The 71,061-nt window shown below is 42.5% G+C and overlaps 1 protein-coding gene across 1 annotated transcript; it reads left to right on the top strand.

The window, feature by feature from the left end:
* Positions 1 to 25,189: 25,189 nt before the first annotated feature.
* Positions 25,190 to 67,638, top strand: RP1L1 (RP1 like 1). Its single transcript, XM_085218312.1, has 4 exons — positions 25,190 to 25,542; positions 40,703 to 41,360; positions 57,380 to 57,545; positions 59,488 to 67,638. Exons 2-4 carry the CDS (start codon positions 40,722 to 40,724, stop codon positions 66,396 to 66,398), a joined length of 7,716 nt encoding a protein of 2,571 aa, XP_085074438.1. The 5' UTR covers positions 25,190 to 25,542; positions 40,703 to 40,721; the 3' UTR covers positions 66,399 to 67,638.
* The last annotated feature ends 3,423 nt before the right edge of the window (positions 67,639 to 71,061 follow it).

The following is a 71,061-nucleotide window of genomic DNA, read 5'->3' as shown; positions in this document are numbered from 1 at the left end:
CATGGCTCTGCCTTTCAACCAGTGAACTCCAATGGCTGCTTCCTGCCAAGAAAGCTCTCACTGGAGGGCACACCTACCACAGGGATGCTGCAAAGGGTCCTTTCTGCCAGCTCTGCTGCAGGGGCACCTGGGGATGGTGCAGTGAGGTGGGACACATCCCACCCAAAAAGCATCGTCCCTGCCTTTCTTCTCACATATTTGTTGTTGGAAATTGCAAAGCCCGTGCTCAGAGCTCTCAGTGATGGAGAGTCTGTCTCCTGGGGGAAAAGGGGTTTCTCTGCACACTCCAGCCTTGTGACTCCCATGAGATGAGCCTGTCCCCACTTGCCCAGCGCAGAGCCACGTGAGGAGCAGCAGCAGCAGCAGCAGCAGCAGCAGCAGCAGCGTGTCACCCCATGCTCAGAACGGCGGGAGCAGCTGCAGGCCCAGGCTGGGAGCCGGGGGCCCCCCGAGGGCACTGGGAGCTGCAGCCAAGGTGAGGTGTGGCTCCTGGGAGCCAGGCCTTGCCATCCGGATCTGGGCTCACGCCCAGCGCCGGCAGCAGCCGCCGTCTCCCTCCCGGCACACATTGACAGTGGAGGTGAAATTCAGGAGCAGAGCTGTCTGTCCATTCTCTGGCAGCCTGGTGAAGGCGTGATATGAGTTCTACCCCAACCCCGTAACAAGCTATTGGGATTCAACACTCTCCCTGGCACAGCTGGAGGGGGCAGGTAGAAAATGAGAGGCGAATAGAGGTGAAAAGGAACCTTTTTTCAGCTTGGGAGGGGAATGCTTCTGCAGAGGAGTGACGGTCATGGAGGTTTACAAACGCTGGGGAGATCTCCACACCAAGGACTCTTTCCCCATCACTCCTGGGCATGATTCCCCTCCCTTCCTGTGCACACTAGAGTCCTGTGGTTTGTGGTCTGCTTTCTCCGGGCTGGGAACCAGCAGGAAAATCAAATCAGAGCTGCAGGAAGGGATAAAATGACCTCAGACCGGGCTGCAGCTCAGGGGTGGCAAGGCTGGGCCAGAATAAGACCCTCTCCTTGCCAAGAAGTAGCCAGAGAATGAGTCCAACCTTGTCCCCAGGCTGCCCTTGACCCTCCGTGGTTGGGTGTTGGGAGCCAGAATGAGGTCACCTTCCCAGATAGCATGGATGGGGACTGGCTGAGGGATGTGGCATGTAACATGCTCTGTCATGATGGGAGATGACCTTCATGTCCCTTGAGCTAGTGGAGGCTCCTCTCCTTCATGTCCTGACCTCTGATGGGGGGAGGTGGCCCCCATCTCACAAGGCTTCAGGAAGAGGGAATATTTTGGAAAGGGGCAGCTTGATCCCAGGGTTTGCCCTCTTCAGAGAGCATCACCAATGGCAGGAAGAGCTGGGTGTGAACTGGGTGGCACAGAGGGCTTGTCCCTATGACACAGGGCAGGGGCAGACCCTGGTGACAAGCAGCATCTCTGTGACTCAATTTCTCTGTAAAATGAAGCTAACAATTCTTTCCCTCCCATCCTTTTTCTGTCTGGTGTTGCGACATGTGCTGCCTCTTACCAAGAATCTGAACAGGACAAAGTCCCTGCATTGTCCTTGGCACAAGAGGTCTCTGCCCCCTGCTACAAAATCAGAGATTATTCTTTTCCTTCCATTGCTCCCAGAGCAGAAGGCAGGCAGCTTGGGAGTGAAATGGAGGCAAGAACTGATTGAGGGGATCACACTGAGGTCTCCCTACAAACCAGGGGCAGAGCTTAAGGAAGATCCCTGAAACCACCCACTCCCCCAGATTCCCCTTTTGCCCACATTAACTTCTGTCTGTTCACAAATAATATCCTTCTCCTTCCACCCCTTGGTCCACGTACCCCATGGAGCTGCAGCTCCTCCTCGGAGCAGGGAGGGCAGGTTCAGACCCTCCCTTCCATCCCTCCAGAGGAGGGATTGAGACAAGCTGCTGAGTGGTTTCCTGCCCAGCACTGCCAATTGGGAGCTGCTTCGGGTGCCGGGAGCAGGGAGGATGTATCTGGAGCTGAGTGTTTCCTGGCAGATAAGGCCAGCCCCTCCTGCCGGATGTTATGAGTCCAGGGCCTACCTCCACGTTTCAAGAGAGGAGGCTGAGGAAAGGCCTGGCTGTTTATGTCAAGGAAAAATAACTTCTCCCTCCATGCAATCCTATGGCTCCCCCAGGGCTACGTGCGGGAGGATAAACACTGGGAATGGGAAAACAGGGCTGGAGGCACAGAGCAGAGTGTTGGCCTCAAGGCAGGAGGACTGGTGGGTTTTCCTCCTCACCAGGGCTGGGATAGGAGGGTAACGGGGCAAAGGCAGAGGTGGCTGGGGAAACAAGCCCGGGGCTGGCTAGTGCCAGATCAACCCGGAGAATGACAAAACAGTTGAAGCTGGAGGCACCTCTAGGTCCTTCCTGCCCAGCAGGTCCTCCCCGAGCAGGGTGCCCAGCACTGTGGCCAGGAGCTGTGGGAGATCAAGGAGGGAGATTCCACCACCTCTTTGGAGACTGATGTTCAACCTCAACCCTACAGGCTCAGGCCCAGCATCAGTCAAGATCAGTTTCCATATCAACCTGATTGATCAAACCCAGTGTGTTGTCTGCCCCTACACTTCTGGTGCCCACGCACAGGGGATTCAGCTCCAGCGAGGCCTTGCTCAGCTCTCCCAGTATGTGGAAGAGTCTATTCAGGGCAGGAGCTGAGGTCTCTAAGGCTGAAGGCTTAGGCTTGGCTCCTGCCCACCTCTGTCAAGCAGATATGGAAAGAGGAAAGAGGATGGGAGAATTACATCTGAGACCTCAGCAGGGTCAAATTGGTCAAGGAAGAGGGAGAGGCTGTGCAGTGGATGTGGAAGCAGTGGGATAAATGGGAATCTTCTCCAAAGGACAGATTTCTGTCTTTCTGTAAGAAATCAGTAAAATCTAGTGCTGGCTAGACCCTTCTCTTTCATTTATAACTGTAGACCTTCAGGCACCATCCATAAGGCTCAAGACAAAACCTCTGCACTGCCTGACGGTCGGCATGTTTTTAAGGGTTGTCACTGGACAGAGGGTGAGACAGAAAGAAACCTGCAATTCATTTGCACTTCCACTCTACAAAATTATAACAGCCCTCAGTACAGCAGTGCCTAGGCCAGCTTGTCCTGCAGCAAGATTTGGGTAGTGGGAATAACAGGGAGGATTTGGATCAGAGAGAGTAATCTTGAAGGGGTCGTAGGGACAAGAAGTTGAGTCTGGACACCACTAGACAATCTGTAGTTTTTGTTGGTTTTGGTAGCTTGTGTTGTTCTTTTTTTAATTGTTATTTCTTTTTTTTTTTTCTTTCACCTAACATTGAGCAACTTCTGATGGAGAGTTTTGTCTTTGGCATAAGGGTAGAAAAGTGCTAAAATAGAGAAAACCTGGCAACCTCCTGTCTAGGATGATTTATAGAACTGAACTGCCTCCCCACCCCTGTTTACTACTTCGATGTAAGAGGGACTGCTGGGGTCCCATTTCCCACCCTGTGGGCAGAGAGAGGAGTGGGGGGAAAAGGGAATGGCCCTTCCCTTCCTCCTTCTCAGAGCTTGGGAAGCCCATGCATCTCAGCAGGGGAGCAAGGAGGGCCTCAGCAAGCCCAAGATGTTGTTCTTTCCCTTTGATTTTTTCCAGGAGCTCCCGCACCAGTTACAGATCCTGGCTCCCAGAGCTTTGCAAGCGAACAAAACATCAGAAGGTTGGGCTGGCGGTGCAGGAAGGAAACCCACTCACGTGGGGGCTGAGTCACGATCCTGCTGCTCCCTCCCAGTATCCCAGGGAACTGGGAGGCACCAAGGGGATGGATGGTCCTGATCCTCACTGCCTGGGCAGGAGGTGGGAACAACTGCCCTGAGTGACTGCCCAAACCTGTGTCTGCAGATTACTTAATGCATCTGTAGCATCAAAATCCCTATGCCACCAGCTTTGAGAAATCAAGTACTGTTTCTTCTTTTTTTTCTTTTTTTCTTTTTTTTTTCCCCTGAAGCTTGAGTGAAAATAGCTGGACTTTCTTCTCTGGCAAATTAAGTCACATGAAGGGTCCTATATGCTGCCCTTTTGGGCCTTGGCCAATATCTTGGAGGAACACAGAAAAAAAAACTAATTTAAAACAGGCTTCTCAGTACCCCTGAACTGAGACCAACAAACTGATTCTCTGCTGTCAGGGACAGATGTCTCATCTGGTGGAAGAAGTGTGCAACAACTGCACAGGCAAGTGCTCCGGTGTTAGGAAACACTGGACTCTAGCATGCTTGTGCAACTCCTTCTAGGTGCCAGGCATTGCAGGAGACCTGGGGTTACAGGAGATCCCGTGATGTGATCATGCAGTTAGAGGCATTATTTACATGATCACATTACAGGATCACATGTGAACTCTTTTTTCCCCCCTTGGATCCATGCCTCTTTCATCTCACAGATAGATTTGGATGCATCCACTCAATGTTGAACATTTTACTGAGCCTGCCAGGTCCCTCCCCGGTGATTGCACAGATTTGGACAAGTCTGATCAGTTATTTAAGGTGGGATTTACTTCCCAGACATGCCCAGCTATCTCCACTGCGGGATCCCAGGGTAGCAGTGCTCCCAACTTGAACACCCCAGCAGAGGCATCATTCAGATAGCTAAGTGTAGATCACAGCCTCTTGGTAATGACTGGATGATGGATTTACTCACTCTTCACCTATAGCCCAGATCTGGGACTTATTTTCTGTTTAGTCTTTCCGCTCTGCTGCAAAAGCAGAGGATTTGGATCTTCTTGATGTTTGTCTTGCTAATACTCTGGTGCTTCACAAGCTCAGCCAATTCCTTGGCCATCAGAGAGGCAAGATATCAGGGAGAGAAAGGAACTTCTCATCAGGGGGATGGTGGATGCTCACTGAACCTCTACTCAGCAGCCCAGCTCGTACGTGCAGCAAGGGCACCAACCCAGCCCATATGCACAGCAGCTCCTGTTCACAAATTAAGCGTCTGGAAAACAAAAGACTTTCTGCCTGTGACTCCAGCAAGTTGATCTCCTTGCAGCCCTGATAGACAGTTTGAACAGCAGAGGTGAAGAGATAACTGGTTCTCAGACCAAGATGTGTCCATGTGAACACTGAGGAAGGACACCCATGCCTGCCCAACATCCCTACCTCATTCACTTCATACCTTGTTGTGTTGTCAGTCAGCAAGACTAAGGCATCTCAGCAGTAGCATTTTCCTTCATTGCACATGTCTGATCCATCTAATGGAGCAATTCTGAGATTCAATAGAAAGCTGCATCATAAAACACTGGCACCAGGAGGAGAAATGGATGTTGGGCAGGCACTCTTAGTTCTGCATTCATACAGTGCCCTGCATGACAGAAACCCACACATCTTTAACTTCTCAGAGAGTGGAGAAGTTGGCTTGTCTCTAGGTGCTGAGAAGAGGAGCAGGAATGGACAGGCCTTGCTGAAAGATCAGTGGAGAACACAAAATGATTTGTCCCTCCAAGCCACACCACGTCAGTGCTCTGACGGCTTGGTTTTGTAAGACTGTGGGTGGATAGTTTTACAGAAAGGCCAAGAAATGCTGCTATCGGATAGGTGGCCTCCAAATTTCCAAGAACATGGTATATAATCACTTGGCATGTACAGACACAGCTTTCTGTCCCTGTCTGGCTTGCTCAGTCAGATTTCAAGAGCTTATGCTGTGCTTTGAGTTAAGCACCCATTCCAGGGATGTGTTTCCAGCACTGCTTCGGTTCATTTGCACGGACTAGAGGAGGTAAAGGACCTTTATCTCTTGGCATTGTGGAGGGTTGATCTAAGATAATTGCACATAAGGACCTGGTGGTGCTAGAGAGCAGCAGGTCATTTTGTCACAGGTTGGTCACCGTGTGACATGCCAGGATCTCTATGTCCCTGAGGTATCCCAAACGCAGGTGGAGACATGCTAACCCATTTCTGACTTTCCAATGGCCAGAATTTTCAGTGCAGCCTCACAGCCCTGATTAGAGCAAGCTTAGATCTTCCTTGGGATTAACAAGTCCATTGTGAACCCTTCATACCTGGGCTTGCAAGTAAATCCAGCTGTCCTTCCAGGAGCCTTCCTCATGGCAGCTGTTGCCATTCCCTGCCTTGGTGATGGATCCTAAAACAGAGGCCCTGAGCCAAAAATGCCTCTCCCCTCAGCACAGCTGGGAAGGCATAGAGCAGGGCTATATTTCTACATCGAGGAATCTAGAGATGCATTGAAAGAGGTGGCTTCTGGAGTCTCAGCTCCAGGATCTGACATCTGGAGTCTTAGCTCCAGGATCTCAAAGACAGTCTGGATATCAGCCTGGAAGATCTCATGGATGGTGTCTACCTTGATGTTGTTTATCTCTTTCCTAAGGGCCTCCAACTGAAATGCTGAAAGCTAATAGAAATGGAGGAATGTTGAGACTTCACCTTTCAAAGCTGCTTCTTGCTGGCAAACAAGCTTAGCAGAGGGTTATTTTTTCTAGTAATTGCATGAGGAAAGATTGAGAGCTGGGCTTGTTCAGATTGGAGAAGACAAGGCTCATGGAAGATCTTATTACTGCTTTCATTTACCTAATGGGAGGCTGTAGAGCAGACAGTCTCTTGTGAGACCTGTGCAGAAGATGGATAAATTCAAAGGATGCAAGTTGCAGCAGTGAAGCTCTGAAAGTAGTTCAGCATGAGGATGGGGTCCAGAACATCCATGGGATCTCTATTCCTGGAGGTATTCAAATCTCAGTTTACTGAGTTCTTGAATAACCTGTTCTAATTGGCCTTGCTTTGAGCAGGGGCACAGACTAGAAATTTGCTCTTGGTCCCTTCTAGCTTGAATAACCCTATGTTTCCCTCCTGCAAACCTTGCAACTTCTTCCTCTTCTAGCATGTGGGACTCACCCAGATCCAGCCTGGTTCAGAGGCTCTTCACGGAATCTTTGAGGTTGGAAGGGATATCCGGAGATCCCATATAGGATAGGACAGAATCTATGACAGATCTTTTCCAGGTTGAAGGCCTAGCTTTGAGGCAGAAGGAGGTAGGACCTGGTTGAATAATTCTTGTGAGGTCAAATGGCCCTCTTTGAACCAGCATTACATTACAGAGCAGCTTTTCTCTTGCATAGATCCTCCACTAGCAAGATCTCTACCAGCAGCCAAACAATACCCTTTTATGGCTAGTAGGTAGCTGGGAGCCAAGGTCCTGTGGAGAACCCCTGGAGGTGTCCCTTCACCACCCTTCTCTTGCAGGGCTCCCCATATCAGGGCTCCTGCCAATTCAGTGGAAGGAAAGAAGGAAGCCCACAACCCAGACCACCTCCAAAATACCACCACTGCCTGCCCTCCCTTCCCCAACCTCCCCAAAAAGTCAAGATGACCAACCTAAGGGTTTTTTTTCAGTGCTTAGGACTGATTTTCAGTGGACTTTCTGTAATTAAATGACCCACTAGAGCTTCCTGGTTATTCTTCCCTGCTTCCTGAGTTCAAAAGGTGATTTAGGATGACATGCTCTGCTCTACATGAACTTGCCAGCTATTGCCAGCAGCATGACGAGACTCCCCTTCACTGTACATTAATTTCACTAGGCATACGGCCCAACAATCAAAGTACCTCATTAAAGTTTAATTAAATTTCCCAAGTGATTTGCTCCCGGGCTGAAAACCTGTAATGCAAGTTGAAGCAGGTCTGCATGTGTATGTGTGTATGTATGGTTTTAGGGGTGTCTTTTTTTTTTTATTTTTTATTTACACTGGTGATTTTTTTTTCCAAAGTCTCATCAACTCCTCATTGGTGTGCTATGGAATAAAACCAGCAGTGGGAATCCAATCCAAACTGTATGAAGACAAGCCAGATCTTACAAACGTTCTGCTCCCATTGCTCCAAGAATGTTCTCCTCCTGTAAGAACAGGATTTTGTACAATAGTGACTTTGTGATACACAGGGGAGAATTGGACCAAGAATTGGAATAATCACCCTTAGATAAATCAATTCCTTCTGTCAAAGCTTGGCAAAAGCCAACAAATAAACAGGAAAGAGGATAGAGGAAATTCAAACTCAACAATTTTGGATGGCAAACAAAAGCAGATTTCTGTACAACAAAGACAGGTCTGATTATATATCCAAGGCAAGTTTCATATCTCAGCCTCCTCCTCAGTCTCATAGGTGAAAAATGAGGTGGTCAAAAGATCAGAAAGTGAATTTGTTGGTCTCCAACTTCTTAGTCCGCTCCAAGCTCTGTGCCAGTAACATCTCTTAGTACATGGGGTTTTTACCTTTCTGACTACTTTCCTGGGTTCTCCAAGTGTTTTGTACACTTAAGGATGATATCCTTCTCCATCCTCAGTGTCCTTCGCAGAAGCAGCAAGGTGCTGCATTTTCGGGTATCAGTGTCCCATAGGGTAGTAATGTGCTGATGGAGTTTTTCAACACCTACATCCATGCCACCCTCCAGTGGGAGCAGATATGGGGACATAAGGACCTCCAGACTGGCATAGCTTCTCTGCCATTGCTCTTTCATGGCACAGCATGACTTGATAGAGGTGGAAATATCAGAAGCACATGTTGAGGAGGTGATTGTATGTGATGTTCATCTCGAGCAGCTTCAGCCTTGGCTCATAGTCTGCAACTTCTTCCCAAAAGATTTGAAGAACTTGGGAGATTTTAGACTTAGAAAGAGACTATAATGCCCCCAGATGTCTGATTTTAGCCAGTGAAGAGAGACAGGCATCCTCAGTGTGATCTTCTTGCTTTCAGATCTTATTAACTCTCCAGAAATGGCTGGCTTTCCATGAACTACAAACGGTGACTCTCAGTTAAAATAGCTATTTAGGATCTTTAACTGTGTGCTCAAAAGCGAGAGAATACAAGCCCAAGTAAGCCTGCAAGATTCCTGCAGCTATCGACATGCACTATTTTGGTACTTCCACTGCTCAAATCAGGACCAGCTATAGCAGATTACTCAGGACCTTGATGAGTTGAGCTGCTGTTCAGTTGGAAAAAATAACTTAAGCTCCTCTTTCCCTTTATTATTATTGTTTCCCACAGTTCCTACCTGAGCAGGAGAGAGGATGAGAGGCTGCTGTTTCCAAAGAACTGTTTAACCAGATCTTGCTCAAGGATCCTCCAAGGTAACCTAGTAAGCTCTGCCTAGAGGATTTTGACAATAAAGCAGTTGAGCAAGCATTTTGATGAGGCAACATTCATCAAAAGACAATACCTTTCTGACATTTTCTTCTGTGGTTCAAAGATGCAGTTGTCACTAACCTCAGGGAAAGAAAACCTCTCTGATGAATGAACTAATTGCTTTCAGGGAGAGTAACCTGTTGCAGGGCCCATACCCTGCCTTGATGACCAGCTGTCTTGGTGTGGTCAAGTCCCTAGAGCTAAAGTCTCTCCAGAACAAAGTGATTGTATAGAAACAACCTACCAGGAATGGCGCTTGGGTTGTGCTAACTCCTGGTCCACAGCTGGGTATAACTTGGGGCTCTGCCAGCAGACTCAAGTAAGAGCCAAACGAATGCTTATGTTTACAACGGTGCAAATGCCTGAGCTCTGGTGAGCAATCCATATCAAGGTATATCCAGAAGGTCTCTGCTGTTTCCTGCAGGTTGGAAGTTAATCTCCCTTTTTAAATTCCCTCCAGACAAAAGAAAGAGCCAAGAGGGAGGACTTCTTCAGAGGACTACAACAAAACAGGCACAAACATCACGGTTCCCTTCACAGTGATCATGCACTGCAATGGAAAAGGGGAAAATTTTTATATGTTTTTCTTTGAACTGGAGTGCATGGATAGCAAATAAAAGTCAATGCTGAAACACTTACTCATACCAAAAGAAGTATGAGCACAAAATCCAGTCACCCCCTTGAAACTTCAAGTGAGGTGGGGATTTCCATGTATTGCATGTGTTTCCAGATCTAAAGATAAGAGTACAGCTGGCCAAACATTTTCCATTGATGATTTCCTTGCAGAAAACATCCTTCTGAAGAAAAATAGAAGGAACTTGTAGAAAATTCAAGGGTTCGCTTCGGTTCCCTTAAACAAACTTAAAGAATATTCATCTTACACAACATTTCCACTCTTCTTTCCTCTTTAATGAACCACATATATAAGGGAAAAATAAAAGTGATAACTGACCTGCCAGAGTGAAATTGGTTTTATTAAAGGAAATGATGCATATAGTTTTTTAAATAATATATTTCATGCCAATACCCACTGTCTCACAGAACATCCATAGAAAATAGAAAATCTGATTTTTTTTTCTCATGCACGACACTTATTTCTTTTTGTTAGCTGAAATGAAGGCCTTCTTTGTCAAGTTAGGTTTCATGCTATTGATCCATTTCTAACAGTTTGGAGGCTTATGTAGTTTTAGTAAAAAAAAGTAAAGATGACATAATGAAAAACTAAATGTCCAACCTTGAACTTTTCTTGTTTAATAAACAATCTCAGTTCTTGAAAATAGATAAAACCATAAGTGTTAACACAAATGTTATTTTGTAGTCACATCATTTATCCAAGTCTATTGCTCTTTACCCCACTATATGCAAGTCTTTGATCAGTTTCAGTCCCGGTGAGGGTGTGAAGGAGGTCCAAAAGTTTGGGTACATTATTTATCTCCCCAAAGAGTCATCGAGTCTCAATGGAGACACCTAAAGGTAGGTGGGCTGTATGTCACCTCTAATGTCTATAGCACAGGCACTGCCTTGAGAACTGAACTCTGTAGGTAACAGAGATAAAGGCATTACTGGGACATCCACTTCATCTATCTCATAAACTGTTTGAGATGAAAGAATCCACCTCAACGTCTCTGATGGTATCATTTTCTAATATTGGATAATGCTCTCACCGTGTGCTGGGTTGAATGGGAAATATGTGAGGGTTGTGGGAGGAAATTCATGATAATAATAATATCCTAACTTTAAAACTCAGTAGTGTTTCAAGACACAGTATCACAGTAACAGAGGTGGGAAGATATGGGGTTTCCATCATATGATCCCCTTCCAGTCAGTGAAACAGTAACTGGAGGCAGTATTTTTCTTTCAGAAATGTGCCTTTTTGATGAAGAAAATGTTATGAGAAACCTAATCGGAGAGAACGATTCAGATCGTTCAGTTTCTTATTGCTGCTTGCCAAATTACAAAATGTCCTCTACAAAATCAGGGAATATTTCTAAAAATCAGGTGTGAGGGTTACATGGGTTTTAAGTCTGAAGGGGAATGGAGAACTATTTCTTAATCCTGCAATCTGAGAGATGTTAATGGCAGATGGCAATTACAAATGGCGTGAATCAGGACTCCACAATTACAGACTTTCTTCTGTCATCAAATCATTACACAGCCTCTTCCAAGCCCCTTACCCTCAGTGAGCTCTGGCTAACCTGTCTGCTGTACACAAATGGCAATTCCTCCCTGAAGGGAATTGGGAAGCTTAATTATCTAACATCCATTATTCTCTGCAAAATCCTAATGAACAGATGCTGCTGTTAATTTCCTCCAAGGTGACAGTAATGACTTGGAGAGCGATGGGTGTTCTTTTGGGAGAAATGTCTGTAGCAATAGGTTGATTCCTGGGAGATGAGATTGTTGGAATGAAGATATTTGGTTGGTGAGGAAAATCCACAGCAACACATGGCAAAAGCACAGTCAAGCCCACTGGGGAACTGATGCAAAGCAGTGTTGAGTAAACTGATGTGGTTATTAAGTGCTCCATTCCCTTGATTCTTTTTGATGGGAAATATCTGAAGGATCTTAATTACATGGGGATGTAAGAGCCTGATGCCACGGATCTCACCTGGAGGCACATCTAGACTTTCTCCAAGCTTGATGTCCACAAATGAGTCATGTCAGAGGAATGGTCTTACAGGAAAAAGGCTAGGAATTCTCTAGTCCCATCCTCTTCCTACCTAGACATGTAAATCTTTCAGGATCCACAGGACAAATGGGAATGGGTTATCACTGTGCAAATTTTCCTAAGTACCCTGTCAGACTTTGCAAATGTTGGTTCATACACAGAAGCGAGGCCTACACCCTTCGTGCAATTATAAAAGAGAAACTGTGCAATAAATAGCGTGTAACTTTGCACACCTTCCTCAACAGGACAACAAGGAAGAGACCAAAAATGTGTTATCAACATTGCAGTGATACACAAGTGTCAAACAGGCTCGGATACAGCTTTTGTTCAGTGTGTGCAGTACAGTACAATCCTGTTCAACACCAGATCTGTAGCACTGAGCACTGAACCTGGCACTGCATGCAGGGAGGTAAGAAGAAAAAAAAATCATAACCACTCTCTATCATATCATCATCATCACTGGTAATATTTCTGTGGAACTGGCATTCACAGCACTGGTGAAGTGCACCTGAGTGACTAGAAGGGGTGGAGCCAGGATCCATCCGTTCCCAGACCTCATTTAAGGGTTGGCAGTGGAGTCAAGGGTGTCTTGCTGGAGATTCCTGACTCTACATGTAGTCTTCCCTTTGTTTCTGAGTCCACGGCTGCTGCACTAGGGCTTTGCCACCCTGTTATTACTGCTGTACTTTCTATCGCATTGTAGCGTTGCGTGGAGGATGATTCAGCATCAGTCATAGGATCACATAAAATAACCAGGATGCTGTTTATCCTACCTTAATTTAGGCACTTGGGGGTTATATCTCCATTGGTTATTTAAATATTATCAGGCCCGTTCCCTGGCCAAACTGCTGTGATGAGTCCTCAACCAAAACGTTAACCTCTTCATTAGGATGATGCTCATACACTGCCTTTGGGAATGTCCCCAGTCAGTACTAGCTCCACAGTTATGCACAGGAATGGCCTGTGCCAGTGCCAGCTGACCAATATAAAACCATGTTGTGGTCTATGTTAAGTATTTAACAGAGTAGACAGTGGTGCTCTGAGACTCCCTGGTTTGCTAGTAGAAGTACAGCCTAAAACTGAAGACCAAGATAATCTCCTTAGCTTTCCTCTAGCCAAAGGGGAAAGCTGAGAGGTAGCTAGGAAGCTTTTGACATCTATTTAAAAATAAGACAACTTGTCCTTTATAGAAGTGCCCTTTGTTCATATTCCGTTATTCAGTATCTTCTCTATAAGGTATAAGGGGCAGTGAGAATGATGAAGTTGGCTTTCGCTGCTCCTTTTTGTATGGTTAAGCTTGGGAAGATAAATCCTAACCCCACAGGAAGAGCCTGGAGCAGCTTAGACAACAGTACCCAGTTTTCCTGATTCACCACCAGTGTTTTACTGCCTGTGTAAGCACTGTTATCACTGAAGTGCCAGAGGACTTCAGCCAGTGTACAACAATACTCAGTATCAACATCCTTCACCCCAAGCCCATTACAGACAGAGCATCTAGGAGGCCAAAATGCAGAGTTAATATTCTCATATTAGGATATGGACTCATTTCAACCACATGCTGGTTTCATTGAGTGCTACCCCCTAAGGTTCAGGGTAACTATTTCTCATTTGCTTCCCTGTAAGCTCTGGCCCACCAGCTGTAGCTTCACCCACTCTTTCCTTGCACCCCCTTAGCACCTAATCACACCCACATCAATGTGAGGTAGCTCCAAGAAAGCACAAGGAGTTGCTCTCAGTTCACAGCAGCGTCACACAACATGAAATGAGGTGCTAGGATTTCCTCCCTGAGGCCTGCAGACAAGAAACAGGCAGAGGGGACACCAAAGTTCAGCTGCATGAGGAAGTTATTTGCAGCACCAAGAACTAGTAACATCCCAGTGTTGAAGGACAGCTATAGCGGAAAGAGACCTCAAGCTTATGCTGAAAGTCCTGAGCTCCCTACAGCAGCTGAGGTTACTTAGTCATTAGGCAATATGAGATGTGGCCTCACAACCTGCTGGTAGATGCCTGTGAGGGACCTGAGCTCTCCTATGTTGCAAAAAAAAAGCTGAGAAGATAAAGCACAGCCTATGGGTCTCCTAAGGTATGAGTTCTGCTCTCTGTGATGCACGTTCCATTAGTTGGGGGATAAAGAAATGGCTTTTAATACATTTTAACATATTTCTAATACAATCTCTTGCATGGAATTAGGAAAAACTTCTCAGAAAGAATGGTCAGGTGCTGAATATGGGCTGCCCGTGGAGGTGGTGGGGTCACCATCCCTGGAGGTGTTCAAGAAACATTTAGATGTTGTACTAGAGGACATGGTTTAGTAAGGAAATATTGATAATAGCTGGATGGTTGGACTAGATGATCTTGGAGGTCTTTTCCAACCTTTCTAGTTCTGTGATTCTAAGCCTGATATCTTTATCAGGCATCAGTTGTAACATGATACACAATGGGCTGGTTGGGAGACATGCCCCATGCAAAGCAATAGCAGGGGGAAGCTCTGGGGTAAGTGGGGAATTGTTGGATGCTGTGGAGGAACAATCTGAAACCATGCTGGAGGATGGATGGGAATTGGCAATTTGTACTCAAATTAGGAATTTATCTCCCAGAATCGAGTCAGAGCTGGGTGGAGGTAACCAGTGTCAATGTTCTCATTTCAGCAATGGATCAAAAGGAAGGAGAGGAAAGGGTGGCTGTAGGAATCACCAATGGGAATGTGGACTCTCTTTTGAGGGATGCGTCTTAGACTGGGACACACCTCTGGCTATATCTGTGCTATAAAATGAAAACGCGATGGCACCGTTGGTTTCACCTTCAGCCACTGGTCACCATCCGGACATGCCTTCACTTGTTCAGTCTCCAAAATCCAGTGGCCTTACCCAAGCTATTTCTTAGGAATGATCCCTGCTTTGTATTGGCTTGTGACCTGCCCCAGTGGTGTGTTAAAGGGCTCACACCAAAAATTATGCCAAGGATTTTGGCTACCTTCTAACAGTGAGAAGAGCACTCATTTCAGGAGGTCTCTGTAGGTTCCCCTTTACTGGCAGTCACAAGCACTCTTTCCCTTCCTATGCTCAAAGTTCTCCTCCATTCCACCATTTCTCCAACAAGAACATTCCACTTGTGGGTAATATCTGGGACTATTTCTCCATCCCTAGACTTCTGCTCTTGAGCCAGGTGGCCTCCATGAGCTTCTGTAGGTCTTGGACAGCTTCTTTCTTGCTCTGTGTTGTGACCATAAACAACAAAGGCCTTCATGCTTCCCTGTGTTCAGTACCTTAGAGCCCCTCCACCACCAATGATCCATTGCTTTTTGCCATCTCAGTTTGTTGCTACCAAAGTTAGTATAAGGCATGAAGATGAGCTCAGCCTGCCCCTGACTTTACACCTTTACTTCTTCCTTCCAACACTTGGATGAAGTAAAATTTATTTTTATTCCCTTCTGCACTTCTCCTCTCCAAAAAAAACGAATTATGGAAATATGGAAGCTGGCTCTTTCTCAGGATTTCAGTCCATCATTGGCATCCAATGCATTATTCAGTGAGCTGATTATAAGTAAATCAGCATAGATCCCTACCCTTTGAAAGCTTAGAAAATCTGCAACTTTGTCATAATGCCCTATGGCCCTTCCCAACCTAGCTGACTGCAAAGAGAAATTTAATTTCTTACTGTTTAATTAAAATTTAATTAAAAAAAAAAAACACACACACAAGGAATGTCATTAGTTGTTTTTTATTTCAAAGTGAGTGCTTGAAAAGTGATGACTCTGAAAAGTGGTGGCTCTGAAAAGTGGTGTTGGGGTGGTAATGAATGGATGTGTTTTCGTAAGGAAGAGAGTGAAGATTGCAAGATCTGTGGGGCAAGAAGCATGGGAGGATTGAAGGAGATGTTCCATGACTGAGGCTGTATTTTTTCACAAAATGAATAAGGAATTAATTATAGTAAAACTCATCCTCTTGTTAGGAAGGTCAGCAAGAAATAAATTATAAAACCTTGGCTAAATTCTGCCTAGATCTAGCAATCCATTAGCAACTATATGGGAAAATTCAGCTACATTTCTGGTTGTGCTTTCCTTTTCCTCCTTCCTTTCCCTCAAAATCCACCCTGCAGCAATTTCGTCAGACTGAGATCTGATCCTCTATCGAATGTGCTGAATGGATTGTCCGCAATGGAAACAAGTTGCCTGTGAGATTAATTTCACCTCTGAAATCAACATTATGCAAACATGACCCACCCTAATTTGTGTGAACAGGCTGCTCATTATCTTAAGAGTAAACATCTCTGTAAGAGCCAGAATACCTAATATCTCTGGTTTCCCTATGCAGGGTCTAATCTAGGGCAGATTACCACACTCCCTCCACACTTGGCTCTGCACATTTTATATGGAGTTTAGGGCCTGGAGGGATTACATCTTAGTTTTATTTCATAGGTACCCTAAAAATCACACTGAAAAAGAAAACAGATTTACTGTGTAGAATCATTAGGATTGGAAGAGACCACTAAGATCATCTCGCAGGTGCACCAAACCCTGCTATCTTTCTGTCTGTTGGTGGACATGGACAACCTCCAAAAGATGAGTGAGATAGGAAGCCAACCCATGCAAGACAGCGTGGTGCCCAGAGATATACTGCCATTCCCTGTTCTTCTTCCATCCAGTGCAGCTGCCAGTTGGATATCTCCTGCTGAATTCTTCATGCAGTTTTGCTACTGGTTTTTCTTATCACTTGTGATTTTCAGTGGGGCCATGAGGAGAAAAGGATCCAGCATCCCCAGCTCTCTCCTAGCTTAGCTTGGGTCTGATTCCTTCCTCAGGTGCATCTGTTCGTATAAGAACTTAAAAATGCCAAGGAGATGGAAGGGAAAGCATCTCAAGAGGAGAATAAGCCCTACTACGCCTTCTGGAGCGTGATAGGGAGGACTTATTCCCCTTTATATGGAAGTATTTGGGACTTTGTGAGATGCATCCAGAATACTTAATCTAGATTTGGACTTTTCTGTTTCAGGCTTTTTCATGGAAAAAGAGACTGACAAACTGGAGAGAATGAAGCAGGAGATCACGCAGATGGCTAGAGGGCTAAAGCACAGAACGTACAAATACAGTCTGAGGGAAATGGATGTGTTCTGCCCCTAAAAATCACTGCAGACATCCTCTGCTGATGCAGCTTTATACAAGTGCAGCATGCATGCTCTTGTTCACCACTGGTAAAAATGCAGAGCTAATGGTGGCAACTATGTTGAAAAATAGCATTTTGTAGCTGAGAATTTGTTCCATCAAACAGTGTTACTGTGCTCTTTGTAGCAGCTGCAGTTTCCATGGAAATAAATAGGAGGAATTACTTTTGGAGTAACCTATGCATACGTTACCCAAGACAATTCCTCTTCACTCAGTGAGGCCTGGACAAGCCAGAAGGTTGGGCACCCGTTCTCCATAGTGGGAGCTGACTGCCCATCACTGCTCAGAGCTGTGCTGAGTGCATATGGAATCATAGAATCACAAGGTTGGAAAGGACCTACAAGATCATCTAGTCCAACCATCCTCCCATTACCATTGCTACCAAGCAATGGCAGACGCCGAGTGGTGTGAAGGGATTCTGTAAACTCATAAACAATCACTGAAAATATTCACTCTAATTTACTTCTTGGCAGCAAGCAGGAATGAGAAAGAAACAAGCTGCACGATGATATTTATAAATGGCCATAACAATGCAGATACTTCAAAGTACCCAGGTGGTTTTTACTTTCTGTGAAACCTCTAAAACAATGCAAACTGAGGCTCTTACAGGGCAAAGCCCTGAGGATACTAATACATTCATGCCCAACAAAACCACAGCCATCAGAGACAGCATAATAAAAAGGTACTACAAAGCCTGTAAACCAAACAGTGTCTGGCCTATTCTCTGACCTTTGATAGTCCTGATGAGTTTTGGCCATGTTGGCACTAGCAAATTCAGCCTGAACCATGCCTGGAAGATTCTTGGGAGAGTGGACCATGATGCCATGGAGTTGACTTTATTTTTGGAAGTGTAGAATCATAGAATCACCAAGGTTGGAAAAGACCTTCAAGATCATCCAGTCCAACTGTCCACCTATCACCAACTAACCCACAAGTAGCCAGAGTTCACAGTGAGCCTGACCAGCTCTCAGCAGCCTGACCATCCATACACAAGCTCAGATATGCTTCCAGGTTAATTTACTCCTTAGTTTTACCAGTGCATCCTTGGGTAACTCCATTACCAAAGAGAGTAAAACATATCCTAGTAAGAATCTTCATCCATCTCATGAAAGAGCAAATGGAGTCACCTCTGTGAAGTCAGAGCTGGGCAAGGTGTTGACTTGCCTACAGCAGTAGGGACAGGGGGGTGGCAAACAGAGTTGGTAATTTTAGAAGATAAGTGCACAGTCTGTCCTTCTTCACTGGGGATGATCCATCTGCACTGGGGTTTGCAGCAGTGCCATAGCCAGGTATCTGCAGAAGTCCTTCAGCAGAGCCAATTTCTCACTCTTAAGCAGACTGTCACACCCAAGATGGTTATAATGCTCAACACCAAGTGAGGGTGGAATTCTGGATTATTTTCAATGACATAAAGCCATACTAGCTCCTTCAACTTTAATATCTTTCCTCCACATTTACACCTTTGTAATGGAAAATCTGTATCTTCACCTGATACCTATGAATGGACATAAGTCTGAAGTTACATAAGATATGAGTAAAATCCCTAGCAGTATCTTTCACCATCATGCAAAGTCACATTTTTTTAATTTGACTTTTCCTTTCTGCTGTTGTATAGTGAGAAAAGGCGGGGACAGAACTAGCCTGATGACAGTGTCAGGCACATGGAGGGGTGAGCCCAGCACCAGGAGCAGCTATGGGCAGGACCCCATCTTACCTGCTGGCCCCAGGGGTGTTTACCTGCCGCGTTCACATCCCCACTTGGCAGGGAATGGATGGATGTTGTCATCTATATTACAAAACAGGGAAGCTCTTCAGCAGCTCACTGGGAGGTAGGGTGAGGGCATGATTTCATACCAATCACACCGGTATGCATATGCCAACAACCCTACCAGACTTGTTCTGCTGGGCTGCACTCCCAGACATTTCGCTCAGAGCAAAGCAGAGTGTGACTCCTGGTGTCCCCAGTAACCACAGCTCTGATGAGCCCTTCCCTCCTGGCCTCATCCCAGCCTGGGGCTGCTCTCAGTCCACCATGGACTTTTCTGCCCCTATTTAACACATAATGCAGTTTGTGCACCTTCTCTGAAACAACACCTTCCTGCCAGGATTTTGTGCGAACCATCCCACACTGTATACAAATCCTCTCTAGAGGCATCGTTTCCTTTCCGTTGGTGGGGAAAACCCCCAGTTTGCAACATTTCTTCCTTAGACACCTCGGGAAGGTCTTAAAAGCATGGTGCTGTTCATGGCGGTGATGTGTTGACATTTGGACTAGAAGATCTTAGTGATTTTTTCCAACCTTAGTGATTCTATGATTCCATGTCCTATGTCCTCTGGTTAACAGTAGCTGCTGATCGGGTGAGTTAAGTAGAAATCCATGCCTTGGTTGCAGAGCATGTGTTAAAGCATTCAAAGCCTGCTGTGCAGCCAGAAGAGAACCAGATATTTTGGTGTCCTATTCAGCACTATCATTTCTGTCGTTGCTTTCTGGAGTTCAAAGTGTTTGTAATAGCAAAGAGCTCATGGGATGAAAGTAAGGATCTCCCCATGAGTTGGTACAACTGGGGCCAAATCTTCTGGTTTGGATTCAAGATGCATCGTTCCTCAGAATGCAGGAGCTTTCCACACCAGATGTGCCCCACCCCTACATCCTCTTTATATGAATTATTTCCAACAAAGATCTATACCTAAGGAATGCTCATCGCAACTACGTAAATGCCTGAAACTTGGATGAATTCAGGCTTATGCAATTGAAACTGTGAAAACAACCTCATCATGAAAACCTCTGCTCTTCAGAAAATGCCTCTGAGCTGAAGGCAAGCTCTCAAAGTAGAAACATTATGGCGTGGCTATAGGAATCAATCAGAACTGTCCATGGAGCAGCTGATTCCTGGTAAGGGCTCACATCATCTAGAAAAGGAACATCAAGCCTCTTGCTGACACGTGGTTGTATTTTAGTATAGCTGCAGAAATGACAAGAAATTGCAGGAAGGCACAAGGGCCAGGCAAGGATGGAGCTCTTTAAAACTTGGTCACGTGGTGGGTGGGGGTGTGGAGGTTGCAGTACTAATTGAGCCCCTAATGCTCTTAGCACTAATGCATTAATGCCTTAGCATATAAGGCAGCTCTCTCTTATACAGATTTTGGGTACAAGGAGATTAGTAGGGAGGGGCTATCATCTCTCGCCCTTGTGTTCTGCATCACACCCATCTCTCTGTGCATCATACAGTCCATCCCAGCACAAGGGACAACATCTTGAGGGGTGAAAAAAACACCAGCTCAGAAAACCCTTATGATTACCCTCTGCAGGTGTAACTGCTGTAAGTCCAGAGGACTTGACCTCAGCAATAAGGCTTGTGGTACTTCAGCTGCTTCCCAGCAGCAACCTGAGATCCTAATCTCAGAGAGCGTGGTGAGGACAGGGGCATTGGACTGAGGCAGCAGTATCACCCCATGCATCTGCTGGTGGGCTCTGCCTGCTGGCGTTGCAGCACAGAGATGGACCTGCACAGATAAGTCAGAAGTTGTGCTCCAGATGAGATAAGTGCAGCAAAGGCTGGTGGAACTCAAGCTCTCCATTTGGGTCACCCAGAAACGTTGCTGGTGATGGAGAGTCCTGCAGGCACCCCCCACTGTGGTCACTACCCCTTCGAGATGCTCTCAAAGGTGAGAGCTGGGGAGATGCTTGAGCACCCCACAACCAGCTCTTATCTCTGTAATGGATCAACTCAAGGTCATCTCATTGTCCTGAGAGTAGAACATCTCCCAGTCAATCAGTGCTCTAAGGCTTGTGGTTTTGGCTTCTCTGCTCCCCACCTTGCTGCTCTGTTTTGGTGCTGTTGGGGAGCAGAAGACTGTGGTCAGGCAGAGCAAAAGCAGCTAGATAGGTGCAGACCACTCTCTGCTTCTCACCCTAGTGGTAGAACCAACTTTGTTTCTATTTTTGTAAAGCACAAGAAACAATAAAAAGGTGTTGTTTTATTTTTTTTTTTAATGACCCTACAATATTGAAGTAAAATGTGTGTTTGGTGAAGAAGGTTTCAAACTGAAGGAAGGGAGATTTAGATTGGATATAAGGAAGAAGTTTTCCACACTAAGGGCGGTGATGCACTGGCACAGATTGCATAGAGAGGCAGTGGTGCCCCATCCCTGCAGACAGCCAAGGTCAGGCTGGATGGGCTCTGAGCACTGATGGAGCTGTGGGTGTCCCTGTTCAGTGCAGGGAGTGGGACAGACGGCCTTGAAGGGTCCTTTCCTACTCAAACTATTCTATGATTTGATGAAGAGGTAAATTTAGTGTCAATGGGAAAGAGTGATCTGCTGCACCCAGTGCAGAGGGCTGCCCGCAGCTGGATTTCCTATGTCTCTGTACTCCCCAGAGGTCTTCACATACTCTTGATCATGCCTGAGCCTCATGGTGCTCTTAGAAGTAGACCATCTGCAGTTGGGCTCATCTGAGAAAACCAGTCCTTAAGTCTAAGATTGGCCTAAGATTGCACAATATTGATATATTACCATACACATGGAGACTCCGAGGAACATTATTAGCTCAGAAAGTTACTTTGGTTAAGAGCAATAAATGCTGAGGCAAACAGGGAGGTCTATGATCATTCTCTTGTGCTGTAAAGACCAGGCAGCACAATTATCTCTTGATGAATACCTCAAGGAGGCAGGGACTGATATCCTTTCAGTATATGGAAAATAGGGCCATATAAAAAAAACAAGGCCCTCTTCAGAGGAAGAGAACCTAAGAGCACCTGCTGGAAATGAGGTACTGGTTATATTCCCTTGTCAACAGGGAGCAAGTGATTTGCCTAAAGTAATCACAACTGTACTATACACAGTTGTTTTTTTTCTGAGTGAGACCTAACACCCTTGGCAATTTCGGCCCTTAAGCATAAAACCTTTAAATAATGGATTAGAAAACAGGTGCTAATAATATCCAAACATAAGGAAGGGTTTATGGGAGTCAAAGAGCTTAGGTTCTCTCTATCTCTCAGTTAGCAAATTTCTTCTGTCTTCTGCTAACCAGACTGATTTCTTGTTGTTAGGCAAGGAGTGCCCACTAAGAGCAAAGAGGGACTGCAAAAGGAGATGCTGGGGTTTGCTGTGTGGCCTGCTGCTGTGTTGTATTCCGTGCACTATTGCATCTGCCTTTCTCTTGCTTTCAGTGCAGAGAAATGCCACGGCTTTTTTCTCAAGACCTTATAAGACTCTTAATCTGGAGAGGAAACAAGGTCAGGACAACCACTGCCATGTGCAGCCACAGCCTCCAGTGTGATTCCTAATTCATGGAGGAGAAAAAAAAAGCTCAAATTTGGGTTAATAGCTATCTGCTCCTAGGGCGTGATTTATCATGGTAACACTTCCAGCAAGACTTTTCTCAAAACTGAAGAGTTTTCTGAAATCCCTTTACCCCACCCAGAATTCTACCTTAACGATCCTCAGTGGATGTATCCTTTTTCATTAATGCCTTGAAGTTGCATAGAGATTTATAGGCAGAATGTGCCAGAGAGACTGCCAGAATGCAATTAATGATTATTTATTAAGAAAATCTTGGAGGAGAAAAGAGCTGGAAATCCTCACTCTGAGCAACTCAGCATGTAATCTTCTTTTGAAGGAAAAAAAGTCAACCACTGCAGCATGAGCTCAAGCTGATCTTGTATAGCTTTAACCTGTGATACCATTTCACAGGCTAATGCCTGAGAGATTCCCCTTGTTCTGATGATAAACAGCAATCAATCCCTCCAGAGATTCAACTGAACACCTGCCTGAAGTTGCACACTGCAGCATGTGGAGTCCTCACACATGTCTGAAGTCAGCCCTGCTTTCAGCTCCAGTCTGAACATCGCGCAGATGTGATTTAAGTTTCAGGTAGGGAAGGGTGAGAAGGGAGGCTGGAGTACAACATATCAAAGGAAAATCATTTTTGCTGCATAATTATTGCCTTTTTATTATTTATTATAATAATAAAATAATACTTTTTTTTTTTTTTTTTTTTAGGTAAATCATGCAGAATTAGATTCTGCTGTAGTTATGTCCCTTGAATAATGTGTTCCAGGCAGCCTTTGCCCTGTACTCACTGGAGCAATACTTACCTGCTCAGGTAGCTCAGAGCAATAGAAGCACCTGAAGTTGGGTGGTAATTGCCAGGACTGCTTACCTAACACTGCAGCTCACAGGGAATAAGGGTGGGTGAATTCAGATCCTGAATACTCCTCATGCTTGTGCTCTAGATATTTTTTGTATGATGCTGTTGTTTCTCTTAGCAGCCAGATCAAACTGTGGTCGAGACTGAAAAATCCCCCAGATAACCCTAATGCACAGAGTATGGAGGTGTCTGTCTTCTACCAAGTAAAATTCCAACATCTGCAGTTTTATTGCCCACCTTTTCAAAAGGAAAGTCCTCATCAACCTGTGAGGGGAACTGTGCTAATTCTTAACTTCAGCACAAATTTCAAGAAGCATGGGTATGTGATACTTAGGGACATGGTCAGTGGGCAATAAGGTGGAAGGCAGCCAGTTGGACTTGATGATCTTAGAGGTCTTTTTCAACCTTAATGACTCTGATTCAAATCTAAATTATTCTACTGGTTTCCACAGACTGTCTTCAGGCACTGTTCTGTTTTCAACCTGGAGATTTACTCTCACACTGCTGGGCTGAAGCTGACCTGCAACTAAGGTGGGATGGGAAGGCATCTGACCTTGTTAAAATAAAAGAATACCTCACAATAAAGGAAAAAAAAAAAAAAAAAAAAGGAACAATTGAAGCTTTTGTATGTAAAGCATAATGGGTGCCATTTTTATGATTAGAACTCCTGATCGCTAACAAAATAGTTGCAGCAATTACTGGATAATAAGTACCCAGAAGAGCAGTTAGCTAATTGCTTTCACTCCAGGATAAGGAAAGTATTTGGAAAGTGCTTATCCTCATGAGCATTTTATGACTGGGCATCCATCTCAATTAACTCTAGGTGCCTAGCAGGTATAGTTAAGTATTAGAGCTAGCATCTCAATATTCCTTTATGCTCTGGAGAGGAGGAGCTGCTCTTGAAGGTGAATCACCATTCCTGCCTTTGACATCTGCTATGGGATAAGAGGAATTGTGCTCCAGGAGCATGATGAACGGAGACCGTTGCCTGCCAACTGTAGGTCATTTTCATCCATTATGTGACCCACTACCTTGACACCCAGCCATGCACCATCTTCTCCACACACTCTTGGTGCAACCCAAAGGAAGCCTCTATAAGAAATCTGGAATAGAGCCTCAGCATAATCTGGCAAATTGTTGAACTAATGATCATCAATCACTATGGACATACCTTTGGTAAGGAGGAGTGATCTGGGATGACAGGATGGAGGATATTTGTGGTCTGCACCTGCCCTGACCATGGGAGACATCCCTGAATCTGACAACATCTCTTTTCCCACTGGTGAACAAGGAATGTTTTCACTCACCCCTCTGGGGTTGTGATTTTTCCATTCCTTAGTATTTAGAGATAATCCTTTACTTTCACATGTTCCATCCTTTGATGGAATATATGGAAGTTTGTCCTGGATTTGATTTTTTTCTTTGTGTTCTTCATTCTTCAGGCTGAGAGGGATGTTTGCAATCATCTCATCTGATTTATTGCAGGCTGGAAACTAAAATATGGGCTTTCTGTTCAGAAAAGCACTTGCCACTGGGCATTTCATGCAAAGGAGACAGCTTTCCATAGAATCTCCAAGGTTGGAAAAGATCTCCAAGATCAACCACTCCAACCATCCACCTACCACTAGTATTTCCCCATTAAACCATCACAGAATCACCAAGGTTGGAAAAGACCTTCAAGATCATCTAGTCCAACCATCTACCTATCACCAACAGTACTCACTAAACCATGACCCTCAACACAAAATCCAGACATTTTTTTAACACCTGCAGGGATGGTGACTCCACCACCTCCCTGGGCAGTACCTTCCAGTGCCTGGCTGCTCTTTCTGTGAAGAAATTTTTCCTAGCATCCAACTTGAATCTCCCTTGTTGCAACTTGAGGCCATCAATCTTCCCCTGCATTCAGGCTCGTGACTTGAGTACATGTGTAAAAAGAAGAAGGTATTCAGTCATGCTTGTCACAGAACAGGGCAAATTCCTCAATCGACAAGTCTGTGCAAGGAATAAGGAAAAACATCTTTAAACCTCATTAGTTAATTATCGTCACTGCAGATGGTGCCCAGCTGTAAGCTCCTTTCTGCTAGTCTTAATCCCGTTCTCAGTGGCTACCCTGGGCAGAACAGCCCATTTGTTTCTTTATCAGGAGAAGAGGTTGAGTATGCAGCTGTGGGGAAAGCTGTGAGAAGGGGAGCAATGTAAAGCCTTAGGAAGGGAGATGGGGGTCTGTCCCCCCATGTAGGCAGCAGCTGAGCAGAAGTGCTCCATCTTGCATTTATAGGGACAAGCAACGTGAGGAGGAAAGGTTTCTCTCTGGCTTATCTCCTCTGTGAGTGCTCACGTGAGGCCCAACTTGGGATGGATTACTGACCTGAGCAAAGTTATGTACCTGGATCACCTTTGCTGTGGTAAGTTGAACCTGCCTGTCTTTGTGTTCTGTGCGTGTGTGAATTGATGTAGGGAAAAGAAGCCAACAAGGGAAGCACTGGACTAGTGAAAAATGGCAAGAAATAGGGCCTTGTTGTTAGTATTGATAACGTTTTTCCAGTGTATGTTGTCTTTTCTCACATCCTTTGTTTCCTACTAGGAAATAAGTTGGTGTTCCTCCTAGAAAACTAGCTGAATCATAGAATCATTGAGGTTGGAAAGGCCATTAAGATTGTTTGGTCCCAACATGAGTTGCTGGTAATAAATAAGAGCTGTGCTTATGGTAAAAGCTTGCTGAGCTCAAGCAAGAGCTGGTGGCTGTGTTCTGTTCTGTGGAGCAATGCAAAGCAATATCACTAGCAGATTTCCAAAGGCTGTGGTTTTGTTTTCCTGGGAGCCTTTGCCCTGGGTTCTGAGCCCACTCTTTAGTGGGGTATTTCCTAAGAAAATGAGTCTTACTTTTTGAACTGAGCTGGACACCAGCTTTCCTGATATAACTTCTTTTTGCCACCTGAAATCTCCCTTGCTATTCAGGGACAGCAGGAGATTAAGAGTGGATCAAGCCTTAAGAAGATCAGGGCTCCTGCATGCAGAGCAGGGACTCCTGTCCATTTTGAGCAGCGCTGCATAGGCAGGGAGCCAGGCCATGCACAGGCCTGCTCCAACGTGGTCCCTGGTAGCAGAGATGGTGGCTTTTACCACAATCCCAGCTGGGGGCTCAACCAGAATTTCTGCTCTGATTGTCTTCTGTAAGATCTAAGTAGCCCACAGGACTATTTTTTACCCTTTTGTTGGCAATTTCCCAGCTTAAGTATAAGCTAAAAGGGAAGCCTAGTGTTTTTGGCTAATAAGGGCTTCAAGTCATTAACCCTTGGCTGTTCAAGAGGGAGATAGCATTAAGAAATGAATCCACTTTTGAAGCTGAACAGAGACACAGAGAGATGATAACATAAGGATTATTTCAGCACAGCATTTGACCCCTTGAATAGTGCAGGGTACTGAATTTCATCCCATAGTTATTGGTCTTCCGTTTTTTACAGTCCTTGCATGTCATGTTACGAAAATCGTGATGTCAAGACTTTGCATCTTTACGGGCTAAATTAGCACAGATAAGTGGAAGGGTGCTAATAAAGGTTTGCCACAGGTCTGTATTTTAGCAGATAATTGAGCCTTTGATTAGAAGATCTTGCAACATTCAATTGCCTTTTGCTGAAAACCCATTTGGTTTCATCTGTCTACTTTGGAAGAATTTTATGGTGGATTTTGTGCTCTTGATTTGGGGATTTCTGCATCTCTGTGACTTTTTCTGCAGGGTTGGAATTGATACTTGTATTTGCTTTTGAACATCTAAGACTAAAGCAGGTTCTTGGTCCACTTATAATCACAGTGAATTATTGGTTGTGATGGCAACTGATTAGTATTTAACACTAGACATCTTCTGCTCCCTAAATTGCTTCTTAGTGCAGCTGAAGGCATGAGATAGTCTTTCCATTTCCTGCTGCATCTTTTTTCCACTTGTTTTTTTTTCTTTCCTTCTTCACTGGATCTCCCTCGGCTCTCTTTTGGAGCTTTAATAAGATTCTTCTCATTTCTTTCATTTATTTCCTTGTAATCATGATTGTGTTCTTACTGCGCCTTGGAGAAACTCGAATCATTTGGCCAAATAGGTGAGCTTTATTGCTACCAATTAATGTTGTTATTAACTTGATCCCATTACATAAAAAGAAGGGGAAAACTGAATGCTTAAGTGTAAAACATGACTTCCATGGCTTATACAGTGTTTTTTGTATTGAAAATATATTGTATGCAATATACGATTACATAAAATATAAATAAAATACTTTGGAGAGAGACAATGGATCCTCCCCTCTCTGCCCTTTACATTACAAGTCTTTTCTTTAATGTCTATTTTCCTATATAAGAATAAATAAATTTCCACAGTCCAATCTTAAATAACCTATGAGAAGGCCTTCTACTTCTTCATTTCTGGATTATTCCAACCTAAGTGACCTCAGTTCCCCCTTTTCACAGTTCCATCCCATTACATCTATTTATACTTTCTTGCTCTATGATGAGGAATTCCTCTGCATGCCTGGGAAGAATCAGCGCCTTACCATTTCAACCACACAGAGAATTACAAGCACAGGAGAAAATCAAGACCCAGGTGCAGCCAATGCCAGAACATAGGTTGAGAAGGGTCTTGATTTCATCTATTTGTGTAGTGCCTACAGTCGTCAGCTTCCCCTAACTTATCTCCTAGCTTGCAGCACACTCATTCCTCATTGTTCGCCTACAAATGCTGAGAGCTCCTAACAATGGAGATCCTACTTCTTCCTTGGCTCTCAGCTCCCTCCTGCCTGCCAGCTCTTCTATTTTCCCTTGGGCGTTAGTTGGCCAAGCAATGTGTATTTAGTGCTTTCAATCTTTTTTTTTTTTTTTCCCCTCCCCCTTTTTCCTCTCCCTCCCTCTAACCAACTCCTTAATCATTTTGCTGCCTTTCTCCAAAACCTCTCCAAATTGTCGGTATCCTGCAGGCTGTCTGATGTTATCCTCAGCCTTCTTCCTCCTCCTGCAGGGTGTGGAAGTTAAGTTTGTTGCCTTACTTTCCAAGGTGTATCTGCTGATATTGGTGGCCTATTGTGTGAGCAGAGCCCCATACAGACTTAAAGGCTTAATGGGTGAGGTGGGCTACTGAAGTGGCTCTGCAAATCCCCATATGCTGCTATCAGAGCAGTTCACAGGGACAAAATGCAATTTTGTTGGGAAATTTGCCATATCTCCTCTTGCTTTATTTAGTAAGGCAGTGTAAGTCACCATGCTAGGATCAAAAAGGCAAAAATTATGTTAGAATCATTAAGGCTGGAAAAGACCACTAAGATCTCTATCCCCACCGTGCCCGCTGACCGTGTCCCTCAGTGCCACATCTCCATAGAATCAGAGAATGGCTTGGGTTGGAAGGGACCTCAAGGATCATCAAGCTCTAACCCCCTTGTACATCAAACACCTCCAGGAATAGTGACCCACCACTTCCCTGGGCAGCCTGTGCCAGTACATCATTACTGTTTTGGAAAAGACAATTCCTAGTGATGTTCCAACAGCCTAATATGTGATATAGGATTCAGATTCTTTTCTAGCTTAGAATCATAGAATAGCCTTAAGTGGGAAGGGACCAACAAGGACCATCGAGTTCAACTTCAGCTTTTCTCTGCCTTTTCTGACTGTTGCTCTAGGAACTGTAACTATTGCTCGTGGATGAGTATATAAACATGAAACAAATAGAGACCCCAATCGCTTGTAGGTTCCCTGAACTTCCTGCTTCATACCCACACTCTGTGCCACATGTTGGGCTTCAGCTGTGTCTCAGCATTCACAAACCACCTGGAAGGTGCCAAGATTAAGTAATATCTGCTGATGGCTTTCTCATGGCATGTGCAGGGCCACCTCGACCTTGTCCCAGCAAGCAGAACCTGGCTGCCACCGCAGCATCCACTGAGCCGCAGTGACCTCATTGTGTATGCGTGCCTGATTGCAGCATGGAGGTGGGCAAGCCCATTCCTGACAGCAAGCTTGGGCCAGTGCTGACTGGCACTGTAGATGTCCTAACACGTGCATTTACCATCAGTCACCTCAGCGGTGGCTTCAGAACACTGCTGGAATCTAAAGAGGCAATAAACCTGTAGATATTCTGCCTTCTTGCTCAATCCAGTGCACATTTAAAAGCTGTATTGTGCCAATTCTGCTCCTTAAATGTATTTTTAGACTTTGCTATCCTGGCGCAGTCCACAAAGTGGTGAGAGTCGGAACGGGATTCTTTGCTTCCATATGGAAAAATGCATTCAAGTGCTGCTTAGTCTAGCTCGGTTGCACTGGGAGTGACAGATGAGCAGAGCATGACCTTGAGTCCGGCTGACAGAAGGCTTTGTCAAGTAATAAAAATAAATTTTATAGAATCATGGAATGGCTTGGATTGGGAAGGACTTCAAGGATCATCAGGTTCCAGCCCCTGGCCACAGGCAGAACTACCAACTGCCAAATCAAGACTAGATCAGATTACCCATCCAGGGCCCCATCCAACCCTTGAAAGCCTGGAGGGACAGGGCATCCACAACCTCTCTGGGCAACATGTTCCAGCACCTCACCACCTTCTCAATGAAAAACTTTCCCCTGACATCTAATCTAAATCTTCCCCCGCCCCCCACTTAGTTTAAAACCATTCCTCTTTGTTCTATCAGTATCTAGCTACTCATGTAAAAAGTTGATTTCCCTCATGTTTATAAATAAATAACTAATGGAAGGCCACAATGAGGGTCTTCCCACAGCCTTCTCTTCTCCAGACTGAACAAGCCCAGTTCATATTTAATCATTTAGAACATTCCAAATCTAGAATTACTAGGAAAAGAGACTTGCACTTACTGAAACCTTTGATGTTAAAAGTACACCTTGAAGTAATGGGATAGACCCTACAGTTGGTTCAATAAATTAGTGTGGTGGGATTGTTTTTTCTACTTGGTGGAACAGTCACTGTTGCATCATGATTCATTTGGAATCATCCTACACAAACTGATCGCCGATTTCTTTAGCTCTTTAGCTTGGTTTTTCTGCATTCTTTGTGCATTCGCTGTCTGGGTTTAGTTATCTGCATCACCTGATGTCCCTGTCTCTTGGCTGCACCACTCTCGTGCCCTGAGATATGGTCATGAGGCCTGGCAGGGACGTGGTTCTGACTTGCCTCCGTGAGTACCTCAGCATGCCCATGAGCACATCTGGCAGATGTTCTTGCCGTTGGAGTTCAAGTGAGGCAAACACTGAAGTTGGACAAACATGGCAATTGGCCAATCCATGAAAAAGATAGCATGTAGAGTCCTAGGTATATCTTGCAGTACTTTTCCAGAGTACTTTTTCTTTTTGTTTGGGGTTCATTCGCTCACTTCAGCATGCTATTTCTTTAAGCTTCCTCAAAGGCATGCAAAGCTTCTTAATATATAATCTATTTCTTATCACATCTGCCTTTGAGTGAGAGACAGGACAAATGGGACAGTGTTCACACGTGAATCCAGGTCAGCATCAGCTGTAAGCTGGGAAATGGTGGTGATAAGGAGCTGAGTGATGATTGTGGTGTTGTATAAGCTTTGCATTTACTCCTACAAGTTTTAGGAGATCTGAGGATGGGTATGAGGCCCCAGAAGGGAGGTGAATTGCAGCAAGAGAAGTACATTTCTCACTACGCTTTCACAAGATGCCAATAGCTGCAATATCTGAGTGCTTCCTGCTCTGCAGTTTGCGAGGTGTGAGCTGAATTGGCAAACCCTAGCAATTTTCAGGAGAGGCAGAAGCAAGGATGGAGAAGGTGAAAATGTTCAGAGCTGCAGTGGTGGCAGGAGTGAATGCAAAAAATTTGGAAAACCAGAGGGAAACCACCAGAGTGCAGAACCATAGAATGGTTTGAGTTGGAAGGGACCCTTCAAGGCCATCTGTCCCACTGCCTGCACTGAGCAGGGACACTCACAGCTCCATCAGTGCTCAGAGCCCATCCAGCCTGATCTTGGCTGTCTGCAGGGATGGGGCAACACTGCCTCTCTATGCAATCTGTGCCAGTGCATCACTGCCCTTATTGTAAAAGAAAGGAGTCTTTCTGGAAGGATTTTGAATACACCTGGGGTAATGCACTAGATGATCTTAGAGGTTTTTTCCAAGCTTAACAATTCTATGATTCTGTACTGTTTTGAAAACTGGTAAAGTTTATGAAAGTTGAGATAAGCTAACTTAGAAACAGGTAGGTGTTGTAGCAAGAAGGGGCAGCAGGAGATTTTGGGGAGATTACAGCCAATAATCTGTAGTATTTGGCCACCGTCCAGGTGTGAGGTTTTGGTGTGAAGGAGATGTAGGTGTCGAATACAACGCAGAGACTGTGAGCTAAGTGTGGGTTATGCACAGCGAGGAGGGCTGGTGGAGGGAAGAGTTTGTAGTGAAAGATAAGGAGGTGTTCTTTCAACCGTGATAAAAGTGTTGGCAGCCCCATGGCTGGGAAAGAGCTCGGAGGGAGGGGAGGAGAGGAGAGGCTCAGCAGCAGAGAGCTGCACCTGCTGCTATGGATGGGAAGAATGATGTTAGAGAAGGCATGGTGGCATCACAGGGAGCACGGTGTCATGAGGAAGAGAGTGAGGATGGGGAAGAAGAGCATACAGAGATGGAGGAGGAGGTGGAGGATATTGAAGGTGATGTCCATTGGTGTGGAGGAGAGCTGGATGCCAAGGACAGCTCAAACTAAAGAGGAGGTGGACCTTTTGGGTTGTTCTTTAAGACCAAGTTCAACATGGAATTTTTAAAGTATTTCCCTCTTGGAGATTTTTGTGGTTAGGATTTAACCTGAACCTTTCTGTTCATGAAATTTTGATAGTTTCAATGAATTTTTTTTTTTTTTTTTGGTAGACATTCTTCCAGCTGTCTTAAAACACTAAATGAAGTCAGGTGAAGTTAAATTTTCATTTAGCTGTCAGTTTTTTTCCATCTTCATCATTCAAAAATATTGAATCCATTTTGAAAGATTAGCAAATGAGAAAATATTATTTTTTTTTCCTTTTTTCTGCTCAAGATTTCATATACTTACTTTTGATAATTCTTTACCATACATTTTTTTTTTCCCAAAAAACTCCAAAAAATCCTCTTTCAGGGGTCAGCCAAAGACAGTGTTCCCCTTCCCTTCTATTTAAACATTTCCAATATTCTCTTGAGCGTCAGGACACAAGGGATGACATACACCTGATAAAACCTCTTTATTTCCACCACCCGAGTTCATCACTTTGAGCTTCTTTTCTTCATGTTGCTGAACATGGGGAGCCCATAGAAGCTGTGTCCCATCCAAGGCATTCAAAGCCAGGATGGATGGACCTTGGGCAGACTGGGCTGGTGGGAGCTGCCCCTACCCTCGGCCTTGGCTGATCCCAGCCCCTGCTTTGTTTCTTCAGAATGGCCCCAGCACATTTGGAAAAGAGCTTGTATGGAGGAAATGCCCATCATTGCACGGCAGCTGGCGGTGGAGAGAAGGCATTGTCCCTTCTGCTCCTGCACAATGCCCAAAAGGAGCAGATGTTCAGCAAGTGCTAATCCCAGGAGATCACAGGAGCTCCACAGAGTCCTGCTGGCTTATCTGATCTGAGAATCTGGCACTTGGGTTCAGTATGTGAGGAAAAGAAAGAATAGTTTATTGTTTTAAAAGTGCAGACAAGAAAAAGAGAAACCCCCAAATTTAGACTTTGGCAAGGGTGCCATTATTAGCAATGCTACCCTTTACTAACAGTCACTGACTTTAATTAAAATCAAGAATAAGGAAAATTGGAAGGATGTAAATCTTGGGGTTAAAGCAGAGATAGCAGATTAAGCAAGTCCATGAATAAATGCAAAAGAAGGACAGCGACTCAAAACTGTCTGAGTTACTGAACTGCTTTAGAATAAAATAACATTAAAAAACCCAACTCTCTTCCTAAACAACAACAGAAAAAACACATAGGAAAATAATTTGGATGGGATTCTCAGTTAGAAAGGAAGTCCCTATACTGAAAAACCCCATTGACAAAGAACAAGTGGAGGAATCTTTGAAAAAATTGGAAAGCACACGGATCAGCTGGTCTGATCGTGATGGCAGATTGGAAGTTAGAGAATGAATTGAGAAACCAACTGCATTGCTCCCCAGAGACAACTGATGCCAACTGCGGTGAATAAAGGAGAAAGGATTTGGACAATATCTGTGGGCTTTTTGTTGTTGTTGGTTGGTTGGTTTTTTGTTTTTGCCTTACTAACCAAAGCCAAAAGAAAAAAGTCATTCCAGGTGAGAGATTCTAGTATAATGGGACAAATGTTAAGGCAGAAATAACTACACAGCTGCATGGCACAAGAAATAGAGATGAAAGGCCAAGTAAATACATGATGCCAAAAAAAAAAAAAAAAAAGACTGCTTCTGCTGCTTATCAATTTTTTTATAGTGTCTAATTTAGCTTGGAAAAAAATTATTTCTAAGGATTTTAGAAGTTTCATTTTTGGGTGAGTAAAAGCTGTCCACAGATTCAGTAATAAACATATTGGAAAAAGTGTATCTACGAAGAGTATACATGTTAAAATGTAGAGTGATTTGATTTGTTAAATATATTTTGAAATAGTTCTGTAAGAGTGCAAAAAACATATTTTAAAAAATCGTAATTGATAATAATATAAGGAGCCATGGGTATCAGAAATGAAAGAGAAAGGGTCTAAAGAGAAAAACTAGAAACAGTCAGAAAAACAAGATCCATGCTGGAAAAAAAAAGTAAATGTCACATAGCAGGATACTAATAATCTCAAGTAATGTAAGTATTGTTTTGGAAACCGATTGAGAAGTGTGGAACTGGGAATGAGCCTTATGGATGACGAAAATAGCAGGATACAAGTGTGTGTGGTGCTACACAAGCATCCTGGTGAGGTGCATCTGTTCGTGTGCTCTTGTTCCTTTCATATAGTCAGTTGTGCCAGTTCTAGGTTTCTGCATTTTGTGAGCTGCTCAGTTCCTGCCATGCTGTCACCTCCATCTGATTGGATACGTAGTGCATCTGTTTGTCAGTTTTCTGGCATAAAGATGTACATAATCGGAAAGAGTGGTCAGGTGCTGGGATGAGCTGCCCAGGGAGATGGTGGAGTCACCAACCCTGGAGGTGTTCAAGGAACATTTAGATGTTGTGTTGGGTGATATGGTGTAGTGAGAACTATTGGTGATCATGGATGATTGGACTGGATGATCTTCGAGGTCTTTTCCAACCTTGGTGATTCTATAATCTTGGATGTGAAACATGAAGCCTTCCCTCAAAGGGAAATGCAAAGTTATTTTCCCCAGTATTGCCAGCTATGTGAGTAAATGTCTTTACTCGTTCTCTCTCAGTACCCAGATGTCTACAACAGAAAACTCTTGCACTAGAAATACCAGTTCTCTGTGCTAGGGTTGTCTGCCTCTTTCAGTGGAATGCTTTAGTTTTGTTCACATTGGGCTGTGATTATCAGCTTCCCATAGGAGCTGTTATTGTACAGTTGGATTGAGGAGCTTGGGGAAATGATTGCAGACAACAGGATGTGCAGGGAAAAGGATAATGAATGGGGCACCAACATGGCCCTCTCTCTTTCTGCTCTCAAAGAGCAGTCTATCATCTTGTTTTGTTACATTGCACTCATTTGCTTCCCCTCCCAAGCAGAAAAGAAATCTCATAACTCAGGAATTTGAACCAAGCCCTCCTAAATTGCTGGGGAACCAGCCTTGGTAAGGTCTATCCAGAACTGGCACCAGATCTCTGACCCAAACCCTTTACTCTGAAATGCAAACATTATGAGCCTTTGTCTTAACTTCACAAATTCACCTGTTAGTTGCAATGGTGAAGGTAATTGCTGGCACAATCATAATGCATCTCAAACAGATTTATTCCATGCAGAAAGGACACATGTTCATAGTTTAAAATTATGTCTTAAGTCAAAGTCTACTCCGGAGATATTTTCTACAGAATTAATATTTTTAAGTAAGGAGAATTGAAAATAATAAGTTCAGAAGGTTTTCTTTCTTCATGCTCCTGATTTATTGCTGAGAAACTCATTAGATAATGTATCCATTATCCAGAACAAGAGGGAGATTTACTGTAGGTGAATCTGATCCCTGAGACTAATTCTTATCCTCCAGAAAGCTGGTCTTCTTGATTACCTAGGTTAAGAACAATGTAATCCTCTGCATGGAAGCTTGTACTTGGAAATAAAATTTGTACTGCTGCACTTTAAAGACCAAATTGTTTCCAACTGAAGTGGATATGAGTAAATAAGAAGTAATGCATTCTTTCATTAAAAAAAAAAAAAAAGGGGGGGAGGGGGGGCAAATTTTTGTACTATCTAAATAGTATGTATTTCCTTGTTGCTACTTTCATCCACTTCACCCTACTACTTCATTAGGCACATCTGGGACCGTGTTCTAGGTAGTTAGAGACAATGGTCTCTTCCCCAGATCATACACTTCTAGTGATTTGCCTTCCATTGGCACATCATGTATGTCTGTCACTTCCTATCCTCGTGGTGGCTTTTGCTGAACTCACTAATTTCTCTAGCCTTTTAAGGTCCTTCCAAATGGCAGCCCTGCTCTCCAACACGTGGGCTGCTCCTAGTAGCTGGGTGTCACAAGTAAAATTGCTGAGGACCTGGGTGATGGTCAGTGTGTTTTAAACTCATTCAGTCAGAGCACGGAATGACAATGTCAGCTATCAGAAACCTCTTTTCCAAGCAAATAAATATTTCAAGTCCAACACAAGGTTTGACAATCCTTTTCAAGTAATTTTAAGCAATAAACTGCTTTATTTGCAGAGAATCGTTTTATTATCACTTTTGTCTTCTTCCACACAGTGCTTCCACTTGGTCTGTCCATGAATATTGATTGTTGATAAGATCATTTTGCCATTAAAAAAATATTTTTTCTTTCTCATAGAAGGGTGTTGGAGCTTGATGATCCTTGAGGTCCTTTCCAACTCAAGCCATTTTATGACTCTAAGCTATTACATGAGAGCAAATTCAAGTTAACATTTCTAGAGAAACATGGTTAGATCTTACAAGAAGATAACTCGCCTTTTTTTTTCTTTTTGTCAGAAATCCACCTTGTCTGAGAAAATTTTCAAATGAAATAATCTCGTTTATGATTTCCCAAGAATACATATCTAGATTTTTCAGCCGGCCCCATTTCAGATGTTATTGGTGACCAACAAATTGTTCTTTAGTCTGAAGAAATGACTTTTTAAAAATGGCAGCTAAAATTACTTGAGTGGAAAGAGAAACTTCCAGTAAAATGTTGAACATTAATTTATCAGCATTAAGAAAAAAAAAAAAAGAAACAAAAAACCCAGTGGACACATTCAGGTTAGACAGAAGGCACAGATGTTTAGCTGTAAAGTGAGATTAACTGTTGGAACTCTGCTTTTTGATGAGGTAGATTCTAAATAACTTAAAATATTGAAGCCTGAATGGTTAAATAAAGATTTTCTTATATCTCAAATGGAGGAAGGAAGGATAGGAGGTCAGTTGAAGTTGAGTAGAGACTGGATAGGGTTTAGAAGTGCATGGCTTGTCTGCCTGCTTGCTATGGTTTAGTGTTTTTGTGATGTCACTTAAACTATGGTTGGAAACAGAAAAAATTGGAGTGACTCTGGACCTGGCAAGGTCCTGAGAAGTTGGAATGGTCTCCAGAAGGTGTTCAGTCTTTCCCGAGGATGGATTCCTACAGATTTTCCTGCAGAGCTTTTGAAATCTTGTACAAAATGCAGGCCAACAGAGAGATGACCATGCTCCTCTGAATCAAGGACCCCACAGCAATGGTCTCTACCTGAAAGGTATGCTGTCCACAGCTAGAACAGCAGTGCTGGATGAGGGGACTACATAGTGTCTCAAGAAGTAGCTTCACATTTGAGAAACTCATGTTAAGGATCTGAGGTGTAAAACTTGCTGAACATATTCTTGCAGGACCCTCAAATCCCTGCACTTCCAATAGGAGCATTTTATGATTTTGTTCTCTCTGAAAGTAATTGCTTTCTGCAGAAGATGTTTACTGCTATAAGGGACATCAGTGAAGAGAAGCAATGGCTACATAAATAAGAAATAAAACAAGAATTCCAGTTCATACAAAAGTAAGGTTTTCCACTTATATATTTGAATCCAACTGATTAAATGACTTTTTTTTGTTTGTTTGTTAGTGTATGCTTTCCTAGCAAAGAGGAAGTGCAAGAAGACAAAGTCTCTTGTATGTGAATTAGAAAAGAGAGCGTCACTTTTTGACATTTATCATTCACAGGTTACTTATCTGTCTTTAGCTTATGCCCAAATCTCAGTGATCCAGCTGTTCAACATTCATCTGAGAACATGAGTTTGATACATGCACTGAACTTGAAAACAACTGGGCTAGGATCCACTGGATTTTCCCATTAAGACAGTATTGCACTGCAATTTTCTTCAAATTTCTGCCATCTATCAGCTAGGAAGTAATTAAGATATAAAAATTTCTTAAGAACAATGTTCATCTTTACTGTGACTCGACTGATTTTCCTGGATTTATCTGAATTGGATTAATCTGATTCCAAATCATGGCTGATGAGTGGCTGGGTTGGTGAGTTGGTCATTGTGGTGGCTCAGTAAGGTTGTCCTCTAGTCCTTTATGCAAGAGGAAGGTATTGCCTCTTTGGTTTTGACTGCATCCTCATTTATACTGGCGTGATTGAGAGGAGTGTCACTGAGTCAGATTTGCACCCTAGTGACATGGGCACAAGCAAGAAAAGGATTGGGCAAACTATGCCTAAACCCCAGTGGATTTGAGAGCCTTCTCCAGTAGATTAGGTAGCTTTTCTTTCTATCTTTAGCGCTGCAGTCCTGATTAACCCTCCAAGCTGTGGTCAGTCATTTTGAGGACAGTTTGATTGACAGCACGTAGCCTGGTAACACTTTTCCCTGCGTTATCCAGTGCATTCGGTCCTGGTTGAATGGTTTTGTTGGCTTTTGTCTTTTAATTTTATTATTTTAAAACTCCTGGATATTCAGTGAGGAAAAAGTCATCTTGAGCAAGCAACATGAAGTATTTCGATGTAAGTATGCACTGAGACTTCTCTGTTATGTATATATAAGAAGGTGTATTTTGGCAAGATGACCATTTTTGATGTTTTGCCAGATATTCAGTAGAATCCCCTTCCAATTCTGTAAGAAACTGAGAATAAAACACTTCTCCCTGTGGCAACTGATTGTATTTCATGTGATGTTTTTATAGAATTCTCTTTCTTCATATTGCATACTGCTTCATAAGATATTGTCTGACAGACCTTTAAAGTTTGGGTGGGTAACCAACTGTATCACCCCAAACGCATGGGACAGTATTCCTTCACACAGGTGATCCCAAAACAGCCCTGTGAAAATATCCCCCAATAAAATCAGTGTTTGAAAACTCTTTAATTTATTTGCCCCATATTTTACTTGTTTATAGTTCTTTCAACATGGTCCAGCAGTTTGAGATAGTAGAATAAATCACTGGGAAGCTGCTACATGTCTAGGAGTGCAGCCAGAGTATTGCGGGTTACTGTTGGTCTAGAGACCACAATTTGTCTGGATAATGAGTTTGTTTGGAAATTACACTGCGGGTGTCTGGAAGCTCTGATGTCGGTCTCGCAGGGGAAAAAATTAGGGTCAACTTTCTGAAAACTGTTGAAAAACAGAGAAAAGAGATATTTATCGTCTGCAAGATAGGGTGATGCATTGACCTTTAACTGGAAAATAAAGAACTGAATAGTTACTTGGTGAAATACGTCAATAGATAAAATACATCACACTGAAATCTTTCAGTATGCAAAGACATCCAAAGGAAAAGAACTCTCCAAATGATAATCTTTCAAATGATGCCTAATGTCTTTTCTCACCTCCCCAGGTTAAATTTTCAATTACTGCAGAAATGAATTTGCTGTAGTGCAAAGTGCACAAGTGTTTCACTTGAGAGTAGCACAGTTAGAAAGTAATGGTTTCACTCCAAAACGTAGTGAAAATTAGTGTTTGCAGGTTGTTGAATGCTGCACCTCTGAAAATCACTGACGGAATTCCCATTGTTTAATGTTTTCACAGAACTGGTTCTCTGATGAATACTTTGTAAGTAGGATGACTATTTTCTTGAAACTAGAACTTTATGTAAATGCTGAAAGTAGCCTGGAAAAAAACATAAAGGAAATATGTCATTAAAAATGTATCGATTGCTTTCTAACTCATTTTTAAACACTAAAAAAATAATTTCTCGTGAGATTTTTTTTGAAGTAGCCATAGAAAATGCTATCAACTAAGAACGAAATTTGTAAAGTTAACAGGGCTCAGGTGCAGCCAGAGACTACTACCAAAAATGATACTATGAGATTTTCTACTTAAATCTGAGTAATTAAATTACTCCTTGGAATCACTCTGTATGTTCATAAATTGTCATTCATCTTATTCATTATAACCAATGTTTTATTTAAGCAATTGTAAACAGTGGTGTTTTTTTGTTTTGCTTTGTTTTTGTTTGTTTGTTTGTTTTCTCCATATTAAAAAGAAAACAACTTTTTCTGGCATAGTAGTTTCATTCCATGTGAATGTCGGAATCTTTTAGTTATTGGCTTCCAAAACAATGTATTTGACAGGGAGAAGCAAGAAAGAGTAGAGTCCAGTCTCTTCTCAGCTTGTCTCCATCGCAGCAAATAGTTTAAAAACAGGTTCAGATTTCAGACTCTAACACTGAAATGAACTTAGCTTTAAAAGTGAAAGGCACCAGGAGCTACCATACAAACTGCACAGATATTATCCTCCTATCTGTCCCTACCAGGCTGAATTCAAGTTTTCTCTTTTTTCAGCAGAACCAAATTTGTAGTTCTATTTGAGGACTTGAGATATGCCATACTGTTTTTGTTTGTATAACTGGTCTGAATTTTCATCTAGATCTTGTCTTAGCACACTGGCATGGCCATGTGGAATTATTCTGAATCCAGGCTACTCTTGGTACAATCAGAAACGGTGTATGCTACACTGTGCACTCACTACGTGAACCAGGAGTTGGACCTCAGGATCCTTGTTGGTCTCATCCAACTTGGGATACTCTAGGATTCTGTGACCAAATTCAGTGTTTTTTTGTTGTTTGGTGCCAGTTCATAGGCTTGATGGGTTACACGAGAATTTCAGTTCTGTTTGTGAAAAGAAAACCAAAGTAATCTCCAGTTCTGACGGTTTCAGAAAAAAACCCTCAAAGACATCAGCAAGGAAGACACAAAGCTCAGAAGGACAACAGAATACAAATATCTGTTTCTGTGGGTTTTGCCTGGGGTCTGACTTGTGGTTTTGTGTCTCGGAGGCTACTGACACTGACTGAGTTCTCATCGGCATCTGCAGGACAAAGATAGTTTAAGTGTGAAGAGCAGTGTTATGGCTACTCTTGCTGCTTTGTTTCCTCAAATCTACCTGAGACACAACTCCATGTGACAGAATCTGCCCTCCCTGAACCTCAGATGGTAAAACAGTTGTGAAGGAAAATGAACTTCAAACCCATGCGTGTTGGGCTGTGATTCTGCATGACTCAAGCAAACTAATCTATTTTTGCTTTTCTTGTAGTTACCTTTAAGCAAGAGGAATGACTCAGGTGCCTGCTGACTATCTGTCCACCACCAGCTCCTACAATTATGATCAGCCCCTTCCCTCCGTGGGTCGGACAAGCACTGTCACCCAGGTACCCCCGGCCAAAAAAATAACCTTCTTCAAGAGTGGGGATCCTCAGTTTGGGGGAGTGAAGATGGCCATCAACCAGCGAAGTTTCAAGAGCTTCAATGCACTCATGGATGACCTTTCTCATAGGGTCCCACTGCCATTTGGAGTACGGACCATCACCACCCCGCGAGGAATACACTGCATTAGTGAGCTGGACCAGCTGGAGGATGGAGGATGCTACCTTTGTTCCGACAAGAAATACGTCAAGCCTATTAACATTATTTCTGCTGGACATAGGCCAGGTCCTCCACGAAATGGTCGTCCCTCCAGTACCTTGAGAAGAGCAGCCCAGGAGAGCAGACTAGATGACTATTCCACATCTTTCACTCAGCATGGCCCCAGAATACCCAAGAAAATCACTCTTGTTAAGAACGGAGAAACTAGTTTTCGGCGCTCAATTATCTTGAACCGTAGAAACGCTAGGAGTTTCAAAACACTCCTTGATGAGATTTCAGAGATCCTGCAATTTCCAGTGAAAAAGCTCTTTACTGTTGATGGGAAGAAGGCAAGTGTCTCTGTTATCTGGTGCTCTGATGCTGTTAATTTATGAGGTGTTTTTGTATCACTCCATATGATGCAAATTCTATATCCTATGATGCCAATTATTTACCTACAGTGCCTTAGCCCTTTGGACTCGTGACTGTCACATTAGTTACTTCCCCATGAATTTTATGTAGGTGTGATGGAGAACAATCTGGTTCGGACATCTAATAATTTCATATATCGCGTGCTGACTCAGGTTAATGGGAAGCAACTTCTGACATGTCCAGAAGCTCAGTATTTTGCAGAGCAGGCACCTTCATCATGGAGGAGAGGAAGCTGATGCTCTGCAGTATTTCAACTGTCAATAGAAATAGGCACTTTCAATTGCAACTTTATAAGCAACAGTCTAGATGCAGGTATCTGGAGATGGCTTTGTTTCAGACTTAGCCACTTTAATGTCAGTGTCTAAATGTGTCCATAGGCAAGGTAAGTAGCTAAGCTCCCATGCAGCTGTTAAAACTAAGCTGACAATCAATTGAATTTGGAGCTGGCCAAAGATAGGTGCCTACTTCACAAGCCTTCAAAACTGGTTAGATTCTTTGTTTCTAGCTTCCATGAATTTATTTGCAAGTTTACTATGTCCCACAGCTACAACTGTTTTATTAAATTTTAAAAGTGTCAGTTCACTACTTCATCCATACTGCTAAACTCTTGGCATCTTTCCTGGTTTGATATTGGCCCAGAATAACCATCTCCCAGATAATTTCTGGGAAAAGTTTAAGGGTTAGGGCTTGTGACCATTCACTGTAGGAAGTTTGGATATGCTCAGCCCAAGTTACTGTTAGAGCAGCTGGGCTGTTTCTGTTGGCTCCCATGGTGTAGAATAGGGTCTGGCACTGCTTGATTTACTATTACAGCCAGTCTGAATTAGGAAAACAATCAATGCTGCTTCTAAGATGTGTAACAATCCAGAGCATTATACTTCGCCGACGATCTTTCCAGTTTTCAAGACTTGGGTTCCTGTTCAGTCTCTATGAAGATAGTAATCTTGTGTAGTGGTAGTAACATTTTTATCTTCAATTTTTGGGAATTTTCACACAGGTTTGTTTGTTTGTTTGTTTATAGAGAAACCTTTTGCCTCCTACTTAGTACAGTCTTGATGTTCTCCTTGTGGGTCTGAAAGTTTTCCCTCCAGTCAATATAACTTCTTTTATTCCTGTTTGTTATAAACAATAATACATTAGCTGGGCTTTAGAAGTAACATACATCCTGTAAACACTTCATCTTTATTAGTATTCTACCTCTATCTTTCCTTTGGAGATCATCTAGTCCATCCTCCTGCTAAGCATGTTTCTTACAGCAGATCACACAGGAAAGCATCCAGGCAGGTCTTGTATATCTTGAATATCTCCTGAGAAGACTCCACAACCTGCTGTGTGCAACTGTGCCAGTGCTCTTCCATCCTCAAAGTAAAGAAGCTTTCCCTCTAGGAAATGTGATTATTGCTGTCTTTAATGAGGAACATTCTAAAGTTTTTGTTTTTGTTTTACCATTCTTAATTTTAATCATTTACCTTTTGCTTTCCAGCAGTTCTTACTGCTTACTCATTCATGTTAGTACTTAATGGAGCTTATATCCTGGACTGGAGTGCAAAGCATTTTTGAACCACAAAAAATATATATCATTCAGTCTTGTGTTTTTTCAGTCTCTCCCCTTTGTAAGGATTTTCTCAACTACTTCTATTCTTCTGCCTAGGTTTTCTTGTTGTGCCTCATCCTCAAGATCTCTAATCCCTATGCACAGTTCCTCGTGTCCCCAAGTTTTCACTAGATACTAAGAGTTTCCTTGAAGACTGAAAATGACAAATTTATCATACCTTTTGGGGCAATTTCCTCAAATTATCTCCTTCAGCTGCTACTGAAGATTAATTTTGACTATATGTCTTACCTTTATACTTTTGTTTACATTCTCTTCTAGTGACAGTGAATCATGCCTTCGTTCTTCCATGACTATTCAAAGATGTCTATATGCCTCATATTTCTTGGGTAGTTATTTTTGCTGCTGTTCTCTTCATATAATAATTCAAATTCTCTTTTAATAATTTTGTTTGCTTCTTTTACTGTGTGCCTATGTACATTTTTGAAAGCCTTTTTACAGAGACCCCTATTTCCTGGAAAGGGGAGAGAGGGGATGAAGGTTGCTCAGAAGGCACTGCTTCCTATTTACCACCACCTGATGTCACAGGCCAACATAATAAAATAGGAGGCACATCAGAGCAGCCCTTATAACTCTTGACATGCATTCCTGTGATATGACAGATGAGCTTAATAACAGTGAGATTTATTCCTGAGCAATGTATCTGGAATGCTGCTTGATTGACTTTGTATTTGTCTGGCTTTTAACAATATTATTCATAGCATTTAATAGCAGATTCGGAGTCTTTTTTGCTAACGTTTTTTCCTTAATGTATTGAAAATCAAAGAGATGAACCCTTTCCTGCAGATGAATCAATGTATTATTCTATCAATGAAAGTTCTGCTTGTAGACCTAAGAGCATTGCCCCTTCAGTCTGCTTTTGTTTTCTTCTACTACTGGAACTCCAGATCTAAATTAAAATCTTAAGTGAAATCATCTCTGGAACAGAATGCATAGTTAGCTTATATTATCCCAGTGCCTCTGTTTTAATTTCTTTACCATCCTGAGTAAACACGGAACGCTTCAAAATTACACATTTTATTTTCCTGCTATGTCTTTATGTGGATATAAACATGGAAAAGGCTTGTTGGGCTTGTTTTGTGTTCCTTTCATGCAGCGTTTAATTCAATTGTAACTCATAAGGAAATAACAATTTCGAGCAGCAAATCTCACTAGCTTTTGTACATCAGTACTTTTTCTCAACTTGTCTCATTTATTTTTATGACTTTCATTCTGCCTTTTATCTTTTTTTTTTTTTCTTTCCAAAATTGGCTGTAGTCTGAAGTTTCACTTGGAAAGGGAAAAATGCTAGTGATTTCATGAAGCCAATGGGCTAAATATTTTACCACTTTTTTCCCCTGTTTTAAAAAGTCAGAAGAAGGTCATGGGTGGTTATGCAGAATCCTATGTCTAAAGGTGGTAGTGTAGATTCAAGATTCATTGGAGGCCAGCAGAGATCTTACTTTCAGGATCTGATTATTTTGCTGTTATTTTCCCTTTTTCTTTTGATACCACCTGTTTACTTTCTTACTTCTCACATTTTGAAAGTAGTACTTTACAAGCTTTTGGGGAAGGCCAGATTCTTTGCCAGTTGTTTCTTCTGTAGCCTGAATTATGGGGCTTTAATTGCTCCTAGGTTTGAAAAGTCTTCCAATGCTATAAATTCACAATTAACTTTTGATAATCACAAAAAAATCCTCAGGTCAGTAGAAAAACTAATTGAAAGATACTGATTCCAGTGTCAGCATAATTACAAGGGGGTTGGAATTTGCACAGTTGAATTTTTGTTCTGTTTCCTGAAGCTTTGAATTGGGTGAAACCAATATTTTTTTATATTGACAATAGATTGGATTTTGTGCCTACTGGAAAGAATGAGCTACCCCTGCTGAACTGAATAGGTGTTTAAGGGTCTGTGCACTGATCTCAACAGAGTCTGAAGACTCTCTTCTTGAGCTAGCAGTTGTTCCTCTTATCAGTTTCTAAATCATAATAAATTGATGACTGTGATGTTGGAACAAAATTTAATTTGCTTTTAGCCTAGAAAAAAAGTTAATTTTCCTGCAAGTGTAAATAATATAGCTCCTTTCAGTTCTAGTTGTTGTTTTCAAGGTGACTAACTGGACCAGCATAGGTTTTTAATACCCAAATAGAGAAATCTGTTAATTAGGTTATGATTAACATGTCATTAACTTGCCAGTTAAACTTTGTGTGAGTTTGTGCACTAAAAAAAAGATAGGCCTAGGCTTATTTCTTCTAAATCTTGTCACCTTACTAGGCATGCAGGACAGGGATCATTTTGCCTGTTGGAAGTAATTGTCTCTTTTATTTTATTTCTCAATAGAGAAAGATGAGAAGACTTTCTCAGCCTAGTCACCTAAAATTAGGAGAGATTGACCTAGGAACAATTATTCATACACTTGCTTTAAAGTCCTGCAGATATTTGAACATTAGCAAACACAAAACACAGGATACTACATCTGACAGTCTCGTACTTGGTGAGCCAGTTGAAAATTGCAACTTAGCTCATTTTTGCTAGGGATATTAGCTCTAAAAAGAACTTGTTGTGCTACTAAGAATAGACATCTCAGTAACAAAACATAGGATAAAATATGTAGGTTTTTGTCTCTGTCAGACATACTTTCATCTCTGTTATGGGAAGTTATCATGCAACCCATTGGACAGCCTTTCTCTTTGGGTCAGACCACAGAAGAGTGAACTCTATGTGCATATTCCCACTGTCTGCCTCTAGAGTGGGAAGAAAGTGTCTTGGGGCAAAGAGATGGAGATCACAGAAATACCAGAAATCATCACAGACGTTTAAAATAAAGAAGTAACATATAGGATTATGTGACAGCAACTGCACATTACTAGAGGATTTCCCTTGAAAATGTTAGTTCTCCAGGATCCACCAGCTGGACACTCATTGGAACTTGTTTAAGCCACAGGAAGCCAGAAACACGACTGTGTCTCTTGCTGTAGATCTCGTGATTTCTGGACTTACTTGAATCATTAGGCCATCCTTTTACTGGCTGTCTTTATATAAAAACAAAACCAAAACAAATTCTTCCTTAAAATCCATTACTTTCTTGCATGGCATTTGAAACCACATTGTGTTATGGCAAATAGTTTACATAGTTTATGGCTACTGGTGGTAATTACCATGAGCTGCTCCAATGGGACTTATCAGCCATCAGAAGAGTTTTCCAAGGGATGTGGCTAGTTTTGTGTTTGCTGGAGTTCAGCCAAGACTTGGAGATGTTTTTTCTTAGGCAACTCAAGACTGACTGTAAGTTATTATATTTGATGACCAAAAAGACTGTATTTCTCTAAAAGAGAAAGCGTTACAGAATACAAGAAAGTTTCCTTGAGGGATGAGAGAACTACTGTGCAAGTTAATCAGGGACAGTCCTGACTGAAGGAATGCTTCCCTAGGCACCACTCACTGGAGAATGTGAAGGATTAGCCATTAGAAATTCCTTGGAGGTAGGGACATTCATTTTGCTTCCGTGTTTGTGTAGAGTTGGGAATGAGAGACAAAAGGAGCTGTGTCAAGACTAAGCATTCTCAAATCAATCAAGCAAGCTTTGGCAGTGGACAGTTGTAGCAGAAAGGCACAAAAAGTGATTCTTTCCTTCATGTATCATCCCAGCCTTATGCAGCCTGAAGACCTAGGTCAGAGCACCTACTTTGATCCTGAGACCACATGGAATGATCTAGCCATACCCATCTTGTGGGTCTTCCAAAATATCCCCTTGCCTGCAAAACTGGATGTCTACATCCAAGCTACCTATTTGGAGCACTGCAACACGTTACCCAAAGAGGCTCTAGAGTCTTCTTCCTTGGAGATCTTCAAAACCAATTTGGTCTTGTTCTTGAGCAACCTGCTCTGGGTGGCCCTGCTGGAGCAGGATTGGACCAGGTGGACCTAGAGGTCCCTTCCTACCTCAGCCATTCTTCAATTTTGTGATTCTGTGGAAAAGCTGAATCCCATATCTTCCCAGGAACTGCGTGAGAGTGCAGGTGGTTCATCCAGGCTTTAAACACATAAAAGGCTATTCTAGTAATGTAATAGTACAGGCAACTATATCACAGTGCTCTGGATCCAAAACTGTTTAATTTACTACTAAAGACAGAAGCTTTATTTTTAGTTATTATTAGTAAAGGTATTATCCTGACTTCTATTACTAAATCATTCTTGATAATAATGACTGTATCTGCAGTGACCTTAGGGTAAGGGCAAGGAAATGGACTTGTCAGACATATTTCCTGACTCCTGACATATTTCCTACACATCCTTATAGCCATTTCTAGGACATCTGTAGGCATCCTCAAGGCTGCTCACATTTGTCTACCAAACTCACATATCTTAAAGGTAGGTGTCATCGAGACCCTGATGGAAGAGGGAAATGTGATACATGAAGGCAAATGAGCAAGTTTAAAGGTTTAAATGAGAGAAGAAAGGTGATTGTTTCCCTTCTTGGAATAGTTAATTTTCTCATTCCGTGTTGCCATATTCTCTGCGACACTTGTTTTTGTGCTGTGTTCAGATATGAATGACTGCAATCAATTTCAGACCCTCATCTGGTGCAAACCATTGTTATCAAGTGAACTGTACCATTTTCCACCCACCATGTGGGTGACTCATGGTCTGAAAACAAACCACAGGTTTCAGGTTCAATATTCTCTGATTCCATGCCAAAACCACAAACACTCCAATGAGATATACACAAGCGATCTGTAAACCTCATCAAAACTTTCCATGAACCTGATCCATAAGAAGACACAAATCCAGGTGTGTTTTATGAACCTTTGAGATGCCCTGAAATCATTTGGCCCATTGCCTTACAAGATGCAGTTATAAATGGACTCCGTGTGCTAGCCTCTTTCTTATCTAACATGTACCAAATCTAATAGTCTCTTATCTATCATTTACCAAATGCAAATGATTCCCTTAGCCTTAGGAGATTTTGTTCTTTCAATAATAATGTAGCAAAGTGTAATTACTTTCTAATTCTTTTGAATTTAATCCAATAGTATTATTGAGTATGTGCAATAATATTTGTTAACATTATGCTTCTATTTATTTATTTACCTAGAGTGCAAAGAATAGCAGAATTCCACCCTCTCCTGGAAAAACTGTGAATATTCTTTTAGCAATTTAAGTAGAAATCACTGATTCTGGAAATAATTTTTCACAAGAAAAGCAGGTTTTTTTAATATATCTAGTTTTCCAAATACAGATTTAGGAATTTTTGGCAAATCTGAAAAAGAAAACAGAACGTCTTTCATGTTTTCATTAATTTGTTTCTTCCTTTGGACTATGAACAGAGAATCCAAAGGATTCTACTTTACCTCAGCAAGGTCTAGTTCTCTTTTGATGGGCATCTTTTCTGAGATAAATCTGCCTAATATCAGGAAGCCAATTCTACAGTGCTGCCAACTTCAAATCTATAGTAGAAACTTATCAAACTGGGGTTAATAGTCTGGCCTTGATAAAAAGAATACTCCTGTCCAATTAAAGCAAGGTTTCCAGCTAGATATTTTTTTTCTTTTTTGCCCCTTTTACTCCAGAAATTGACCATCATAGGTTGTATTCTATTCTCAATGAAGAAAAATGCTTCATGTAAGAAGGCTCAGGATGGTAAGAGCATGGAGTGGTGCCATACTGGGCTCTGTGGGCACTCTATGGGCTTGATCTAGAAGCAATATGTCTATATACTCAGTCCCAGTGTTTCTCTGTACAGCTAGTTGGAGCACATTTATATTGTGCTCCCTTCCTCCTTCAACTTCCAGCTGAAGTAGTTGTGTACATTTCTTATGTAGAAAGAGAAAGCTTTGAGAACTTCTGGTCACAGGGAAAAACTTGAACTCACGAATCCCCACAGAATCAGTCATAAAAAAGTCTAATCATAAGAACAAAATGCTTATCATTTTTCAATATTTGTCAATTTTTAAGCTAAGCCTACCTTTGGAAAGCATGAGGTCAGGCACTTTGAGAAGTTTGTCTTATTAGTTTTAAATGTTGGATGTAGCTATTTAATGAACCTGGTGTCAAAGAAGCAGGTGGCAAACTGACAGTCCTGTAAGGGATCACAGTATATCAGAAAGTGGAAAATATCCGCAGCAGAAACTTTTCAAGAAATACTTTTTCTTGTATGCTGAAGTTTGCACTCTTAATAGAAATTTTGTCTGTTTCTCCGGCTGATTCATGATAAATAAATTCTTCAGTGTCAGACCTTGTTTTGAGCTGATGGAGTGGCTGGGTAAGGAAAAGGCCATAAAAAGCTTGTGTGTGACGTTGGTTTGATGTGGAGATCTCATGACTCCATCCAGAACCCAGAGGAAGTCCTAAGAAAGACATCCACAGTCTTCATCAGCAGCTTTCTCTTCTTCTGCAGAGGTAGTAACCACAGCATTTCTCATTTGATCCTAGCAGCTTGTCCTACCAGATGAACCAGACTATAAATCAGCTTTTCTTCCCCTTTCTTCACCTGTTTCTCAAGAACTTTTCTGAATTTTCTTTTCACGCTTTTTTTTTTTTTTTTTTTTTTTTTTTTCAGCCTTTCCTCTTCCTTCCCCTTATTCTTTGTGGTATTTTTTTTTTTTCCTTCTGATTCCCAAACAATTTCCAATGGCCACTGAACTTCTGATTGCAGTATTTCTCCTGGACTGCTGAGGAACTTGTTCATCCAGGATATTTCCAGGACCAAACTCAGAGCATTTTCTTTATGCCTGCTCAAAGTGCCAGATACAGGGAAAATGCATCTTTGAGTCCTCAAGAGTAAGCTGCCAGGTAAACATGATCTTTACCTGGTTGAGGGAGGAAACAGAGAAGCGCATTATTACTTCAGGTTTCAAATATTTTACTTTGACTGGTTGAGCGCTTTATGGCCTGATTTCCAGATGACAGTTCCCAAAGATGTCACTTCTCATGCAGTTCTACACAATGGTCAAAACAAAGCTAGAGAGTACATAGGAAAGTTTTCCTGCAGCCCATGTCTGGGCAATTCTCGTAGGCTGATATTTTGAGAAGTGTTGGTATGACCAATCATCTTCTATTACTGCATCTCTTTGGCAACTGAACTAATGGACAGGCCAATACTTCCCTGATATAATTAGCAAATAAAGGTAGTAGCATGTAATATGCTTAGAAGATCATCTGCTACTACAGGAGCCTAGGATACTGGCATCTCTCCTGCTTCCTGCAAGTGGATTTTGAGATTCTAGATTTCATATAGCCCCTAGGAGATCACAGTATTGATGTGCCATGGAAAAGAAAGAGATAATGCATAGTGTTTTCTGGACTAATCTAGTGAGTGCTACCATTTGCACAGGATTAGATCCATTTCTATGCTTCAGTTCCCTATTTTGAGTTCAATATTAGCTTTTGCTCTGCCCTTCTTCTCATGTGACAGGAGAGCCTTCTGGCTGCTCGTCAGATACACACCCTGCCACGTCCATCAGGCCCACCAGCCTTTTCCCAGTTGGCAAATGGGGCGTTCCATGGCAATAGGGCGTGCAGAGGGTTGGCCATGCTGATGTTAGTGAAAGCGAGGTCAAGTAATGCATGTTTCCACCTTTTTTTCTTCCGCTAATTTGCTAATATGTATGTGGGCATGGAGTGGCAACGCCCCATTACTCACATTCTGACCAACAGATTAGCATAGCTTTAAAAAACCACTCCCCAGGAGCACCTCTCTCATTCCTCCAGTGCAATATCGAAGAAGAGAAAATGAGTTCTTCAAATTAATAAAATATAAAATTTATTACTACTCAACTCCAATCCAGATCCTATACTGCCCTGCATTAAATACAATACGACTACAAAACAGAAAGGTTATCTTGTAATCCTGAATGAAAAATAAAAAGGAACAGATGAAAGAACTCAAGGAAATGGGGCAATGAGTCAGCATGAGAAGGAATGAACTCAGCCCGTTAGCCTCTTCTTCATCATGTCTGTTCCAAGTTTTTCCTGTTTCTCTGTCACATCTCAGTACTTTGGGAAATTGACCATCTTATGGACTCGTGATCTCATCCATGTCTTGCATTTCCCCATTTGGACTTTCTCTCCCCGACTCCTTCAGATGTCTTTGGTTGGCTGGCAGCCAATAAGGGGAATGCAAAGTGTACATCCTGCTGTTTACCTTCATCAGGAACTGGTATTTTTATTCAGCTTCTGAGATGAGTACAGCCTCCATGAGTTCTTTCTTCTCTGATATAAAGCAGAGGACAGCATGTTCTCTACAAAGAGAAGAAGATTCTTTAAATTAGAGCTATTCTGCTTGTTCTTCTTCTATTTTCAGTATTGATGACTGTTGCATTATTAATTGTGTTGCAGTAGCACCTAGAGGTGCTTGCTGAGATCACAGCCCCTTTGTTACTGTTCAGTTCCTGGTATATTTATGGAGACAATGCATTCCCCAATGGATTGAAACTAGACTGTGGAAAAAGATGTAGTTCAGAAGAAATGATGTCTCTACATTTCTGCTTCACACAATAGTTGCCTTCCCAATGGGGTTGAGGGTAATGTCTATTAATTTATTTTTTTGAATAACACCTAAGTGTTTTGAACCAATCCATATAGCCCACAGTGACATGGATTTCTTGTGCTATGTATAATGAAGAAGAAAACAAAACTTTGCAAAATCACAGTTATATCATCAGAAGTTAAAAGAATTCAACAAAAACTATGAACATTGCCAAAACTTCCCTGGAAGATCCTGTGCATGTAGGTTTAAAGCATAGCAAACTACAGGTTTGTTTTTTTTACACATGACAACATCTGATCTTTAAGACACCACCGTGGTTTCTGGGCCAGAAGTTGACTGATCAGAGCAAAGATCTTTAAACAGAAATAAGTATTAACATCAAGATTTTTGCTTTCTGGCCCAGAACTTCCCTCACAACCTCCGTAATTCGTTTTGTTCTTGATTGATGTAGTGGTCAATAGAGAGGTCTTGATTCAGACCAGTGGGATTTGGATCTGACCCTGCTGTGGGATTGGAAGGCATCATTTCATTCCTATGAGTTACACAATGAAACTTCAGTGAGAGTCAATTTCAACCCACTGAGAGACAACTGCTAGACATTCCCTTTAAATTTTGTTCAGAGCAGTTTATGTCTGCATTTCAAGTGCCTTGAACTGTTAGTAGCCTTTACCATGAGGTCATACAACAGGGCAACTACATTGAGGGAAGTCACAGAAGGGCTTGGAATAGAGTAATCCAAAGGAACTCCTTCCTAACCCCTCAAAGAACTCCATTATAAGCCTTTTGTTTTCTTCTAATTTATTCCTAACTCTTCATTATCACAGATTAGAGTATGCTTGCAGATGCCATGGTTATGGATTTAGCTTACTTATGAAGACAGTTCTCTAATTGTCACTATGTAAATGTACTAGATGCATCCTTGGGTTTCAGGTGGTAGTCTGGTGAGACACAGGTCTCATATTTATCTTGAATCCTCTCTGTCATGTTCTCACAGAGATACCCTTGAGATAACATCTCAAACTGCTCTAGGCATCTACATTAACATAACTGCGTTTAACTAGTTGATTTTTTTTCTCAAGAGACAAGCATGTCTAGAGGGGAATGTCTTAAGGGAGCCTACAAACAGGAGGGGAATCAACTCTTTGAAAGGGTTGATAACTGCAGGACAAGGGGAAATGGTTTTAAGTTGAAGGAGGGAAGATTTAGGCTGGATGTCAGGGGGGAGTTCTTTACATGAGAGTTTCCATGAAAGTGGTGAGGTGCTGGAACAGCTGCCCAGAGAGGCTGTGGATGCCCCGTCCATCCCTGGAGGTGTTCAAGGCCAGGTTGGATGGGGCCCTGGGCAGCCTGGGCTGCTATGAAATGTGGAGGTTGGTGGCCCTGCATGTGGTAGGGGGTTGGAGCTTCATGATCCTTGAGGTCCCTTCCAACCCGGCCATTCTGTGATTCTGTGAATATATCACCTGTATCCGGTGGCTTTCCTGAGGTGAAACAACCTATCCTCCAGAAATATTAACTGCTCTCCACCAAGTATGCAAGAAATCTAAATGGTATAAAATGACTTTTATCATCAAGTTCATGGCAAAACTAGAGAGAAGAGCATTCCCTTCTCCATCACACTTCTTTCAGGTAATGACCAGATTTTGAAAGTTTGCTGTCAGCTGTCTTTGTTTTAAAAGACTGTGTTGAACTGAGATGCAATACTGTTTTCACATAGTAGAGTTTCCTGGCATGGGTATTCAAGAATCTTGCTATGGCAGCCCGAGAGAAGTGGGAAATCTGTTTGCCAGAAGGATTTCCTTACAGGTTCCTGCTCAGAAGAGATAATAGCATCTCTGAGCAAAGAGAACATGAATGTTGGAAGAAATCTGTGGAAGCCAATCAGTAGCTGCCACTTTAATTTACTGGGTCATTGTTTGACCTCCCACTTTCTCCTCTGCATTAAAAAAAAACATCAACAATTTAAGGTTTTATTAAGTGACTTTTTTAGAATGAAGCACGTCCTACCCTGCTGGCATTTGTTTTTTCTCCACTGATTGTGATTACCAAAGCAGATACGGCATCATACTGCTTATCAGGTTGGTGCCTATATGACAGCAACAACATATCCTGCAACAAATTACAGAATCACAGGAATGTTGAGGTGAGATGAGACTTCTGGAGGTCATCCTGTCCAACTCCTCTATTCAAACCACAGCTAGAGCAAGTTGCTCAGGACCATGTCCAGCTGAATATCTCACAGGATGGCAACTATGCATGCCTGAGCAACCTGTTCCAGTGTTTAATCACTCTCATGATGATTTTTTCCTTATGCTTAAGTGGAATTTCCTGTATAAATGAATTATCCAATCCAATACAGGTCAGACAACAATAGACTCTAAGGTCCTGTGTTTTAACCAGTTGCAAACGAGCTCTTTAAAATCTTCTAATTCTTACTCAGTGATAGTTTCTCTTCTTCATCCCAGGCCTATAACTTTTGGCCTATCTTGTTCTATTACTGTACAAAGCCTAGGTCCCAGAAGTGATGATTGTAGAGTAAGAGAATTCCTAAGGATCATGCTCAGGAAGGCACATCTCAGCCTTGGACAACAAGATCCCATATGGTGGCATTCATACTGTCCTCTCTGTAAGACCATTCCCACCTCATACACATCCTGAACAGAGATTCAACATCAGATTACTTTTCCATAATTTCATTAATCGGATCCATTATTCCATCTATTTCTCTGGGGATCGCATGCTTCTAAAATAAGAATAAGCTGCTGCATCTGCTTTTAGCCATGGTACTACTGACAAATCTTATACTCCAATCTCTCATGCCACTTCACCAATTTTCTGTTTGACATCCTGTCTCCTTCCCCAGCATGGAAATCAACGACAGAAAATGCATGGAAAACACAGTTTCAGAGAGTTAGAGTGGCTCTTGATCAGCTGGTTGTTATATCCAAGCAGAAGAACAGGATTGCTTCTCTTTGGGATGGCAAAATAAAACCATAGTTTTCATGCCAGCAGTATGATGCAGTCTCCAGAAAAGCCAGAAATTCTGCATTTTGAGTCTCAACAGCAGACCTTGGCATGCTTACAGGATCAGGAACGGAACCATTCACGTTAAGAATTATCTTTATGTATGTGTCCAAGAGAGGCAAAGCTGAGGAGCAACAAACATTGTGAAATGCTGATTTCCAAACATAAGTGAATTTATACAATCATTAATTTAAAGAGATTAATCCTGCAAGATATCAAGCAGAAGATCTATTTTACAGGAAAAGCACTGCTATAGAGCTGATGATGCCAGAAACACTACATGAAAGAGCCTTTATTCAAAATCACACAACACAAGAGAATTCAGTATGATTTAGTTTGTGCAATACATATAAATGCAGTAACTCAGTTGGCTCTGCTCTGTTGACTGCTGAAGTGGTGTCATTGGACAATCCATTTTCTGCACACGTTACACCATGGTGATGTGTGTGACTGAAGCACGGCACCAGGGAAGGAAATGACCTGGGTAAAAATCATACAAATATTTCCTATGGTGGGGTTTTACAGACAGATTGTTCAAAATCAAGGCCAGAAGGGGTTTCATTTCTGATTTTCTTCCTTCTGTCCATTCTTTTCCTTTTCTTTTCCTCCTCCTCCCCACCTCCTTTTTTCTTCTTGTATTAATACACACTGAAAGATCTCACTAACAGAAAAAATCAGAAAAGAGTGGGAATGGAATGTACAGGCAGTTAAAACATACTCCGAATATAGTCATTAGATTATAGGCTTTCTATACACTTTCCATGTGAGCTAAAAAAGTGTTTCCTTTAGAAATGTGCAGAGCGAAATTGGGTTTATTGACAAATGGCAAGCAGTAGACATAGACTGGGATTTGTGCTTCTGCCTCGCAATACTAATCATATAGACTCAGTGTTGTTGCTTTACACGCAGTTGTGCTTCATGCAACATTGGAAAGCTGAGACACTCTTACTTCAGGTTTTCACAGCACTAAACAGGATGGGAATCATGTTGCAAGTGTTATTATAGTGCAAACAGTAAACAAAAATTAATGGGAGGATGATGGGATATAAGCATATTCATGGTAAGTAAACAAATAAGTAGACAAATAAATAAATGCCATGTGCCTTAATTGAAGGAAATCTATCAGATGTGTTTAATAGGATTGTCAGTGTGATTCTGTGTGCCTTGCTTGTTTTTTCCCCCTGTACTCATGCAGCCATTCTCTGAGTAGCACAAGATCCAGCACTGGTATCCCAGTACCTCTCAAAGCACTGGTCATACAGTTTAACAAATCTCAGAAAGCCTCAGAAGCATTTCACAGACTTGAACTCTGAAAGGTACTGATCCTGCATTCCTTTGCTATGTGGAATTTAGAGGATGAGGTTTTACTTCTTGCTCCATTGTGCCAGGCACGTGTGACAACCACAGAACAGTCATCACAGTGCCTGTGAGATTTTTCTATTTCATCCTCAGTTGCTGGTTAAAGAGCTGATGATTAAGTGTCACAGTTGGGTCAGGATGCATCTTATGGCTGAAATGGTGCTCAGCTCACCACCAGTGCTAGCTCTTGATAGCCCACTGCATGGCTGCTTTTTAGTAATAGCACTCACATGCTCCAGAAATGCTCTCCTGTTGTAGCAGCCTGAGAAGCTAAGAGCAATCTAGCACAGCTGTGAAGACTCCAGACAAATGTTGGCCACCCTGAAGTCCTCTCAGACAGGAATAAAGATCTCTCAATCCTCCTCAAAGCCATCAGGTGATTTACTTGAGAGCTCAAATTCAGTCTTACAAATAACAGACTGCAGAAGCAAGAGAGATGAGGAGTTTTAGGCTTTGTCCAGCCAGTGCTCATCAGCAGACTGTGCAAATAAAAAGTTCTGCTCCTTTACTTCCTAAACAAATGTTGTGCTTGAGTAAAAGTGGCTTTCTTCCACTTCTAGCCCTGCTATTGGTTACCAGCTGCAGATGGCATGAAAGACTTTGTGCATAATCTAACAAGTCACTAAGTGGAGATGATGATGCAGTCTGTAAGCTGCATGGTTCTCATGGAGGAATGGAATCCTTCACATGGATGATCCCACACTGTCCATCACTGAGACAGTGCTTGAGGTAGTAGTAAGGAAATCACAGTTAAGATCCTTTCCTGAGCAGAGGAAGGAAGAAAACTAATGATCAATCTGGAATACAGCATCTACCAGATAATAATTACTGTCCTGTGCAGGATTTAGAAGAATTACAGAATATAATCCTCTATAAGAGAAATTGAGAAGTCAGCAGATACAATGTCTTTCTCAGTGAATATGTATCATGCTAAATTCTTTCCCAGAAGATGTAAAACTTTCCAATAAATGAGATATCCTCACCATTATGCAATCTCTCCCAACTCTTCCCTATTTTGTGAAATGTGATTAAAGCATAACAGAGCTTCTTCACAGAACCACAGAATTATAGAATCGTTCAAGTTGGAAAGGACCTTTAAAGGCCATCTGTCCCATGCCCTGCACTGAGCAGGGACATCCAGAGCTCCATCAGTGCTCAGAGCCCATCCAGCCTGACCTTGGCTGTCTGCAGGGATGGTGCACCACCGCCTCTCTGTGCAACCTTGCCAGTGCTTCACTACCTTTGTTGTAAAAAATGTTTTCCTTACATCCAATCTATAAGTTCTCTTCAATGGAAGAGAACTGCAAGAGAGCCTTCCAGCAGCCTCTGATAGACCCTGAAGTTCTCTACTCTTCGTAATGTTAACATGTTTATTTTAAGGGACATCTAAAAGCCAACTGATTGCAGATCCAGGAGGAAAAACATAGGTCTCATCTGTCACCTGATCATGATCCTCTTCCTCTTATCTTTCCAGATTGACAGCATGCAGGCTTTGCTGCACTGCCCCAACGTGCTGGTGTGTGTCGGCCGTGAGCCATTTAAACCTGTATCGATGGAGAATTTGAGGAAACACTCAGTGGAGAAGCTGCCTGACCTGGCTCCCCGTTCCAATGGCAACAATGTCAATGAAAACAATGAAAGTAAGAAAAACTCTGGGGCACGTTGCACAGTCATCTCCAGGCCTGTGTCCTACAACTTGGAGATTATAGGCACCTATTGTACTACCCCAGTGTGCAGATTTCATGTGTGCTGCTTCACTTGCAAAATGCACTTCCCTCTCTCTGCCTCCCAGGCATTTCCATCCTCTCCTTCTTTTTCTCTGGTTTCCTTCTAGGATTTCCTCCCTACACCCTCTAGTCTTTCTTTTACATGCTCCCCATGTCTGGCTGACTTCCCTTCCTCTTTCATATCTCTGTGTCTCCTTTTCCTTCCAGAACTCCCTCCTTTCCTGTGTCTGCCTCTGAGACTCCCCAAACCCTTGAGATTTCCCACGAATCTTCTGTCTCCTTGTCTGTCGCTCATATAATGCTAGCACTTCTGCACCAGGACCAGAGGATGCTCTGTATTTGTTTGCAGAAGACTCAGTTTCTCAGACTCTGTTATACTTTTTCTAAATAACATACAGGGTGTGAAAGTCATTTCAAACAATGGAGCTACCTGCAGTTGAAGGAGCTACCTTTGGAAATAAAGCATGCTTTTATAGAAAGGTTATGTTCAAGGAGTAGTACGCTATGGGTTATTCAAAAGCTCATCATGGATTGCCTGAGGTCACAGGTAATCATCCCAGCTACCCTTAGTAGCCAATGAGAAGGAGCTGCCCATTTCCAGAGAGTAATATCTGTATTAGGAATTTGGTTTTGGATGAAATGAAGTGTGCTCTGATGTGGCCATTCCTCTCTCCATTGTCAACAGTAGGAACAAGGAAATATTCACTTACGTGTTGACAACTAGCTGTTGAAACTTCTACACTCACACTCTGAGATATAAAAAAAATTGTAGAGTGCAAAGAGAATAAACAGAAGCTCTTTGTCCATCAAGAGATTGAACAGACATGCCAGTTCAAATGCATGAAGATGGTTAGGTAGGAGCTATTTCACATCTCATGTGTCTTGGTTGGTGTGCTCCCTTTGACACACAGCCTTCCTAAAATGCCCTCCATTCAGCTGCATATCCACATGCACATGGAGCCATGTAGCTATTTATGTATAAACAAGTAACCTCTCAACAAGATAATGTATGCATAAGAAATGCTATAGATACATATTTTTCAAGACATCATGACAGCAATATGCTCTGCTTGTCTTGAAGGGTCTAGCACCTCAAGAAATCTGTGCAGATCACTACATTGGGTCATAAAGGTGTTTGGATTAAAATTCTTAGAATTTCCTTATTACTGTTGTTTCTTTCCATGATTACTCTGTTTCTCTTTCTAACTCCACCAATTTATACTTTCTTTTCCATTTGTTCTTCATATTTTAATAAATATTGTAATTATTCATAGTGTCACATCCCTGTGTATTGAGCACTGCTCTGATCTACATGGCCCTACTTGTGTTTCCAAGCATATGAATAGAAAAGTAGATAATTCAGCATAAATGCTTGACATTTCACTACTAGCAAAGGAAGAAGGTCACTCCTCCATTTAAGTTCTCTCTCTCAAATAAGGATGTAAACATTCACAAGGAGTATTTGTAATGTAATTCTGTGATAAATAGAGAAGTTCTGATACTAACTTGCTCTATATGTCCTTTTTCTTTTCTTTCTGGCAGGTATTATACTACCAATGCAGGGGAAAAAAAAAAAAAAAGCTTATATTCTAATTTAGATTCAAAAAATGAAGTGTAGGTATAGAAGCTTTTAATATAGATGGTTCAAACAAAACATTCTGCTCTATTTTAACTCAACATTTACAGTCATCACTTAGTCAAAGCTAAATTTTCAAACTATGTGAACTGGCATATCTTGAATGGACTATTATCAACATTTGCTAATTTGAAGATTTGATCCATATATTCTTTTGTTAGCCTTGTATAGTTAACATTTCTCTCCATCTTTCTTTTCTTGACTTCTTTCAAACTGCAGTGAACTTTGGATTGAAAGCCAAAAAAAGCATTATCCATCCACGGTCAGCATCAAGCAACAGATCAATGAGATTTTCCTTATCATCGGAGAAGTCATATCCAAATGGTCTTGCTACCTCGCCAGATAATGGCGCACCTTTCTCAAACAATTGTTCACATCCAAAACCTGGAGACCTGGTCCATTCCTTGGTCAATGACGACATAGAGAAGCGAGTGCATGTGAACAAGGATGGCAGCCTGTCTGTTGAGATGAAAGTCCGCTTCCGCTTGCTAAATGATGAGACTTTGCAATGGTCCACCCAAATAAAAAAGTCAAATTTGATGAACCGGATGCCTTGTGAAGAATCAGGTCTAGAGGAGGACAGTGGAGTAGACCCCTTACAGAAAATGAACCCAGAAGCCAGCTCAGAGGCAGATGATTCATTATACCCATGTGATGTTGATTCTTACATGTCTAAACTTGAGGAATCTGAGTGCGATGAGGCTCACTGTCATAGCTGTGGCAAGAAACACCAGGACTATGATATCTGGAAAAACCCCATGCACACTTCCCAGAGAGAAGAGCCCAGTGTACGAAGCACATGGCACACACGGTCATCGTGCTCCAGCACATCTTCCAGGAGGAGAGTAATCCACAAAAAAAAGGCTTCTGTGGATAGTCTCCGCACCACATCCAGTGAGGAATTCTCTGAGCACATTGTGCAAGAGTCCTCATCCTACTCAGAGACTATAGAGAACAGGGTGGCATATCGATCTATTAAAAAGTGTACTTGTAGAAGTGATTTGTCTACAGGTGCTTCCAATGGAGAAGATCAGCAAGAATACACCCGGACAAGCACGAGCAATAGTCAGAGGCCTTCTTCCTTGGGATTAATGTCACATTCAAGTTGTGAAAATAACCTGAATACTCAAGAAGCCCCTGAGGACTATGAGGCCAGTAAAACCAATTCACAAAAGGAAGATGAAAATTGTTTTGAAATTTCCTCTGTGAAGTGCTTAAAGGATGATGCAGAGGAGGTTGAAAGCAGCAGAGTTGGAAGCGTCATATCAAGGTCATCAGTGCAGTCCAGACAGAGCAAGAACATATGTGAGGAAACAAGTAGTGTGGGTAGGACCATGTCCTCCTCCAGCCTTCAGAAAGCAAATGAAGGAGATAACACTATGTGTTCCACACCTGCCAACAGTGTGCACAGCAGGTCTAGTAACTGTAGCACACCTAGAGCAAAGAGTGAACATGGTGACCACTCAGAAAACAATGCAGTAGTCTCCTCCTTCTCCAGCGAGTCCTGTCCTAAGAAAGAGGCTGCAGAGATTGAAGAAGAAGAAGAAGAAAATGAAATCAATGAAATCAGCTCAGTTTCAACAAAAACAAAGCCCAACCAGTCAGTTAAAGATGAGGGCAGTGAAGTTGAGCAGTGCTCTGCACCAGGAACACCCCCGTCCATAGCTAGTGTCAGAAATAGCAGGAGAAGTGATAGTGATGAGATTGTTCCATGCAATGCCTCTTGCTCTTCCAGAGGATCCAAAAAGAGCAAACACAGCCATCTTCATTTGGATGCACAGTCTGAAATGTCTGTGTCTTCACTTGAATCCTCTCAGAATAAAAAGAAGAATTCCCTACATGCAGATGATCTAAGATCATGCAGCAGAGCATCTAATTACTCCAAAAGCTCATGTGAAATCAAGAAAAAATCTATTGGAGACCCCATGTCTCATAACTCAGGATCTTTTCAGTCAAACATTTCATCTACAAGTGAAGCAGAGGCAATTGCTGTTATTGCTGAGGAGAAAAGCTCAAAAAGTACCACCAATGGCTACAGTGCATCCTCAAAAGGCTCAAAGAGGGGAAACCATAGAGAAGAAAACAGCAAACCATCATCTCTCTGCTCAAGCGTTTCGAGCCCTAATAGAAAAGTTGGAGAAGGTCATTCCAAGATGAATTCAGAGGTCCATTCTTCAAGACATGGAAGTGTAAGTGAGAGTGTGTGTTCAAAAGGTGACCACTTAACTGAAACTGGGATTAGGAATGGAAATCCTGAAAGTGTCAGTTCAAGAGTCTCTTCAAAATCAGAAGTAGAAGATAAACACTTGTTGACACAGGTATCTCAGGAGAGTGACGGTAGGTGTTCACAATCAAACATATCTCAGTCTTCAAAATCAAGGCAGATTAAAAGTAGAAATCTTCATGTGGCGATGTCAAACTCCAGTCGAGCATCACCATCAGAGACTAGGTCAATATGCAGCAAGCATTGCCCTGCCCCACCAAAAGGGAAACCAAACAGCAAAAAACCACGATCAGCCATTTTGAAGAATTCCTCCATTAGCAGCATAGGTACTGAGTCAGTGTTCACTACAGGAAGACAGCAAAAAGAAGTTGTAGATTCCTCCAAACCAACTTCCTTTGGATCTAAATCAGTTGCATCCGAGGCAAATGACCAGAAGAATACAAAGCTTAACGGTTCTTGTGAAGGAAAAGTGGAAGAGGTGTTAGAAGACACAGGAGTGCAGGAGGAATGGAGTAATTTAATGCCATCTAGTTTACCAAATACATCTCCAGAAGAAGTTGTGCAAGAATGGCTAAGCAAAATCCCTTCGGAAACACTGCTTATGAAATATGAAATGGAGGATAATGCAGAAGAGGAATGTATAGAAGCAACCACTGAGATGTCGTGCTGTACAAATGCTGAGGAAACCCCAGAGGATGAAAAAGCTGAGAAGAAGAGTGCTGAGGAAGCTGAAAATGAAACAGTGGATGAAGTGGAGAAAGAGACAGTAGAAGTCACTGCTGTAAATGAAGAGGCTGAAGAGTACGCAAATCAGGAACAAATCCCTGAAGTCTTGTCTGAAGCTGCCAAGGCTGACCAAGCAGAATGCAGTCAGTCAGTTACGTCTAGCCAAAACAACAACAAAAAAGACCTTCCAACCTCTGTCCAGACTTCCGTCCAGATTATGAAGGCCTTGCTCAGTTCAAAACATGAAGCAAAATTTGACCGATCAAACAGCTTGCCTGAAGTGTCTCCCACAATGGGAAGAAAACTGAGTAATTCTGCCACTGTCTTGATTACTTGTCTTGCCAGTCTGCAGCTCCTTGATGAAGAGTCAGAAGATCCATCAGATAAATCAAAATGTTTGAAAAAAACAAGATATATGGAACTGTTAAATATTTTCCAAGCCCTGTGGTTTGGACAAACAGCTGAAAAAAGTGGTCCAAGCTCAGGTCAAGAGGCAAGTGGACAGGAAAAGTCAGCTTCTGGGTTTAAAGTCCCCAAATCTGTAAATGGTGACTTCACTCCAATGTCCTCCTCTGGGGTGGATGTCAGCAGTGGTTCTGGTGGTTCAGGAGAAGAAATTACTGCTGGTGCCAAGAACTGCAATTTACTGGCACAAAAGACTGTTGAATTCAAATCAGATGGCCAAGTGGAAGATGGAGAAACTGCCACTGAACTGACTGAGGCTGAGGAGCAGAGTAAACAGGAAGAGCATTCATCCCGACCTTCAACAGCCTGCTCAAAATCAAAAGGTGAGGAAAAAGCAAATTCTGCTAGAGAGGAATCTCTAATTCAGGATCAGTGCAGTAACTGTGAGAATGATCAGGAGGAAGGAGAGGAAAATGAGAACACAGAAAATAGCAGATTAGTTGAAAATGGAGAGCAAGAAGAATCTGAAGCTGTAAATGAAGCACTTCTAAAAGAAAATCTTGAAGAGGCAACTGAGCAGTTATCCGCTACTATTGAGACAAATGTCAGTGATGCTGACTGTGGGACAGAACTGAAAGCTGATATTCAAGAGCAGCTTGAAAAAGGGTCTACAAAGGATCCAGAGTCCAAAGTTGATATGGCCACCAGTGTGGGCACATCCCTTGTCCAGCAAAACTCAGTGGATCCGGATCCAGTCTGGGTCCTGAGGCTGTTAAAGAAAATTGAGAAGGAATTCATGGCTCACTATGTCAATGCTATGAATGAGTTAAAAGTCAGGTGGAACCTGCAGAACAACCAGCAGATGGATGAAATGATCTTGGAGTTGAAGGAGGAAGTGAGCAAAAGGATACAAAGAAGCATAGAGAAGGAGCTGAAGAAGATCAAAAGCAGAGCAGGAACCAAGATGCCAAGACCTCCAGATGGACCTCTCAAGCGTGAGTCAACGCTCCAAACTGAGCAGAGGAGACGGCGGCTGCAGACTATGCATAAAAAGTCATTCTTCAGTGACAAGACTGGAACCCACAGTAGGCTTGCAGACACATCAGATTTATCATTAGATATAGATGAAGATACAGCATTTAGCACAGCTTTTGAGGCAAGTATCAGTGAGCAACCAAGTGAGGAGGAATACTGCCCTTGTGACACGTGTGTGAGGAAAAAAATGGCTTCCAAGCCCATAAGAAACCCAGTGTTGGCTACCAATGCCCCAGTTGCGAAAGCATTTGATTTACAGCAGATCCTGAAGAGAAAGAAAGATGAAAATGAGGAAGCCTGTGTCTCAGAAGCAGCCCAGGACAGCAAAGCAACTCCCAGTAATGTGGAGGAAGCAGCAGAAAACACCAATCCAGATGAAGAGAATGATGAGAGTGACCTGCAGTCAGGCCAAAAGGAAGTGAAAGAAAATGAAGAAAAGAAGTCAGTATTAGATGAAATGGATGGTTCAGTGCTGAAAGAAGATGAAGAAGGACCAATATTAGAGAGTCAAAACTGTGCAATTGAGGAGGAGGTTACAGATGAAGAAAACAAGGAAGAAGAAAAGGAAGAAACAAAAGAAGTGGAGGAAGAAGAAGAAAAGGTGGAAGACATAACACTGAAGGCAGAGGAAGAGGAGGAAACAAAAGAAGAGGTCGAAGGAGAAATAAACGAGAAAGATGATAAGGAAGTAAAAGAGGAAGCAGAGGAAGAAACAAAGGAGGAAGAAGAAACAAAAGAGGAGGAGAAAGAGGAGAAGGAGGAAGGGAAGGAGGAAGAAGAAGAAACAAAAGAGGAGGAAGAGGAGGAGGAAGAAGAAATAAAAGACGAAGAGGAGGAAGGGGAGAAGGAGGAAGAAGAAACAAAAGAGGAGGAGGAAGGGAAGGAAGAAGACGAGGAAGTGAATGAGGAGGGAGAAACAAAAGAGGAGGAGGGAGAAGGAAAGGAAGAGGAGGAGGAAGTGAAAGAGGAGGAAGAAACAAAAGAGGAGGAGGGGGAAGGAAAGGAAGAGGAGGAGGAAGGGAATGAGGAGGAAGAAACAAAAGAGGAGGAGGGGGAAGGAAGGGAAGAGGAGGAGGAAGGGAATGAGGAGGAAGAAACAAAAGAAGAGGAGGATGAAGTGAAGAAAGAGGAGGATGAAGTGAAGGAAGAGGAAGAGGGAGAAGGAAAGGAAGAGGAGGAGGAAGTGAAAGAGGAGGAAGAAACAAAAGAGGAGGAGGGGGAAGGAAAAGAAGAGGAGGAGGAAGGGAATGAGGAGGAAGAAACAAAAGGGGAGGAGGATGAAGTGAAGGAAGAGGAGGAGGAATTGAAGGAAGAGGAGGAGGAAGTAAATGAGGAGGAAGAAACAAAAGAGGAGGAGGGAGAAGGAAAGGAAGAGGAGGAGGAAGTGAAAGAGGAGGAAGAAACAAAAGAGGAGGAGGGAGAAGGAAAGGAAGAGGAGGAGGAAGTAAATGAGGAGGAAGAAACAAAAGAGGAGGAGGGGGAAGTGAAGGAGGAGGAAGAAACAAAAGAGGAGACAGAAGGGAGGGAAGAGGAGGAGGAAGAAAAATCAAAAGAGGAAGAGGAGGAGGAAGAAACAAAGGAGGAGGAAGAAGACATGGAGAAGGAGGAGGAAGAAGCAAAGGAGGAAGAAGTAAACAAGGAAGAGGAAGAAACAAAGGAGGAAGAGGAAGATGTGAAGGAAGAAGAAGAAGAAACAAAAGAGGATGAGGAAATGGAAGATGAGGAAAAAGCAACAAAGGAGGATGAGGAATCAAAAGAAGATGAGGAAGTAGCAAGAGAGGAGGAAGAAGCAGAAGAAGGAGAGGAAGAAGTAAAAGAGAAGGAGGAAGAGGAAGAGGAAGCAGAGGAAAAGAACACAAAAGAGGAAGAAGAAGAAGCAAAAGAGGAAAATGAAGGAGAAAAAGATGAGGAAGAAACAAAGAAAGAGGAGGAAGTAGCAAACGGGGAAGAAGAAAAAGTGCAAAATGAAGAGCAGGAAGTTGAAGTAGAGTCCAAAGCTGAAAATGAAGTTGATAATGAAGCTGAAGAAACACAGGAGCCAGAGGGTGAAGATATTGAAGCTGATGATGAAGAGGAGACATTCAAATGCAAAGATGTTGATGGCTCAGAGGCAGATGAGAATCCTGAAGGAGATACTATAGAAGGAAGTGAGGAAGCTAAGCAGGATGAGGATGAGGCAGCAGAAGATGGAAATGTAGAGTTAGAAGATGAGGCATGTTCAAATGAAGAAGAAAACAACAGTGAAGGTGGTGAGAAATATGAAGAGAATGATGAGGAACCCATCAGTGATGACCCTGACCTGGCAAACAAAAACCATGAAGGCAACAGTAAGTCTTCTGAAAGAGCCTCCAAGGCCAAAGGCAAAAGAAACGGGAAAAGGCTAGAGACTCTGAGCAAAGCAGTTACCATTTTTGGTTCTTCTTCTCTGGGAAACTTCTCACAACAGTCCCAGAAGGGGTCTGATGATGAAAGTGAAGAGGAATGCCAAGATAATAACTCCATAAGCGAGCACCCTAGTGGAGAGGCTCAAAGTGATGAGAGCAGCAAACCTTCAAAGATGTATCCTGATAGCGAGGAAGAAGAGGACAAAGCATCTTCATGCATTGATCCTTTGGGAGATGAGGAACAGCCAGATGCTGAAGGTGCAGATCAGAAGGGAGACAAACATACTAACAAGGTTCAGGCTTCTAAAAATAAGGAAGGTTCTGATGAAATTGATCAGGATGACCTGGATTTCTAGAACTGCTTATCAAAAACTGCTTTTTTTCTTTCTTTTTTTTTTTAAAAGTAAATTTTGATTACATATTGCAGTATCTCCAGTGAGTTGAGCCATCGTAATTGGCTTGTCTTCTGAGTTAAATGTGGTAAACTTGATCTTGAATTCTGTGAGTAAAGTTGCAATTACTTGCCCTCATTTTCTAGAGGGCTAGCACACTCTTAAAGATTTAGTGGTTTCATTAGAAAACTGGTTTGGGGAAAGGGAAGGCTGTTTTGTTTGTGATACCTTCTTGTTCCTTTTCTTTAAGCCATGCTGTTTGCTGCTTGAGTATCTGTGGCTCTGCTGGGCATCACGTCTGAGTAACTTCAGGATGCCTTTTGTCTGTTGCATGCCATTTTCCTGGAAAGGTTGCCAATCCACAGAAATGTGACAAAATCTGGAGTCACTGCCAAAGTCTGGTCAGAGCCCACAGAGATGTACACTCATTTTCTCCCCTCTCCTCCAATCTCCTTCTCTTCCCTCTCATATGAAGAGAACAGGTCTGAGACATCAAAGTCTTTTCCTATTTTCCTTGTTTTTCTTTAGAAGAAGTGAGATTGATCCTCACATCGCCAGAAATCCAAAAGGGTCATCCCACTCGATCTCTCCTCTTCCAGATCATTGATATGTTTGTACTGTGCTCATCACTGTAGTATGTGGAGATGCACTAGTAGATAAAAAAGATGAATTAATTCATCTGTCAGGTATCTGACAAGTGGTGTCATGTCCCACCTTTGGTCCTTTACAAGTGGTTGAATGCAGTGTTGACCAAATTAGACATAGATAAACTCCACTTCCTTGTGATTATCTTTATTATGCCAATGATGGTATCTAAGCACTTTACAATCACCTGGGATCCCTCAAACAATTTTGTACGAGTGCTGCAGCAAGCAACTGGAAGAGGCTCAAGCATTTACTGGATAAGTTGGAATTTACAAAGCATGATAAAACTGTGAACTTAATTTAACAGCTATTTCCTATTGGATTATTTATGTACATTGTTCTTCCCCTAGGGCAATGTATGCATTTCTGAATAAATGCCCAATTAATGTGAGGAGATGTCTGACCATACCTCAACTGCATCCATGTCTACACCTCTTTGGGAAACAGTCTAAATTTATCAACAATTTACAAAGGAGAACAGAACAGCAAAAATCAAAGAGGGTAAAAGCAAAATGCCTTAAAATGTGTGATGAAGAAGTGTGTGTGTAGCATTGTGTCAGGTGCGTGCAGACGTTGAAATAATATTCAAAATGAAATAATAAATGCTGTTATCATTTCAAGAATCATTTCCTTAAACTCATACCCTATCAACTGATTTCCACAGATAAGATTCATTTCACCTAAATTAAGAAGTAGTGTTCTGTTCCAGACATAGATAGTTAATGATCGGTGCCTGTGACTTAAGGGCCAATGCAAACAATAAACAGAGAGCTAGATCTCAGCTGAGCTACCCTCATGGAGATTCACAGTGCCAGCTGAGATACTCCAGGGAGCCCAAGGCAGCTCCACTGTCCTCAAGATGCAGAAGAAAGATCTGAGCCTTCCTAAAGGCAAGCACAGTTCCATATGTTTACCTCATCTGCATGGTTTGGGTCATCTAGGTCATTTCAGATGAAACTAGACCTCTCCGTAGGTACAACTCCATTGAACTCCAATTGTCTTAAAGTTTGTCTCAGCTGACAGTCTCTGTTCTCTGTTTGCTGTGTAGACCTTGCCAGAGCTAAGATCTCTCGGAAGCTGGGATTCAATTTCACTGCCTAAACATAGATGTTTAGTGCCTGTTGAGGAGGCATAGGGAATCCAGTTTCATGTCCCAGTGTTGTTGTGAAGGTGTGTAGACCCCCTTGTAGATATCAGGGGTGCTCCAGGGCATCTTAAACTGTATTACTCATGGATGTAAAAGAACTGTTCTGCTCCTAAAATTGTATGAGACAAATTCTACCACAGGGGATTGAAGTGAAAGTTTGAAGCTCAGTGTTAAAACCCTTGTTGGCTTTGAAGTACAAGAACATGGAACCTTATTCTCCTCTGACTCAACGCATATTCTGACTCATGCATTATCTGGTCTCTCGGTATTGCACTGTGATAGAGGCTGACAGTCTGACCTGTCACACCTAAAATACATGCTGAACACCATACCTGCTCCAAATGCAAGTTATGTAGCCTCTGTACCATCAAAGCTCCATATAGGATGCTGTTTAGGACACTAATAGGCTGCTCCAGGGCAATTTTTTCCTTCTATAGCCTTGTCCCATGACATCAATATCATGAATCTATAACACAGATTTCCATAAATCAATATAAAAAGCAGGTTTTCAGGTATCTAGAGAGAGAAATAGAGATAATACAGTTATATCTGTTGACATACAATGAAGGAAAAGACACCAATACAAAGGGTAGGTGTTTTGCCCTGCTGGGTTCTCTAAGTAGTGCAAAGAAGCAGGATCTGCCAGCGTTAATGGGACTGTCATATGGCTGGGAGAAGCTCTTCAACCACAACATCCTAACACTGGCACTTAGAGCAAAGGTGTACATTCAAGCTGTAACTATCACTGCAATTTGGAAGTCGATCAGATATCACCAATACACTTGGTGCAAGCTCAACCTGGGGACATCAGGTGAAAACTGAGGCACCTTTGGTCTCTGATGTCTACTAGGGAGCTAACCAAGTGCTAGGGAAGATGTGTTTGCCACCTGAAGCAGCTCATTACTCAGTACTTGGTAGTCCCTGAAGGAGGTTTGCTGCTACCCCAGCATTTCTCTCCCCATTGACAGTGGCTAGCAAGTGCTGTGCCATATGCAGAGGCATTCTGGTTTAATTGGCAGGAAAGTGAAATGTCTGCTTTCTGATGCATCAATTCTTGTGGGGTTCAGAAGAACATTAAGCCAGATAGTCATAGCTCTGGTCCTGGCACGAGACATACACAAGTTGCTCAGATGAAGATGTCTAGTGTGGGAAGAGCTGGTCCCAGCATAACTGCACCAAAGTATCTTACAGTGCTCCAAGTGATGGCTTGCAGAGTCATCTCATGGAAGCATTAAAAGTTCATTGGCTCCAAGATCACTCTGTTAGCACTATTGCTAAAATCCACTGCTGCAACTGCATGGGTTAGCAAGAGGCCAAGCCTTTCCCATGGTTTCTCCTCCAGCCTGTTGACTTTGCTCATTCTAAAGCTGCTTGTGCACAGTCAACATCACGCCCTATCCGTGTTGAGTCAGTGGCTTCCCCACTCGTGGGCGTCTCGGACAACACCAGTGGAAAGAAAGAAACCAAACCAAACACCTGGAAAGCAGTTTGGTATCGGTCCAGGAAGCAGATGTTGCTGAAGGAGGTGTTTCTTTTCACTGCCAGTATCTCCCAGGTTTACCCATGAACAAGGTACTCAGCTATAAAGGATCCCTCACAATTACATCTCTCACTGCTTCCAAAGTTGATGTTTCCCCTTGGCTGCTGTGACTCACTCTCATGTTCAGTCTTGCAGCTCTCTTCTGCCTCTTGCAGCACAGGAACACGTGCTGCCAGCCAGCTCCAGAGCTGTCACGTTTATACTGGCTGGAGAGATAAACCTATCAGCACCTGAAGGGGATTACAGCTGTTTGCTTTCAGCAGGAAGAGGAAGGCAGAGAGGCAACGCAAGACTTGCATGGCTGTGAGCAGAGCTGTACAGCTTGTTTTGCTATGTATCTCTGTCTTTTTATTTTTTTCTTCATTATTTTTATTTTACCTGCCAGACAAATTGCTTCTTGATGCATATCAATTTTGTTTGCTTGTTTCTTTTTTTCCTTTTTGTTTGTTTGTTTGCTTACTTTTCAAGACAAATCTTGAAAAAAAATCTTTGAAAAAAAATCTTTGAGAGTGGTGAGATGCTGGAACAGGCTGCCTAGAGGGGTTGTGGATGCCCCATCCCTGGAAGTGTTGAAGGCCAGGTTGGATGGGGCCCTGAACATTCTGGTCTGGTATTAAATATGGAGGTAGGCAGTCCTGCATGCAGTAGGGGGTTTGAAACTTGATGGGTCTCTTCCAACCCAAGCCATTCTATGATTCTATGATTAGTGGTAAGTTCATCAGACCCATTAGTTCCTCAGGTCAGTGTGTCCTCTTGGAGGCTGGAGGAACTGTCTGTGGCTAGAATATGAGATTAAAACTACATTGCAGAGGGTGTTGCATATGACCACTCACTGCATCCCTGAAAGCAGTCGGTGCCTGCAATTTGCTCTCCTCAGAGTTAGATGCTTTGAGTATATGGGCGACAAACAGCTGAAGAACAGTATCTAAAAAGGTTAGCAACAAATAGAGGCTGTTTGGAGTTGTGAGCAGTCTCTTCATCTCTTCTGTTGAAGCTCTTCCACGTTCGGTGAATATATAGTCCTAGAGATGCAAGACATTCCATTGCAGTAGGGGCCTCGAGTTCTGAACTACTAACAAGTGAATTATTCAGTCTTTCATATCATAGGAGAGTGCCAGACACCAAGATATCTACTGAGCTTTGTTTACCTAATGCATTCTTTCTGGGAAGAAACAGGGCTGGTGATTCCCTAACTATTTGAGTCTCAATTATTTGGTTGCCTGTAGCTATAAACCATCATTCGCTATAAACTAGGGAATGAGAGGGGTTGTTTAGGGAGGGATTATAGATACCTC

The sequence above is a fragment of the Meleagris gallopavo genome, chromosome 2 (assembly GCF_905368555.1).
Source record: "Meleagris gallopavo chromosome 2, MGAL_WU_HG_1.1, whole genome shotgun sequence".
NCBI lineage: Eukaryota > Metazoa > Chordata > Aves > Galliformes > Phasianidae > Meleagris > Meleagris gallopavo.
Note: the sequence above shows the minus strand (reverse complement) of the source record. Positions and strands in the feature narration are given on the sequence as shown.

Coding starts and splice junctions, on each gene's coding strand:
- RP1L1 (XM_085218312.1), top strand. CDS start 40,722: ATGACTCAGGTGCCTGCTGACTATCTGTCCACCACCAGCTCCTACAAT. Junction 41,361..57,379: donor TTACTGTTGATGGGAAGAAG/GCAAGTGTCTCT, acceptor TTATCTTTCCAG/ATTGACAGCATGCAGGCTTT. Junction 57,546..59,487: donor TGTCAATGAAAACAATGAAA/GTAAGAAAAACT, acceptor TTCAAACTGCAG/TGAACTTTGGATTGAAAGCC.